Source organism: Dermacentor variabilis, chromosome 11, assembly GCF_050947875.1.
Source record: "Dermacentor variabilis isolate Ectoservices chromosome 11, ASM5094787v1, whole genome shotgun sequence".
Lineage (NCBI taxonomy): Eukaryota > Metazoa > Arthropoda > Arachnida > Ixodida > Ixodidae > Dermacentor > Dermacentor variabilis.
Window position 1 is genome coordinate 126,331,354 of NC_134578.1, and position 72,089 is coordinate 126,403,442.

The following is a 72,089-nucleotide window of genomic DNA, read 5'->3' on the forward strand; positions in this document are numbered from 1 at the left end:
GTCGACTCGTTTTGACCGCGTCGGCATCATGGACAGAACGTTGAGCGCTAATGCCACGCCCCAGCGACCTCACGAGAAGGAGACGGTGGCGAGCCGTTGTGTCAAATCTTCGAAGAGACGGAAACGAGGCATTATAATCTACTGCAGCGTGACGAGTGCGCGCCTCCAGCAAGACCGCCGCAGGATGGAGTCGGATACCTGCAGGGAAAGAGCGGTCCAAGCGCGAAGTGCCAACGTCCGTTGCCACGTAGCGCGCACGTTTGCGAGAGAGTCGGAAGCGATCGCAATTTGCGTTGTTTGCCTTCGGAGTACTTCGAGCTCCAGAGCTGGTCGCTCGTTCGTGTCACCGCAGCTGTGTGGGCACCCCTTCCGGGCTTCGTCGCAGGAATCTGCAGATTCTTGCGAGGAGCGGGGAGGAGTAGGGTGGCTCCCGAAAGCGGTTCGACGCGATAGCGCCATCTGCGAGCGAGAAGAGCACAGCACGGCGCAGAAATCGCCGCGAAACGGAAAATGTCTCCTTCGAGAGCGTTGGCCGAGCTGACGCGTTCCGTCGTAGTCCGCCGTCGGTCCAAGTGCTTCGCAGTCTCTGTCCCCTAAAGACTGGGCCACTCCAGTTGGGGCAGGGGCGACGCTACACGAGACGATGCCCCCCGCCAGGTTTTAGTCGTCCCTGCGGTGCCTGCTGAAGCGGCGCGCTGCTAATGCGATCTTTGCCTCAGTGGAGTTTGGGCTTCAGACACGGTCGATTAGCACGCAACTGCTCGTGCGCCGCACGCGTGCAGGCGGTTCACCGCCTGCCAGCCTCGTCTATAAGTAGCTCCGTGTTGGGCGAAGGACGTGGTAGAGCGTCGTACTCGGTTGGCGCTGCGTTTTCGAACGTGTCGTGTCCTTTTCAGCATACCGCTCGTATGACGCACGCGCGCAGGCGTTGTGCCGCCTGCCAGCCTTGTCCGCAAGGACGTGGCAGGGCGTCGTACTTGGTCGTGCCGGAATGAGCGAAAGCGATGTATCCGTTGTCGACCTCAGATCAGGCGATACAACCCGCTGAATTTAAGCATATCACTAAGCGGAGGAAAAGAAACCAACAGGGATTCCCTGAGTAGCTGCGAGCTAAACGGGACCGAGCCCAGCACCGAATCCCCCGTCCTTGCAGGCGGTCGGGAAATGTGATGTATGGGAGGCGACGTTTTCGGGTGTTTGCGACGGTGCAAGTCGCCCTGACATGGGCTTGTCCCAGAGTGGGTGCCAGGCCCGTCTCCGCCGTTGCGCGCCCGGGATAAAGCCTCCCGTGAGTCGGTCTGCTTGAGAGTGCAGCCCTAAGTGGGTGGTTAGCTCCATCTAAGGCTAAATACGACCGAGAGACCGATGGTTCACAAGTACCGTGAGGGAAAGTTGAAAAGAACTTTGAAGAGAAAGTTCAAGAGTACGTGAAACCGCTTAGAGTAAAACGGGTGGGCCCGCGAAGCTCGAGAGCGGTGGGATTCAGTCTCCCGAAAACCGCGGAGCCGGTGGCGTCGGGTAAACGGCCCATTTCGGGGGGCTGTTCCGGCTGCTAGCACGCAGACGCTGTCTCCAGGGTGCGTACTTCCCAACACCGGTAGAACGCCGCGACGGACGCAGGTCTATGGGAAAAGTACGACTTTGAGTCCGGCTATGGAGGTGACCTGTCCGTCCCTTCGGGGACGGCTCGCGGGAGTTATACTTCGCCGTGTACGGGAAGTTCGTCACCCCATCCAGACCCCATGGGCTTCTCCCAGCTGTCGGGAGGCCCGAACGATGACGCCCTCCGGAAACGGAGCGAAGAACCCGCTGGGCAAGCTTGTCGTCCGGGTTCGTCGCGTGGCGGCGGGTTGGCCGGCGAGAAGCCGCTGCGAGCGGGGCGATTCTCCCGCAGAGGCGCTATCGTGGTTTGCGGCGAGTAGGTCGGTAACCCACCCGACCCGTCTTGAAACACGGACCAAGGAGTCTAACATGTGCGCGAGTCAATGGGTCTCTCGAAACCCCATGGCGCAATGAAACGTGAAGGCCCCTTGCGGGCTGCGTTGCGATCCCGGACCGCACAGGGGTCCGAAAAAGGGAGCAGCAACGGCCCGTCCCAGGCGCTCACTCGTCACCGGGGCGGAGCGAGAGCGCCCACGTTGGCACCCGAAAGGTGGTGAACTATGCCCGGGCAGGACGAGGCCAGAGGAAACTGGTGGAGGTCCGAAGCAATTCTGACGTGCAAATCGATCGTCCGCCCTGGGTATAGGGGCGAAAGACCAACCGAACCATCTAGTAGCTGGTTCCCTCCAAACTTTCCCTCAGGATAGCTGGCGCTCGATGGGAGAGCAGTCACACCTGATAAAGCGAATGATTAGAGGCATTGGGGTCGAAACGGCCTCAACCTATTCTCAAACTTTCAATGGGTGTACGGGAGGTCTTCTGGGTTGAGGCCTCCCGCTGCGATGGGAGTGCCAAGTGGGCCACTTTTGGTAAGCAGAACTGGCGCTATGGGATGAACCAAACGCCGGGGTAAGGCGCCCGAGTCGGGACGCTCATGAGAACCCATGAAGGGTGTTGGTTGCTTAAGACAGCAGGACGGTTGCCATGGAAGTCGGACATAGTCGGACTGCACGGGCATAGTTCACCATCTTTCGGGTACCAACGTGTGCGCTCTCGCTCCGCCCCGGCGACGAGTGAGCGCCTGGGACAGGCCGTTGCTGCTCCCTTTTTCGGACCCCTGTGCGGTCCGGGATCGCAACGCAGCCCGCAAGGGGCCTTCACGTTTCATTGCGCCATTGGGTTCGACTCGCGCACATGTTAGGCTCCTTGGTCCGTGTTTCAAGACGGGTCGGGTGGGTTACCGACCTACTCGCCGCAAACCACGATAGCGCCTCCGCGGGAGAATCGCCCCGCTCGCAGCGGCTTCTCGCCGGCCAACCCGCCGCCACGGGACTAACCCGGACGACAGGAGACGACAAGCTTGCCCAGCGGGTCCTTCGCTCCGTTTCCGGAGGGCGTCATCGTTCGGGCCTCCCGACAGCCGGGAGAAGCCCATGGGGCCTGGACGGCGTGACGAACTTCTCGTGCACGGCGAGGTATAACTCCCGCGAGCCGTCCCCGAAGGGAAGGGCAGGTCACCTGCATAGCCGGACTCAAAGTCGTACTTTTCCCATTGACCCGCGTCCGTCGCGGCGTTCTACCGGCGGTGGGAAGTGCGCACCCTGGAGACCGCGTCTGCGTGCCAGCAGCCGGAGCAGCCCCCCGAAGGGGGCCGTTTACCCGACGCCGCCGGCTCCGCGGTCTTCCGGAGACTGAATCCCACTGCTTTCGAGCTTCGAGGGCCCACCCGTTTTACTCTAAGCGGTTTCACGTACTCATGAACTCTCTCTTCAAAGTTCTTTTCAACTTTCCCTCACAGTACTTGTGAACTATCGGTCTCTCGGTCGTATTTAGCCTTAGATGGAGTTTACCACCCACTTAGGGCTGCACTCTCAAGCAACCTGACTCACGGGCGCGCAACGGCGGAGACGGGCCTGGCACCCACTCTGGGACAAGCCCTTGTCAGAGGGACTTGAACCGTCGCAAACACCCGAGAACGTCGCCTCTCATACACCACATTTCCCGGCCGCCTGCAAGGACGGAGGATTCGGTGCTGGGCTCGGTCCCGTTTCCCTCGCAGCTACTCGGGGAATCCCTGTTGGTTTCTTTTCCTCCGCTTAGTGATATGCTTAAATTCAGCGGGTTGTCTCGCCTGATCTGAGGTCGACAACGGATATATCGCTTTCGCCCATTCCGGCACGACCGAGTACGACGCCCTGCCACGTCCTTGCGGATGAGGCTGGCAGGCGGCACAACGCCTGCGCGCGTGCGTCATACGAGCCGTATGCCGAAAAGGACTCGACACGTTCGAAAACCCAGCGCCAACCGAGTACGACGCCCTACCACGTCCTTCGCCCAACACGGAGCTACTTATAGACGAGGCTGGCAGGCGGTGAACCGCCTGCACGCGTGCGGCGCACGAGCAGTTGCGTGGTAAGCGACCGTGTCTGAAGCCCAAACACCACCGAGGCAAAGATCGCCTTAGCAGCGTGCCGCTTCAGCAGGCACCGCAGGGACGACTAAAACCTGGCGGGGGGCATCGTCTCGTGTAGCGTCGCCCCTGCCCCAACTGGAGGGGCCCAGTCTTTAGGGGACAGAGACTGCGAAGCACTTGGACCGACGGCGGACTACGACGGAACGCGTCAGCTCGGCCAACGCTCTCGAAGGAGACATTTTCCGTTTCGCGGCAATTTCTGCGCCGTGCCGTGCTCTTCTCGCTCGCAGACGGCGCTATCGCGTCGAACCGCTTTCGGTAGCCACCGTTCTCCTCCCCGCTCTTCGCAAGAATCTGCAGATTCCTGCGCCGAAGCCCGGAGGGGGCGCCCACACAGCTGTGGTGACACGAACAAGCGACCAGCTCTGGAGCTCGACGTACTCCGAAGGCAAACAACGCAGATTGCGATCGCTTCCGTCTCTCTCGCAAACGTGCGCGCTACGTGGCAACGGACGTTGGCACTTCGCGCTTGGACCGCTCCTTCCCTGCAGGTATCCGACTCCATCCTGCGGCGGTCTTGCTAGAGGCGCGCACTCGTCACGCTGCAGTAGATTATAATGCCTCGTTTCCGTCCCTTCGAAGATTTGACACAACGGCTCGCCACCGTCTCCTTCTTTGTGAGGTCGCTGGCGCGTGGCATTAGCGCTCAACGTACTTTGCATGATGCCGACGCGGTCAAAACGAGTCGACGGACGCACGTTCCCTGTGCGCCGAAGGCTCTCTTGATATGTGGTCCGACCCTCAGACAGACGAAGCCAAGGGAAGACCCAAGGCCGCAATGTGCGTTCAAAGAATCAGTGCTCAGTGTGTCCTGCAATTCACACCAAGTCTCGCAGCTGGCTGCGTTCTTCATCGACCCGAGAACCGAGTGATCCACCGCTTAGAGTCGTGAAAAATAGTTTGTTCAATTCAGTACAGAACAACCAGGGTTTCAGGCACGTGGCGTCTCCCTGTGTGTGGTTTCGAAGAGCGCCTTTCGGCGTGTGCTCTTTCGGCGTGCGTACTCGCGCAGCTCTCCAAAACCACTCGGCCAGTGCCAGGGAAGGGCTCTCTGCGCCGGAGCCACAACAAGTCTACTTGAGGCGGAAGACCAAGCCAGCAAGGGCTTGGCCGTAAGTGCGTTCGAATGTGCGTTCGAAGTGCCCTCGTCTGTCCGTACTTTTCCTCTTTCGACGTGCGGTGCCTTCCCAACGCGCACAAGTCCGCTAACCGCAGAACGCTTCCGACGTAGCAAAGCCGCGTTTCCTTCGCTACTTCGCAGCGACGCCGCCTTTCCCTCGGCGGCGGTCAAATAGCCTGCAGACGTCGTCGCATTGAACCGCGATCTCGACACCTCGCGCGTCACGAGCAGGAGCCGACCGGCAGCCGGCGGCCCTGTAGGGCTCGGCGGCATTTGCCGCGGAGGACGGGAGAGCGCTTTAGGCCACGGTTCCTTGCGTACTTGGCAGCCGCACCCTCATACCGCCAGTTCCATGACCAACCGAGCACCACACCGTTCCTTTAGTACTTGGGCAGCAACAAAGTCGGGTCGTTACTCCATACTCGCCGCAGGAAGCGACCGGCAGCCGCCAGCCTTTTCAGACTCGGCAGCGTTTGCCGCGGAGGACGGGAGAGCGCTCGCACCACGGTTCCGTGTGTACTAAGCGGCAGCAGGTCTCGACCGTCACTTCCTTGACCGACCGCACGCTTCGCCGTTCCCCTCGTACTGGGCAAAGCAGCAGGTCGGGTCGTCTTACTCCCCTTCCGCGCAAGAGCGCCAAGGCGGACAGAAAGCCCACCCATTGTGCGTTACGCCGTTTCTGCCCGCGGGCGCGGCCAAGCCAACCGTCCAAGGTTGCAGCCTGCGTCCACTGGGCGCAACAAATTTGGCACGGGGCGCCCCTCAAAATTCAGGCAGTCCCCGGCATGTTCGGGTATAGCCGTCCCCGCGTCCAAGCGGGGCCAGCGGCGGAAAGCGTCGGGCGCAGCGAGCTGCTTCACCCACACGGGGTTGAAACAATGGCACTCGTCACCCTTCACAATCCGGTAATGATCCTTCCGCAGGTTCACCTACAGAAACCTTGTTACAACTTTTACTTCCTCTAAATGATCAAGTTTGGTCATCTTTCCAACAGACTGGCGCAACCGAAAGGCCGCGCCGGACATCGGTCCGAAGACCTCACTAAATCATTCAATCGGCAGTAGCGACGGGCGGTGTGTACAAAGGGCAGGGACGTAATCAACGCGAGCTTATGACTGGCGCTTACTGGGAATTCCTCGTTCAAGGGGAACAATTGCAAGCCCCTATCCCAATCACGAAAGAAGTTCCACGGGTTACCCAGTCTTTTCAGACAGGGATAAAGACACGCTGTTTCCTTCAGTGTAGCGTGCGTGCGGCCCCGGACATCTAAGGGCATCACAGACCTGTTATTGCTCTGTTTCGTGTGGCTAGAAGCCACTTGTCCCTCTAAGAAGGTTGTAAGGCGCTGGGAACCCCGCGCCAATTTAATAGGGTAGAGTCTCGTTCGTTATCGGAATTAACCAGACAAATCGATCCACCAACTAAGAACAGCCATGCACCACCATCCACCGAATCAAGAAAGAGCTCTCAATCTGTCAATCCTCCCAGTGTCCGGGCCGGGTAAGTTTTCCCGTGTTGAGTCAAATTAAGCCGCAGGCTCCACTCCTGGTGGTGCCCTTCCGTCAATTCCTTTAAGTTTCAGCTTTGCAACCATACTTCCCCCGGAACCCAAGCACTTTGGTTTGCCGGAAGCTGCCCGCCGAGTCATTTGAGTAACTCAGGCGGATCGCTGGTTGGCATCGTTTATGGTCAGAACTAGGGCGGTATCTGATCGCCTTCGAACCTCTGATTTTCGTTCTTGATCAAAGAAAACATTCTTGGCAAATGCTTTCGCAGTAGTTCGTCTTGCGACGGTCGAAGAAAACATTCTTGGCAAATGCTTTCGCAGTAGTTCGTCTTGCGACGGTCGAAGAATTTCACCTCTAGCGCCGCAATACGAATGCCCCCGTCTGTCGCTCTTAATCATTACCTCGTATTCCAAAAACCAACAGAACAGAAACGAGGTCTTCTTCTATTATTCCATGCAAGCTTATTCAGGCGACTCGCCTGCGTTGAGCACTCTAATTTTTTCAAAGTAAAAGCACCGGCCTTCTCCAGGCACACAGTGAAGTGCACCAAGAAAGGACGGGCATGATGTTCAGTCCGAGCCGTCGCATCGGGTAGATGCACTACTCGTCTGGAACTGAGATCCAACTACGAGCTTTTTAACCGCAGCAGCTTTAGTATACGCTATTGGAGCTGGAATTACCGCGGCTGCTGGCACCAGACTTGCCCTCCAATTGATCTTCGTTAAAGGATTTAGAGTGTACTCATTTCAATTACGGGGCCTCAAAAGAGTCCCGTATTGTTATTTTTCGTCACTACCTCCCCGTGCCGGGAGTGGGTAATTTGCGCGCCTGCTGCCTTCCTTGGATGTCGTAGCCGTTTCTCAGGCTCCCTCTCCGGAATCGAACCCTGATTCTCCGTTATCCGTAACAACCGTGGTAAGCAAGTAACCTACCATCGAACGTTGATAAGGCAGACAATTGAAAGAAACGTCGCCGGCTCGTGGCCATGCGATCAGCACAAAGTTATCCAGAGTTACCACACAATACGGGCCGAAACCCGATCGATCTTGGTCTAATAAAAGCACCCGTCGCCCAAAGGGCTTCCGGCTCACTGCATGTATTAGCTCTAGAATTGCCACAGTTATCCAAGTAGGAAGAAACTATCTAAGGAACCATAACTGATTTAATGAGCCATTCGCGGTATCGCCTTATTTCGGCATGTACTTAGACATGCATGGCTTAATCTTTGAGACAAGCATATGATTACTGGCAGGATCAACCACGTAATCGTTCAACTGCGCGTCCAGCCTTTCAAGCAGACCGGACGCCGTTTTTGCGATGCCGAGGCCACCTTCAGGGGCCCCAACACGCTTCGTTCTCGCAAAGTGTAGCACTTTGCACAGTCCGAGACGACGGCGTTCGAGCTCGCTACGGCGCCCTCCCCGCAGGGCCGGGTATTGCCACGCGGCAAGAAGCACTCAACATTCTCGATAGATTGGTTGTGTCAACTCGATCGCGGCTTGCGGTTTCTCTCGAGCCCTCAGCACTGGTGGACCGACCGACACTTGCAATGTAGCCGAGACGGCAAAGCCGCCAGGCGACGGGTCACGCCCGCGCCTTCGGCGCTTTCGTATTTGACTTGTCCGAGGACGATGGGGAACACACCTCGATATCGTGGAAAAAGCGTCGTCCGGCAACCAGCCCCTAACGCATCAAGCGGATGAGGCTGCAGACGTGAGCTGTGGGATCCACGGGAGCGATACCGGGGACACGCTTGACGGGCACGAAGCCCCGCCGCACAAAAAACACCCAGGTCGCTTTGGGGGCGACTGCTCTCTGGGACCCCCATATAATAGCAGCGATAAGTACCCAAACCTCCATGGGGTGTACTCGTGCCACTTTCGATGAGCGTTTGGCGGAAATCGTGCCGCCTCGTAACGCCGCGAGCAAGATTGAAAGCTTACGTCGGCAGCACAATGCCGAAGTCGTGAAAGCGCAGCGCGTCCATCGAATGCTCGAACGGCAATTTCTCGCGAATGGCCAGTGCCGTTTCCTGAACGATCGCCTTTCGATCCCCCTTAGGGGCGGCCCCCGGCCGATCGATTCGAGGAAAGCTAGCCCGGCCCCTTCGCCATTTCCGAGCACGAGGGCGACCAGCGCGGGCGGCGTGCTCGACGCCCCGGCTGACGTCCTTTCGGACTTTGTCTCTTCGAGCGCTCGCGCCAACGTGGCGGGGTCAACGACGACGCCCGCCCGGTTCTCTCCCAGTTCCCGGCGTGCTATAGTGCAGCCCTCTGCACGGCGACGCCGATTCAGTAGTGGCCGTGCGGCGGCTTGTATGCCAAAGTTGCGGGAAAGGCGTCGAGCTCCCGCCGGCCCGGCTCACGTGGTTTCGGACTTCTGTCACTTCGAGCGCTGTCTGACTCTCCGCCTGAGTTTGACTCCCCGCCTGACACTGTCCTCGGAACAGGTCGCGCAGGCCCGACTGGCACCGCCCCGGAGGGAGACCGGGGGCCCATCGGTTGGCGCTAGAAGCGTGGACAACTCAATGGTCGGCTTCCCGCTCCACCGAGTAAGTAAAGAAACGATGAGAGTAGTGGTATTTCACTGGCGGCCACGAGGACCCCGCCGAAACGAGGCCGTATCCCGTGACCTCCCACTTATGCTACACCTCTCATGTCTCTTCACAGTCAGACTAGAGTCAAGCTCAACAGGGTCTTCTTTCCCTGCTGATTTTGCCAAGCCCGTTCCCTTGGCTGTGGTTCCGCTAGATAGTTGATAGGAACAGAATGTGGGTGAGGCTAAGAGTGCCTACCTGCACCACTAGTGCATCGCAGGAGGTGGAAAATAAAATGGGAAAGGGGTAAGGGGGAAAAAGAGAATTAGATATGTAAAGTATTAAGAAAAGAGGGAAAAGAAGGAGGAAAAGTAGAATAGAGAAGGAGAGTGGGAAAGTTGAGGGAGGAGGAAGAGGGGAAATCTACATCATCATCATCAGCGACCACGGCCAAGGGAACGGGCAGGGAGCGGGCATTTATTGAAGTAACCAAAAACAAAAATAAATCAAAAGGGTTTACATGGGATTTCTTCATCTTGACTTACAAAAATTACTTGATGGTCTTCCAAGGTGTTATTTCTTGTCAGGTAGTTTCATCTTGACTTGAGATGGTTGTCGATGATCTTGATTCTTCCAATGATCAAGTTGATATCTTGTTAGTAAAGTTTTGGAATGTTGTTTGCAATGTAAGGTTAATATCCATTTGGTGAAGACGAGTAGGCTGGGGAGAAAACCCCTCCGCAATGGTCATTTTGCCTCTCCTACTACATCAGGTGGTTGGGGAAATTTCATGTGTGATATTGTTCCTTGTTTATAGCTACACCTAATGTAGGTGTTAGCCTTCTGTTATTGTTACTGTGATTATATTTAAAGTAAGGTATATTTACACTTGGGAAATTTTCTCGTTTATATTGGCTACCATTTTTTCCAAGATTTCTGTCGTATTGTTTTCTTTTATTATTTCTTGTTTGCGTTTATATATTTCTTTCCCTAATAACTTCTCTAACTTTCCCCGTTCTGTGGTTACTATTTGACAGTCTTTTATGTAGTGGTCAAAGTTTTGACTTTCTCTTCCACATGCACAGATACAATTTGATTTCAGTGTAAATCTTTGGAAGTAGAATGGAAACCTACCATGACTGGAAATTGCTTGTGACAGGTAAAAGTTTGTGGGGAAATGTCGCGGATTGTTATTTACATTTTTGATCCATTGGTATGTATAGCTCAGTTTACCATCTTCATTCCACAGTCTATTCCATTTTTATTTAAGTGTTAAAGTAACATTCTTTTTGATGAATCTTTTGGTAATTGGTATGTTAACTTCCTCTCCTGTCTTTGTTGCCTCCTTGGCGAAGTCATCTGCCAAATTGTTTCCCTGATCTCCACTATGACCCTTTATGTAATATAATGTTAGCTCCGTATCTTTCATATTTGCGAGTTTGTATTTTATATCATGAATTATTGGGTTGTTATTTAGCGGATTTCTTAGCCCTTGCAATGTGGAAAGACTATCTGAATGAAGTTGTATTGATCCCTTTATGTTAGTGCTTTGTAGGTATTCTAAAGCTTTGAGTACTGCAATGGCTTCTGCTTCAAAGTTGTTACTGTATTCGGGTAACTTGTATTGTTCAACATGTAGTAATTTCCCCATTGTATTCATTATAATAAAAGCTGCCGCAATTTTTTCTTCCATTTTGGACCCATCTGTATATACCTTATAATCTGATGATACTTTTGCTTCGGTTTTATACGGAAAAAATGTCTTTTCAGCTGGGTGTGTTTGCCAATTATCGACTTTGTTATTTGGTTTGAATTGAAAGGTACATTTTTCCACATAAAGTTTTTCCCATGAAATAGAATATCGTGAACCTCCTTTGCTTTTTCTATTGTGAGGTGAATTGGAGGGATATCACACAGTATATTCAAAGCTAGATTAGACGTTGTCCTAAATGTTTTTGAAATCATTAGTAAGGGGATTCTTTGAATTGATTTCAGTTTCTTAATAATGATAGATTTATAACTACTTAACCGGTGATCCATAAACAATCATCCTTTCTATTCCATGTTTATATATTTTTCTCAACCTGTGTTGATTGTTATATTTTGCTAAGCCCATGATTCTTCACACTTTCTATGTAACATCATACACTTTTTGCTTGGTATATTCTAGGTGAGGAAGAAACGTGAGGTGAGAATCAAAAGTGATTCCTACTATTTTTATTTCTTTAGCCTCTTTAAATTTATCATTTCCAAAGAGTAGCTGTGGAGGATGACTTCTGTATTTCCTACCAATTAACATGAAGGATGATTTATTCGGATTAAATGTTGTTCCTTTTGATTGTGACCATTCGTGTATTTTTTCAAGGGTTTTGTTTGCTTTATTTTCCGCATCATTTCTGGATTTAAATTTTACTATAATAATAACATCGTCAGCAAATGCTTGTATATGGACCTCTGGAGATGTCCTTATTTCTAAAACCTCTGATATTATTATATTCCAATATATTGGACTTAATGGGGAGCCTTGTGGTGAGCCTGTTCTCAATGTGTTAGTAATGCATAAATTGTCATCTGTATACGTTATTTCTCTGTTTGTTGGGATGTCTTCTGTTATTACTAATAAATTTTTATGACAGTTGTATTCTTTTAATTTCTGCGTAACGAAAGAGGACTGTACAGAGTTAAAGGCATTTTTGATATCTAGTGAAATAATTAATGAATTCAGACCGTCTAGTTTCGCTTGCTGTATCTTAATTTCTTCTAAGGCAAGTGTAGTCGATGTTCTATGTGTAAAACCATATTGATGTCTATGAAAAAGGTTCTTAACATACAAGAAGTGATACATTCTATCTTTTATTAATTTCTCTAAAATCTTACCTAAAGTAGAGTTGATTGCTATAGGACGGAAATTGTTTTCTCCAACCGATTTGGTAGTTTTCCCTTTGGGTATTAAAATTATTCTAGACCGTTTCCATTCCCGTGGAAAGTAACCTATTCTTAAACATGCATTAAATAGATTGATAAAGAATGTCTTATGTTTATTGTATAGTTTTTGTACAAAAACAGTTTTAAGATTATCGGGTCCAGGGGCAACATTTGTTCTTAGGTGTTTAACAATACAGTCAACTTCAATTTGTGTAAATGGTTTATCATTACTTAAAGCATCCTCTCCAATGTATTGGTCGTATACATTACTGTTGTATGTATCTTGTTCTTCGTAACTACTGGTTTCTCTCACATCTCCAGTTGAGTGTGAATTTCCGTTATCACGGTGCAGATTTTCTCTGTCAACTGAGAATGTGGGAAATAATTGTTCTAATATATATTGTACAGTTTCTTGAAGTGTTGTGGTATTTTCGCCATTCTCTTTGGTTATACTGGTAAGGAGTATTTTGTTTTTGAGCTGCTGTCGTGCTATCTTATAAGGCAAAGAAAAAGGATATTTAGTTATCTTTGTGCATAATCCTTCCCAGCTTTTGTTTTTCGCATTTTCAAGCATGTAGTTATAAACATCATGTTCTTGGTAATATTCTTTCTTGAATATTATTCTTAATTCATCCTTTGCTCTTTGGTATCTCTTACGCATAGCCCGTACTTTCTTTCTATCTCGAGATCTGTTGTCCACCAAGCATTAGTTGGATGTTTCGATGGGTTTTTCTTCTTCGTATATTTCTTCTCTAAAGTTGTGAGTTTTTGGTAAAATGTGTTGAGGATATTTTAATGTCTTCCGTAGTAGCCATTGCTTCCTGCACTTTTTCGAACGAAGTATCCCTAATCATTTCTTCCATCAGTTTTTGTTCTCCTTCGAGTGTTAGCCCCATCTTTTGTTGTGATTTTATGTTTGATATGTCAACTTTGATAAATCTGTGGTAACTGTTATTGAAGGTTTTAAGAACTTCCCATCCGGAAATATTTTGAGCCAGTTCATTATTTACTATAGTGAGGTCTATCCAGCCTTTTGCACGTTTAGTTTTGAAAGTTGGTGGTGAGTTAGGGTCATTTACTATGTGGAGATTTTGTCGAATTAGCATTTCTAGAACGTCTTCTCCTTTTTGGTCGTTATTTTGGCTTCCCGAAAGGTTGTTTTTGGCATTAAAATCACCCATAATCCTAATGTTTTGGTAAGAAAGTTTTTGTATTAGGTTGTCCAATTTCAATAACAGTGGTTAATTATCTTCTTTAGTTGGACAATAGCAATTAATGATCAGGATTTCTTTTTCAAGACTGCCAATCCTCGCTGCAATAACTTTATCTTCGATTAATACGGGGAAAACTGCTATTCCTGGATTATGGATTATAATGGCAACTTTAGGTTTGTCAGGGTGCAAAATAATTCTGTGCTTAATAGGAAAGCCAATTATCTTGTTATCTAAAACATAGGGCTCTTGAACTATAGAGATATCATGTTTGTCTTCATCATAATAGTTACGTAATGACTGGGTTGCTTTATACGCTCTACCTAGGTTAACTTGAATTATGTGGAAGGAATTCTTGTGTTCTTTATTAATCTGTATTTGTGCATGTGTTGTGAGTGTTGTAGAGTTAGGTATTGTAGGTGGAGCCATGATTGCTACGGAAGGATTTGTTAGTCAATAAGCGATACTAGTCTCCTTTTTTCTGCCTCAAGGGTCGCGAGATAGACTGGACACCTCCAAGACATCATCGAGTGTTTGGCATCTTCGGGTGGAGATTCGTCTTCCATACATGCTGGGCAACTGGATGCCTCCTCACAGTCGTTACCTTGGTGGTCTTCTCCTCCACAATTGAAACATCTTGAGTGTTCTCTGCATTCGTTCTTCAAGCGTCCATATGATGAACACTTGGTGTATCTTGGGATGAAGATGTTGTTATATAGAGGACATCTATTCCAGTTGACGTTCAGCGTCTTCCTGGTACCCACTGCAGAAACTGCCTTCTTGTTTAGGGCAATAATTGCTGTAATTCCATTCTTGCCCTCCCAATGCCTGCGTAGCTCAATGTCTTCTTCGTTACATCCTAAATGGTTCTGGGAGACGATCCGGTTGGTCAGTCTCGATGTCAGTGTCTGGGTCGATGCCAACCACCTTCATCTCAATCTTCCTTGGTTTTAGATTCCTGAATTGAAGGTTTTGTGTCTCCCTGTCGGCCTGGATAGCCTCCTTCAGCTTCTCCAGTGCTCCTTTTGAAGTCGTTGTGACCACCACTCCGTCTCTGCCTAGCCTCATTGACGCGTCTGTTAGTCCCAGTTTGGATGGGTCAATTTTCCTTTTCAGGACAGACTCAATCTTTCTTGTTGGGAGAGATTCGGAAGTGATGATCAATGCCGAAGTCTGCTTTCTGTCCTCCACTGGAGGTTGTGGCAGGGTGTCGTCGGCATTGGTTCTGGTGACGTCTGCAAAAGTTCTAGCGGCCTTTGTTTTCTCCTCCATTTCTTTTAGTCGCCCTTCCTGGTACTTGTTTTCATGGCTGAGCTCCAGGGTGATTGCTTTGAGTTTGGTATACTGAGACATGATGATGTCCAGTTGGTTCATTATCTCCTCGTCTCCTCCTGCTGCGGCAGAGATTTTCATTAGGCCTTTCATCATTGCTTTGTCGCATTTTGCCATTCGTGCCACTGCTGGTCCCTTTTCGCGGATTGGGGGCAAGTCTTCCCTGTCTGAAGCATTATCTCCGATGTTCTTTTTTCCTTCTTTCCGTTCTTCGTCTTCCTTTTCAGTCTTCTCCGATTCTTCCCCTGTGTCTTTTTGGGTACTGCGTCGTTCCCATTCATCCACTTTATGGTTCCAGAATGGTATCTCAGAATCTTGAGTGCTCTTCGTAGGTGGATGATCTTGGCTGAAGTTTTTTGTCACCTCTTTGGGCTTTGCTTTCTCAGCTGATTCTTGATGTGCCTTCTTTTTTGGATTCTTCTTCTTGTGGGAGTCCTGAGGTTGTGTTTGACTCATTGTGTCGTTCTGCTCCGTTTCTGCCTAACCGTCTGTTAGTCTGGTCACTCTGCGGCTTTTGCGGGCAAAATCAGCTGAGTTGTGCTCACTGGGCGAAAATTGGTGGGAAAAGTGCCTCAGTATGACAGCTGAGGCTTCTACTGGCCACCGAAGAGGAGTAGCAGCGATTTCAGCAAAAAGAACGAATTCCGCCAGATTTGGCAGATTTTGGCAAAGTAAGATGGCAACGATGTGGCGGAAGTTTTCATCCTTGGGGTGAGCGGTTCATTTCCTTTTTGGTAATGTTGCGCTGCTCTGAGACTTCTGTGATTTTTTCTGCGACTATGTCCACATTTTTAAGAGTTCAAGGACAGAAGAATTATTGTTCTAGGAGCAAAATTGGCGAAGTTACAGCCATTTGTATCGCTGGATGTACCCACACAACATGGCGGCCCCCATGGGTGACAGCACAGGTAGGGCGACATTTCTTCTTCAAAATAAGGCCTCAGGAAGCTTGTCGCACCCTGTGGTTGAACACAGACGTTGTTAGGGTCGCTCTGAACACCCTATAGCAGTTTTAGCCACTAGAGTTGTCTTTTCACGTTGTCTACAAGTTCTGAGTAGCTGTCCTGCCCCTTACAAGATGGCGGCGCCCCTGTATGCGGGAGAACCACATGTAAACAATGCTTGTTTCACGCGATTTTCGCACTTCGAAACATTCTCTTTGCTCATTGAAGGTTCCTCGTATCTTCGGGCACCTCGGGACTTCCTTTTCTCCAAGTTTGAGCGGCGAGAAGGCTCGATTATGCTGTTTTTCTCTGGGGTGGTGGTCGAAATAAAGATGGCCGCCGACGGAGCCCAAAGTGCGTCGAAAAACCCTGATATCTCGACTTCTAGGCCGTTTTATGGTACGCCCACACTAGCGACAAAAACGCGCGCGACGCGCCGCACGCGGCAAGCGCCCGCGCGGCAGACGCGTGAGGGCAAGTCCAGAGTCGCGTTTTGCGGCACGCGGCAGCGGCCCGTGGAGTCCCCCGTTGTCTCGTTCCATTCGATACTTCTCGTGACGACGCGCTCTCCGTTCTGCCCATTTCGTCTTCCATCGGAAGTGTCTGTGTTTTTTTGCGCCACTGCCGGCCACGCTCAGGCATGTCGGATACGGACGAGGAGCTACTGGTGACTGAATGAACACTATAATACTTGTTTGTTCTTTACTTGTGTGACGCCGACGTGCCAGAAAGCGGACAAGAAAGTTTTGGGTGCGTTACAGGGACACTGAGGGCCAGGCGCACACTGTGCTTCCCCGATGCCAAACTGCTGTCCATAATGTGCCAGCGGTTGGCGCGCAGCTCCTTATCGACGCCCGATTTATCATAGAGGCACGCATATCCGCGAACGGTTTCCAAAAACGCCTCCATTGCGAGGCGAATTCTTCGTCGACGCCTCAGTGGCGGTGTGGTAAGGCTTAACAAAAACAGCCCCCTTGACTGGAAATGGCCTCTGAGATTTTACGGCGCGCGTGTCACTGTTCAGTCTCAGAGCCCATAGATTATGATTCTTTGCTTATGCGACAGGTGGCGCCACAACAGCGCGGCTCGTAAAGCGGCTCGCTTCTGATTGGTGGTCGTTTTGCGTCTGCCGCGAAAAATGGGTCTCGCACCCATTCGCGCGTTTGCCGCGCGTTGCTGCCGCTTTTCGTGAATCTTGCCGCGCGCGACAGCACCGCTCGCCGCGCGCGGTGTGTCGCGCGCGTTTTTGTCGCTAGTGTGGACGTACCATTAAGCGGCGATTCTTGCGTCCGGAGGTGCCTGAGATGTTTATAAAAGAGGAGTACGGAATTTGAGATTTGTACTCACTCATTTTCTTGCTAGAATGATGAAAAAAATTACCGACGATTACGTTACTTCCTAATGCGAAATTTGAGCGCAGCAAATAAGCTGTTTCACCTTTTCGATAGATTGAGGCAAAGAAATCGAGCAACACATGTATGCGCTATCACAGAATTTTTTTTTTATTTTTCACACGTATTCCTTTAACAAAGACTCCACTAACAGTTCTTGACAGTCATGAAGGAAGCTTTGTGGTCGGAGAAATAGACTGATATATGTTCGACTTGGTACACCAATGCTTGATTCTCAAAGACGACATCTATACAAGTGCCTCGCGAGGTTGTCACAGCCGTGGGACGCGTTACGAGCGAGAGGAACGGGATGTTCTCCCGCATAAGTGTTAGGAAATTGCTGTTTGTCTTTATGTCAAGCCGCCACCGATCTGGCTCTCTGATTGCCACCGCACAGGGCGAACGGCAGCGGCAATTTCGGCTCGGGCGGTGCACATATACAGATCCGCCGCCACCGATCTGGCTCTCTGATTGCCACCGCACAGGGGTTGCATTGGAGGAGGAGCGAAGAAAGGAATTAAGTTCGAGCCGGCGCTTTGACAACCGGAGACTCGCAGGAAGAGGGGGGAGGGGGGCGGCGTGTACACCCAGCGGCAAACGATGGGGGCAGAAGCGCGCGCAGCAAGCGGACAACACGATAAAGGGAGGAGGGAAGAGATAGCAGCGACTGACTGATGCCGCTGACGCCGATAGTGAGTCAACCCCAGCTGCGGATTTGGTTTCAGGGACAACGCCGCCGATGCCGACACAAACAATATGATACCCTCGCTTCCGCAGCGCTAAGAACCAGGTCTAGCCGTGGGAAGGTGGTCACGTATTCGTCGACGTGCCGGGGCCTACGTGAAATAACCGGCGCGTCAACTGAAGAGCACCCTATCCGCCACACAAGAACAGGGGGGGGACCCTTTCCTCCTCTTTCTGCATGGCGGCGACGGTGTTCTATGCAGTCACGTTATCTTGACTCTAGCGGCGTCAGCGGCATCCAGCGGTATCAGTCGGTCGCTGCTAGCGCTGGGGGGATGAAAGGGGGGCGGAGCTGGTTACGAGGCCGACGACAACGCCGACGATGACGCGAAACCCAGGAACGGACGCCAAAGAGCTGCGCTCTAAAAACCCGCTCCCGGTTGAACCAGTGGCCGCAGGTGCTGGAGCCGACGATGATGATAGTAGCAGATAGGGAAAGTGGGCATCCGTTAATCCATTCATGCGCGTCACTAATTAGATGACGAGGCATTTGGCTAATAACATGAATTACCACAATTCTTGTGGTGTTGGTGGCCACAGCAAGAAGTAGTGTGGAGGACGATTGGAGAGGACCAGCGCGGCAGGGGAAACCCCACCACACGTCGGTCCTTGCAGTCCTGCTCTGGCCTCCCCAAGACCTCATTTGAGTGTGAACTATCTTGAGGAAAGCTGTTGTGTGTTTTGTTATATTTATCTTATTCCGCTGTGGCCAACCTCCGAACTTAACACGTCATAACGAGCAACACAGTAGTAGTAGTAGGGAAAAAAAACAGAGGAAAAAAGCACAAAAAAAACAATAAACAAAGAACGACAACGACAAAAGTGATACGCGCAACGAATCTCAAGGAACCTCTACACTCGTTTTCGGAATCTGTTTAGACATATCAAACTACCCCTAAGGACACAAGCACTCAACCAGGCGAGATCCCCCCGTGTAAGACCCAAGGTCTTACCTAACTGCAAAGTTTCAGAACAAGTCATACCCCGAGCACCAAAAACCATTCCAAGTGAGGAGAATGTCTTGTGCGGATCAAAGCAGCTCGGCAATGGAGCATACTTCGCAGACTTTTCACGTGTCTTATCCCTCAACACACCAACATTGGAGTCCCATACAACCGCCAAATCGATCACTAGCACTTCGTCTGCAGTCTCAATAACTAAGTCGGGTTTCAGTCTAGTACCCTCCCGAGTCGTTAAGCGTGGTTCTTCACGAAACAAAACGCTCGGGTTCTTTTCTTTAACTAGACGGGCTACTGCTTAGCTACGAAGTTGTGTCGTTCTGTTCGTGCGAGGTGAACCGACTCACACTCCTGTAATATATGGAATGAAGACTCGGGCTTCTCTTGACAGCGACGGCATAGCCGTGACTTGGGATCGCTACTTTGCTTGTTAGTTAGGGACTTTGTCGGATATAAGTTTGTCCTAAGGCGCAGAGCCTTAAGACGGTCACCTTCTTTCAACAACTTGGAGTCATGGTACAACCAAGTGTTAGCTACAGCCTGGTCGTGGTGCGCTAAGAGGTCCTTATTGGTATATTTAGACTTGAAATCAGACCACCATTTCTGGGATCCTCTATTTAGAGCTGTTTGAACCGCCTTCGGGGAAGTAATTCCTGAAGGGATTTGAAATAAACCAGCAATATGCTGAAAGTTCTTGTCCAAGATACTATTAAAAAGATTGTCTACGAATGTGTCCCCTAGTCTAAGCCGGCGCGCGAGGCTCTTGTAGTGGACAGCCTGAGCAACTTTCTGTAACTGGATGATACCCAACCCCCCATTCTTAGACGAAAGCCATACATGCATGTTAGGAAAACCAGGAGGCAAGTGAAGAACACTCTTAACCCATTTGCGAACAAGTCCATCCGGCCTGCAGTACTCTGAGGAAACCTCTAAAGTATTCGAAGCACTGTATAGGAATACTGGAAGAACCAGCTGTCTCAAGCAGTGCACCTTCTGGAACGGCTTCAAGGATGCCTTCGAAAGGAGTTCGAGGAGTTTCATAGCCTTTTCAGAGTGGACTATAGGATTTTTATTTATGAAAATACTGAGACCTAGATACTTAATTAGTTCATCTCTACCTTTCGGCTTAATATCCTGTCCCAAGATAGACAGCGGAGGAATGTTGTAGTTAAAGCCCTTACTAATGTGGTCAGGACGCCAACCAAAGTACTGTGACTTTAAAGGATTAATGTGTAGATCAACATTTCTAAGAAAGGAAACTGTTTCGTCTATGAGAAGTTGGAGTCCTTCGCGAGAGTCTGACATCAAAAAAAGGTCATCTGCAAACGCCATTGCAGACATTGAGCTTTCATGCAACGGAACACCCACACCTAACTCATTTAACCAGTAGATAAAAGGATCAATTAAACAATTGAACAGAAAAGGAGAGAGGGTCACCTTGCTTGATACCTCTTCTCAATGGCACATGGACATTATCTGAGATACCTCCACAAGTGTATGTGGTGGTACAGTTTACATATAAATGTTTAATTATGTTAAGGATACGTGGAGGAACTTTACGTGCCTCTAGGGCACTGAAAATTGCCGAGTGAGACACCGAATCAAAAGCCTTGCGCAAGTCAAGACTTACTGAAAAAAAGGGTTTACATTTAAGTTTGAGTAACCTCATTATACCTTGCAAGACAAGCAAGTTGGAAGATGTAGTGCAATCTTCGGCAAAACCGGACTGATATTTATGGAAATGGTTAGTGGCACTCAGCCTACATAGTAAGAGCTTAGAGAATAACCTAAAGAGGACGGGGGAGACAGAGATTGGCCTAAAATCGCCTGCACCTCCCGGATTGGATTTCTTAGGGATGAATACTGTCCTACTTTGTATCATTTCCAATGGAACCAGACCAAAAGCTAGCCAATTATTGAAAATGTGGCATAAGATGCTAGGAGGTACCTTTAAAAGTTCAGAAGTTGGGACATTATCGGGCCCTGGAGAGGACTTTAAACAAAGTAGTCTTATAGCGACAGCAACTTCTCCCTCCATGAACAGAGATTCATCAACCTCAAGAGCTATTGACGATTCAAGTGGGGAAGAAAGTGGTGTAGAATAAGTGTTAAAAATGGGATCAAATTCTTCATGCAAGTCTTTCAGAGAACATGCAACCGAGGAACCACCTATGAGAAGGTGATCAGCCAGAACTTTAGGACCTAAGTGGTAAAGCCTTTGGTGTTCAATGTATCGCAGTCGCTTACGTTGGTTTCTATTTTGTGTCTGTGGAGTGTTAGGAGTGTGAGGACTGATCTTCTTTTTACTTTTCATTTTCTGTTTTACTCCGAAAGCTTTATAGATGACGCGGAGATCATCCATGGAAATAGGACCTGCTATTAGACTTGAGACGATAGCCTCATCTGTTATTCCAACCTCGCAGAGTGCGAGGCGCACTTCAGAAGTTGAGAGTTCTAGAGGAGGGGGAGTTACCTCGCCTGAAAAGGACGGAAGAGCAGGGGGTGGGACCACAGTTTCAGATTTCAATAGCTCAAGTATGCCTTGGTATCGACTCGTACGCCGAACTTGTGAAATTGAGGAGATTGTTCGGCTGCTGAAAACGTCATGGAGTGCTTCATTTATCTTTTTATGGATACCTATTTTTATTTCACGTTTTCCCAAAGCTAGTAATTCAGAGTCAGACCATCGACAGTGAGAGTAAGAAGGACCATCAAGATGATGGACTTCCCCTAGGCCAGTGTGAGTAGCCTTAAGCTTGGATAGAATTTCTGAGTACCTCGATTGTTTGCATATCTTCTCGATACTTTCCCCGGACCGGTAAAGAAACTTTGTTGCTAGGACATCGATCATAAAGTAAACTTCACCCAATCCCAACTCGGCATAAGCCGATGTTTCTAATTCAGCTAGGGTCCACTGACCACTAATTAAGTAGACATACCGACTCGTCGAAAGACCAGATGAGGACAACACCGCTTGGGCGTCCACAGCGCTAGAGACAGGAACCGAGTCCTGCACAGAGACGTCAGGACTACGCTCATGAGCACTACAAGTTAAATCACCAAGGCTCTCGCCCTCATCACGAGTCGTCAGAGAAGACGGAATGCCAACTGACACTGGACTGTTATTTATTTCAGGTAGGTCAAACTCGTTGACCACCTCTTGTGAGGAATGTTCAGCAGTTTGAGACTGCAACTGTGAAAGAGTAGTTCGTTTGCATTTGGAAACACGCGAGGAGATATTTTTACTGGACGGTAGTTTCTTATGAAGACAATAAGGACATTGCCATAACAAGTGAGTATCATGCAAGGCATAATGTGTTTCTAGCTTGACTCTCGAAGTCAAGCGACTATTACAAATGTTACATGTGTAGACATCGATACTGTAAGATACTGTATGTTCCATTTCGAAGTTATAACTACCGTGGGAAACAATGCACGTCACCTGGGGCAAAAAAAGATATGCAGCACAAGTCGAGGCACAAAGTACGAGACAATTTCAAAGCCTATTATGTGGATAGTGGTATGTGAAGGTTGGTGGAGTACAAAGAAACCTAGCTCAAAAGTACAGACACTTTCAGCCCCCAAACTGCTTTCTTATAAAAACAGGCGCAGCAACCTTAAACCTAACCCTATTTTGCAACTGCTGGTACAGGAAACCGAAGCTAAAACTGCTTTACTGGATCAGACGGTGCAGCAAACCGTAAAAATTATGCAGTCGTAATTTCAGACAACTTAGAGCGTGGCACAAGGTCAAGTAGGATCCAGAGAACATCCTGCTAGGAGCGAGCTCCCCTTCCTTGGCAAGCCAAGGGCGTGCTTTTGGGCGGGAGGCACGGACCCGCTTTAGCAGACGAACTAATCTTCCTTGGCAAGCCAAGGGCGTGCTTTTGGGCGGGAGGCACGGACCCGCTTTAGGAGACTAACTCCTCTTCCTTGGCAAGCCAAGGGCGTGCTCTTGGGCGGGGGGCACGATCCCGCTTTAGGAGACTAACTCCCCTTCCTTGGCAAGCCAAGGGCGTGCTTTTACCGGAGGAGCACGAACCGTTCTCTGGACCACAGACCTGTCCTGCTTCGCTGTTCAGCCGGTGCAGTTAACCAGATGCAGCTCCCGGTCGAACCAGTGGCCGCAGGTGCTGGAGCCGACGATGATGACAGTAGTAGATAGGGACAGAAAGTGAGAGAGGCATAAAGTAGAGATGCCTCGACCTGCACCACTAGTGTATCGCAGGTGTGAAGAGAAAGCCTAATTTAATATAAAAAATGAGGGAAGATATCCAAAAATGTTTTTTTGAAGAAAAATAAGAAAAGAAAGAAAGAGGGAAAGAAGAGAGTAGAAGATGGAAAGAAGTAATGACCATCACCGTCGGCGAAACCACAGCAACGGAGCGGGTTGGTGCGGGATTTCTTGATCGATAGATAATTTACATATATGTTTCTTCATTTTGAATACAATTGACTTCTTGAGGCTTGCTTGCCTTGAGCCTTGTGTCTTGAGGCTTGCTTGCCTTGACTTGCCCTTGACTTCAGGGATCTTGCATCGAAAGTTGAAACGAACTGTTTTCTCCTACTCTTCTTGACGGTAATATGAGATTTCTCTATTTTTCATGATGTAAAACGTTTGATGTCCTGCTTCCATTCCACGGGAATTATTCTATAATAGCCTGGGAGTGGAGCAAGTGATCCCTCGACTTTTCGCAGGTGATTAAACTAGGTAAGAGTGATTTGGTACCCGATGCCGGACGAAAGTACGTTTTACACCTAGCCCTTCCGGGGTTCGGTTCTCCTTCCGACGCGGCATCAGGTCTGTGTATAAAGCAATTATCTTTACATGGGTTAAAATTTAAGTTTTGTTAGTGTTAGATTTGTGGGATGGAGTCTGTAATTATCTTTATCATTTCCTCGATAATGTCCAGAGCTTGATTGTTTTTAATTATTTCTGGTTTTCGTTCTTTAGGGTTATTTCCAACAATTTTAATTAATTGTTTTCGTTGGATTTCTGTTATTCTACATGATTCCAGATAATGATCAAAATTTATGGCTGCTTGTTGACATTTGCATGTATTCGTGTTGGACAAGTGGAACCTAAAAAAGTAATGAGGAAATCTCCCATGACCTGAGATTGCCTGAGATGTATAGCAGTTGCCTATAAAGTTTTCTGGGATTGTTATGACATTTTTTATCCATTCGTAGGTAAAGCTATTTTTTCCCTCATTTTGCCATATTTTGTTCCATTTGTCCTTCACCAAAATATTGAGTTGTTTTTTAATAAATGGTTTGGTAGCCGGTAAATCCACGAACTCTCCTACTATACTAGCCTCTTTGGCTAACAAGTCCGCCATATCATTCCCTTTGTTGTTGTTATGTCCTTTGACAAATGATAGGGTTATTCTTTCCCGTGGTAATCCTAAAAGCTTTTTCGTTATTTTAACTATAAGTGGGTTATTGTTTTTGGGATTTCATAATGCTTGTAAGCACGAAAGGCTGTCTGTGAGGATTTGGAATGTATAACTAGTTTCCTTTGATTCTATCTTTCTATTGCTTTTAATAGTGCTATCGCTTCACCCTCATAGTTCGAAGAATATTCTGGTAATTTGAACAATTTTGTTGTTAATGTTTCCCCTCTTGAATTATATGCAACATATGCTGCTCCTACTTTCTCTTCCATTTTAGAACCGTCTGTATATATTTTCATGTCCACGTCTTGCTCTTTGTCTGTGAATGGAAAGGACAAGTTTGTAGACGGGTGAAATTCCCACAGATCGTATTTTGATACGACTTCATTTTCGGTAAACACTGTATCTTTCCATAAGAAGTTTTTACCTTTTGCGAATATTTGATATGTTTCTATTTCCTTTTCTATTGTTAATGCTATTGGTGGGATGTTGGCTAATATGTTTAGAGAGTAATTCGATGTGGTTCTGTATGCTCTGGTTAGTAGGATTAGTGGTATTCTTTGAATTGCTTTAAGTTTTTTATTAATCTCGATCTTTTTACTGTACCAAACTGGAGAAGCGTAAACAATCATCCTCTCAATCCCTCTAGTATAAATAGTCTTTAATTGCTTCTGTTGAAGTCCCTTTCGCCCTGCAGTAAATTTACTTAGTTGGTAAGTTAAATGGGCTACTTTATCTTTAATGTATTGCATGTCAGGGATAAATGACATTTTTGAATCGAAAATAACGCGTAGTATTTTTAATTCCTTCGTCATTTTCAGTCTTTTTCCTCCAAGTTTTAAATGTGGTGCGTGACTATCATATTGTTTACCTATAGTTATAAAGTTTGATTTTTCTGTATTAAATTCAAGTCTCATTTCTTGTGCCCAGTTATTTATTTGGGTTAATACTTGATCGGCTTTGTCCTCTAGAGTTTTCCTTGCTTTTGCATTAAGTACAACTGTAATATCGTCTGCGAAGGCCATTACATACGTGTCTTGAATACTTTTAGCTTCTAATAATTTTGCCATCATCAGGTTCCACAAGAGGGGACTCAAAGGTGAACCCTGTGGGGATCCTGTCGTTAAATTTCTGTCTATTTTTACATTATCTTGATCATATCTTATTTTTCTGTTGGTTAGCACAGAGTGTATCATTGATCTTAAGTTATGTGGGCAATTGTATTCTTGAAGAATTTTAGTTGCTATGTCCGCTCTAATACCGTTGAACGCATTCTTAATGTCTAATGAAATGATTATGCTGCTATTTTTATCTATTTTATTCTTGTTTACTCTCTTTGTTATTTCAAGAAGGGCTGTTGTTGTCGAGGTAATGTGGCGAAACCCAAATTGTTTTATGTGTAGCTTATTATTTTTAAACAGGAAAAAATATAATCTGTCTTTAATTAGTTTTTCTAAAATCTTTCCTAAGATAGAATTAATAGCTATGGGCCTGTATTTACCTACTCCTATTTTTTCCTCGTTATTTGCTTTATTTATTAGAATTATCCTGGATGTTTTCCATTGTTTAGGGAAATGACCAAGTTTTAAACAGGCGTTAAATAGATTAACAAAATATGTCTTGTGTTTCTCGTATATTCTTTTTATAAATTCAGTTTGTAAATTGTCAGGTCCCGGTGCCACGTCCTTACGCAAATTTTTTATCACAGAGTCCACTTCTAAGGTGGTGAAAAGCGGTTCAATGCTTCCGCTTTGTAGTATAGTTGTGTTTACTTCTGATTCTATTACCGGGTGGTCATTGCACTGGTGATCACCCTGTAACTGGTGTTCGGATTTATTTTCGGCTTGGTCTGAATTCCTAGTAAATGTGCTTTCTTCTACTGGGTACAGTTTTCCTAAAATGTATTCCACGGTTTCTTGTAAGGTTTGAGTGTGTTCGCCATCTTCTTTTTCAATGCTGGATATAGTAATTTTCTTCTTAATCTTATTGTTAGCTATTTTATAAGGGAGGTTAAAAGGGTTTTTTGAGCTAGCTGAACAGAAAGCTTCCCAGTTTAAGTCTTTCGCTTTGTTCAACATGTTGTTATATATGTCGTGTTCTGTATAGTATTCTTTTTTGTATGCTTCTCTGATCTCGCCTTTAGCTTTCTGATATCTTCTTCTCATTGCTCGAACTTTTTTTCTTTCTATTTCAAGCTCTGTTGTCCACCAAGCATTTATTTTGTTTTTAGGAGGTTTTAATTTTTTTGTATATTTTATTTCTAGATTATTTAGCTTTGAGTAAAATATGTCGAGACTGTTCTCTACTTCTTCTATACTCCTAAATTCATTGTTGTTTGCGAATCATTGGTCTTCTAATATTGCGTCCAAAATCTTTTTCCTTCCTTTAAGAGTAATTCCATGTTTTTCCTCTTCCGGGTTGTGTCCTACCTGTATTTCAATTTTTATATATCTGTGATCACTATTGTTAAAGTCTTTTAGAACTTCCCATCTAGTAATGTCAGACCCGAGTAGATTGTTTACAATTGATAAGTCAATACAACCTTTTGCCCTTGATGTTTTAAATGTTGGGGGAGAGTTACTATCATTTAAGACTATTAAATTATTCCTAATTACTAATTCTAAAATGTTTTCCTCTCTTGTATCATTTATTTTGCTTCCCCATGTAGTGTTTTTGGCGTTAAAGTCACCGGTTATTAAAAGTTCTGTATATTGAATAGAGTTTAACAGATTTTCTAGCCTTGATAAATATTGGAAATTATCCGCATTAGGTGGCCAGTAACAATTAATAAGATGTCTTTGCTTTTGAACTTTATTCTCATTGCTATTATGTTTTCTTCTACTAAAATAGGGAAAGTAAGTATTCCTTTATTGTGGATTATTATTGCTACTTTCGGTTTAACGTTATGTGCTATTATCTTATGTTTCATAGGGAATCCGATTATTTTATTTGCTAATGCATACGGTTCTTGTACTGCGGAAATATCTTGTTTATATTCTTCTTGATAAAATTTTAGTGATTCTGATGCTTTATAAGACCGTGCTAAATTTACTTATATGTCTAATGTGTCTGATCTACGATGTGTTGGAAGTTTGTTAGAAGCATTAGAAGCCATGTTTGCTGTCTAAGTTTTAGTTTAGGCGTGCCATGATTCTATTTTTCTCTATTTGAATTTTCGAGAGATAACTTGGACACTCCCAAGACATCATAGAATGGTTAAATTCTTGAATTCCCTCACCTTCGCATATTCTGCACAGGGGGTCGTCCTCGCAGTCGTTGTTTTGGTGTCCTCTTTGGCTGCAGTTGGTACAGTGAGTAGGCCGGTCGCATTCAAACGCGGTGTGCCCATGAGAGGCACACCTGGTGCACCTAGGAAAGAATATGTAGTCGAAGATAGGGCATCTCGACCAGCCAATGTTCAAAAACTTTCTCTTTCCAACAGCGGAAACACCGTTACGATTTAGGCCGAAAACGACTGTCATTCCTTGTCTCCCCTTCCATGTCTTTTTGATTTCCATGTCGTCTGGAATGAATGACAGGTGATTTTGCTTGATTACTTTTTCTGGTAAGGTTTCCAGGTCAGTGTCTTCATCGATTCCAATGACCTTGATTTGGAGTCGATTTTCTTTTGGAAGCTTTGTAGTCAGGTTTTTGAGGTCTTTGTCTTTCTCAAAGTAAGTAAGAAGCTTATTGGAAGCTTCTTTTGATGATGTTGTGACGACAACACCCTCTCGTCCGTTTCTCATTGTTGCATCCTGTAGCCCAAGTGTCACAGGGTCAGCTTTTCTTTTGATGAGGGCAGCTACTTCATTCTTGTGCAATGTCCCAGATGAGACGACCAGCGCATAGGTCTGTTTTGGGTTTATGTCTGTTGACAAACTTTCTTCTCTTCCTGTTGATTGCTCCTCTGTTCTTGAGATTCTTTCCTCCGAGGACTTGCGTTCAAGCTCTTCGATCCTTCCTTTCTGTTAGGCGATCTCTTGAGCTTGCTCCATGATGAGTGTTTTCATCTTGGACTGCTCCGTCAAGATCGTTTCGATCATCTGAGTGAGTTTTTCATCTACACCCGTTAAGGTGGAGATCCTGAGTAGCGCTTTCATTGTTGCTTTATCTGACTTTGAAAGTCTTGAAAGGGTTGTGCTTTTATCCCCTTTGCTTATTACCATTGAGCTCTGGGACGCTCTGTCGTCTTCGAGGGTGAATTCCGATTTTTGTTCTTGATTCCCCTCGCTTTTGTCTTGGTGCTCATTTTCATCGTTCGGTGTGGTTTCCTCTGGGATACCATCTTGCTGTTCAGTTTCGTCAATGTCTTGGCATTGCTTTTGTCTTAGTTCCTGGTGACGTTCTTTTGGTTGTATGTACTCGGTCACTTCATTTTCCTTGCTAGGTTGTTCATCCTCCGGTACCTCCTCTGGAACCTTGTCCTCTTGGGATGTCGTTTATTCCTTTGGTTTCTTTTTGTTTGTCTTCATTTTCTTTGAACTGCCGGTCTGGTTTTTCTACGACGTGTACTCTCCAAGTGAAGTGGGGCGGAACGTTTTTGACATGGGCCCTAAAACAGAGCTGCCAACTGGACGCGTTCCGCGGGCTTCTTCACTTTTAGATGTGTCGGATTTCCTCTCTTCCTTGCCTCTGAACATTTTGAAGTTTCCTAGCTTTGACAGCTGTCACCTGCTTGGAAATTCTTCCCCTCACTCAAAAGAGGTATTTTTCGCTTCTTTAGGTTGTCATACGTCTTCTCAGGCCGTTTTAGCGTTCGGGAGCCACTTTTGGCAAAAAGCGGCGATTCCGCCAAATTTAGCCAGTCATGACAAAAGACGCGAGCAACACTGTGCTTTCTAGCACGACTATCCGATTTTTAGGCTTTCGGTTGCTTATAGAAGCCCGATCTTTTTTCCTCTTTATTCTTCGTAATTTTCTGAATCCAACGGTATGTTTGGCTTTCCTCTGGGCCAAAAATTGACGAAGTTACAACCTTTTACGTCTCTGGAGGGACCCAAACAACATGGCGGCCCCCACTGGTAGCATCCTAGAAGGAGGGACTTTTCTTCCGCAATCTGAGGCCTCCGGAGGCTTCTCAAACACTGTGGTTAAGCATAGAAGTTGCCGGGGTTCCTCTGAAGACTCTAGAGCAGTTTTATCGGCTGGGGCTGGCTTTTTGCGTTGTTTACATACACAGGCTAGCTGTGCTGCCCCTTACAAGATGGCGGCGCCCATGCAAGCGGGAGGACCACATGTAAACAACGGCTTTATCACGCGATTTTCACTCTTTGAATTGTTCTTTTTGCTTGGCGAAGGTTCTTCGTAACTTCGGGCACCTCGGGACTTCCTGTTTCCGAAGTTTAAGCGGCTGGGAAGCCTTGAATTTGCGGTTTCCCACAAGGTGGTGGTGGAAACAAAGATGGCTGCCGACGGAGCCCAAACTGCGTCGAAAAACGCTGATTTCTTGAGTTCTAGGCCGTTTTGAGCGGCGATTCTTGTGTCCGGAGGTGCCTGAGTTGTTTATGGCAGAGGAGTACGAAATTTCAAAGTTGTACTCACTCGTTTTCTTGGTTGAAAGACAAAAAACCCGCTCCCGAGCGAACCGGTGGCCGCAGATGCTGGAGCCAACGATGATGATAGTAGATAGGGACAGAATGTGAGAGGGGTTGGGTGTACCCCACCTGCACCACTAAAGTATCGCAGGTTAGAGATAGGAAATGAGAAGGATGGGTTGGAAGATTGTGGTTAGGGTAAGAAGTAAGGGGGAATGGAGGAAAGGGAAGAGGGGAAGGGAGTAGGTGGAGTGAAAAGTAAAGTTAGAGTAAAGGTGTGGATGGGAAAGAGTGAAATAGAGAGAGAGAGAACTACCATCAGCGTCCACAGCCAGGGGAACGGGCTCAGCACAGCGGGCGTTTATTGAAAAAGGTAACTGAAATGATTAAATGCGTTTTTTTTCTCTCCCTCGTCTTCAGGGAACTGTCTTGGCTATGTTGCTTTTCGTTGAGGGCTTCGATTCTGCTTGGTCCCTTTTGTCTTGTTGGGTCCATTGTTGTTGTAGTGGTTTCATCCGTTGCTTACTTTTCTGAGGCTGGAAGTCCGTTCTTTGCGTTGATGTTTCTAGCTCTTGTGTTATTGTTTGTGTGTCTGTTATTTCACTGGTTTGTTGTGATGTTATTGGCTTGATGAGAAATAGTGGTTGAGGAATCCTCACCAATACAGGCTTTTATGCACTATTTCTTCCTCATAGCCATGTTTATTATGTTTGAAGATGTTGTTTTGTTTTGGTTACTTTTTAGTTAGTTTTGTATTGTTTTAACACTGTTTAATGTTCTCGTTAATTTCTTTCACTATTTCTTCTAGAATTGCCATTGTGTCTTTACTCTTAATAATTTCTGGTTTCCTGTTTTGTAGTTTGTTTCCTAATTTTTTATTAAGTTCGTTTCGTTGTTTAGTTATAATTTGGCAGTCTTCAAGATAGTGGTCGAAATCTTCAATGATTTTCCCGCATCGACATTTTGAATCTGATGTTATGTTAAATCTTGAAAAGTAAAATGGAAACCTCGCATGTCCGGTCAATGCCTGAGAGGTATAAAAATTTGTAGGAAAGTGTTTAGGGATGTGGTTGACATTCTTTATCCATTTGTACGTATAACTATTTGTTCCTTCTTTGTTCCATATTTTGTTCCATTCTATATATAAGTTTGCTTGCAGTTGTTTCGATATAAATGCTTTTGTAATTTGGACAAATGTTTCTTTTCCATCTTTTGTGGCTTCTTTTGCTAATTCATCTGCTAATGTGTTTCCTAATATACCACTGTGGCCTTTCACGTACGTTAATATAATACGAAGTTCTTTTGATTGGTCTAGTATGTTTTTAATTTCGCATATCATTGGATTTGAATTATTTGGGTTTTTTAAAGCTTGAAGTGCTGATAAGCTGTCCGTGAATAGTTGATATCTTAACTGTTTTTGTGATGATCTGATGTGTTTAATTGCTTTTAAAATAGCTATAACTTCTGCATCGTAATTGGAACTGTACCCTGGTAGTTTGTATTTTCTTTGGGTTTGAATTTTATTTTCTTTGTCTAGTACTATAAAGGCTGCACCGGTTTCTTTTTCTTTCTTTGATCCATCAGTATATATTCTATAATCTACCTGCTCTTCAGTTTGTACAAAAGGTATACTAATTTTTTTAGATGGGTGATTATGCCAGTCATCATATTTCTGCATTATTTGAGTTTCGTTGTATGCTATGTCGTTCCAAAAGAAGTTTTTACCTTCGTTGAGAATTTGATATTGTTCGTTTTCTTTTTCAAGAGTTAAATATACAGGTGGAATTCTTGATAGAATATTAAGTGAAAGATTTGATGTTGTTTTGAACGATTTAGATATCATTATTAGTGGTAGTCTTTGAATTGCTCTCAGTTTTTTCATTATGATAACTTTTCTTGTGTACCAAACAGGTGAAGCGTATGTTATCATTCTCTCTATTCCTCTTTTATAGATTAACTGAAATGTGCTCCTGTTTGTGTTCTTATCGTCTTTTATAGTTCTGCTTAATTTGTATGTTACGTCTGCCACTTTTTCTTTTAAATACTGTAAGTGTGATAAGAACGTTAATTTATTGTCAATGATTACTCCTAATATTTTCATCTCCTGGACCGATTTTATTTTTTCCATTCCTATCCTAATTTGTGGTTGGTGGCTTGTGTATTGTTTTCCTACTATCATATAGTTAGATTTGTCTTTATTAAATGTAATTCCTTTTTCTTTCGACCATTCATCGATTGTTGCTACCGTTTTGCCGGCTTTTTCCTCTGCATCTTTCCTAGACTTGAATTTTAAAACTATGACCACGTCATCTGCGAAAGCTTATATGTGGGTATCACTAGGGAATTTTCTCTGAAGCAAGTCTGAGATTGTTATGTTCCAGTAGAGTGGACTTAATGGTGAGCCTTGTGGTGATCCAGTGGTTAGTGTTTTGCATATTTTGATATTATCTTTTTCGTATAATATTTGCCTTTTCTTTAGCATGTTATCTGCTAATTTGATTAGGTTATCGTGGCATTTATATTCCTTTAGCTTTTCAACAACTATCGATGGTTTTATTGAGTTAAAGGCATTCTTGATATCTAATGAAATTATTAGACAGTTCATTTTGTCTATTTTAGCCTGTTGTATTCTTTTAGTTATTTCCTGTAAAGCCCTGGTTGTTGATGTATTATGTGTAAATCCAAACTGGTTTTTTTGGAAGTGTTGATTTTTATATAAAAAGTGATAAAGCCTGTCCTTCAATAATTTTTCTAGAATTTTCCCTAAGATTGAGTTAATAGTAATCGGTCGGTACTTATTTTCTTCTGTTTTACCTTCAGATTTTGCTTTCGGTATGAGAATAACTTTTGATTGTTTCCATCGTTTGGGAAAATGTCCTAGTCTTAGGCATGCATTGAATAGCTTTAAGAAAAATAGTTTGTGCTTGTTGTATATTGCTTGAATGAACGTGGTTTTTAGATTGTCAGGGCCTGGCGTTACATCTTTTCTAAGATTTTTTACAATGTTGGTTACTTGTGCTTCCGTGAAGGGAAGATCATTATTGAATGTGGTAGCATCTCCGTTGTTAGTTGTTCTTTCAAGTCTGTTTTCCTCTACTTCCTCTCTAACGTCATTTAGTTCTCCCTCTTTTATACTGTCTTCTATAGCATTCCCGGTCCAGTTAGGGTATAGACTCTCTAGTAAGTGCTCTACCGTTTCTTTTATTGACGTTGTAAATTCTCCATTTTCTTTCTTGATGCTCCTGAATACAACACTAGTTTTTATTTGGTTTCTTGCTATTTTGTATGGTAAGTTGAATGGGTTTTTTGTTGTTTTGGTACATAGTATTTTCCAGCTATTGTTTTTAGCTTCTTCCAACATATTGTTATAAACATCGTGTTCTTTATAATATTCTTTTTTAAATTGTTGCCTTATATCGCCTTTGGATCTTTGGTATCTCCTTCTGTATGCTCTAACTCTCTTCCTTTCAATTTCTAACTCATTTGTCCACCACGGGTTAGTTTTCCGTCTGGGTGGTTGTTTTTTCTTTCTGTACCTACTTTCTAATTCTTCAATTTTTTCATAAAGGGTGGTTACTACATTTTCAATGTCATTAACATTATTAATCTGGTTTTGTATTTCCGTAAACCATTGATCATTTTGCAAATGTTCTATTATTTTTGTTTGACCTTTCAACGTTATACCATATTTTTCCTACGGTTCTACATTTTTTATTACTATTTTTATATACCGATGATCACTATTGTTATGGTTTTTCAGAACTTCCCATTGTGCTATGTTTGTATGTAGACTATCATTAGTTATACTAAGATCGATCCACCCTTTCGCTCTTTCTGTCCTAAAAGTAGGTGGTGAGTCTTTTTCATTAAGAATTACTCGGTTGTGTTTTATTATGAATTCTAGAATTCCTTCCCCCTTTTCGTCATTGGTTTGGCTACCCCATAGTTTGTTTTTTGAATTAAAGTCTCCTGTAATTAAAATTTCTGTAAAAGTAATGGAGTTTATTACCTTCTCTAGTTTTGATAGTATTTGACCTATATTTTCATGCGGAGGGCAGTAACAGTTGGTGATGAGCAGTTCTCTAGTTCCTTTCGCAACTTTTGCTGCTATCATTTTCTGTTCTATTACTATGGGGAATATACTAATGTCCTCTTTATGTATAATTATTGCTGTTTTGGGGTCTTTCTCAAATACAATTATTTTGTGTTTTATTGGAAATCCAATTATCTTGTTATTTTGAGCATATGGTTCCTGAATGATTGATATGTCTATTTGCTCTTCTTGCTGAAAGTTGTTTAGCGACTGATTCGCTTTATAAGCTCTTCCTAAGTTAACCTGGATTATTTGGATTTCGTTATTGTTAGCCATTGTTGTTATGTTGTAAGTAGTGTTGTCTGCCTTAGGTCAGGCGGGCTAGAAGCCTTCGCTTTTCTGTTTCGAGTTTTGCCCGGTACACCGGGCATTCCCACGACCTCATTGAGTGATCCCTTTCCTCTTCTGTTTCTTCCAGTTCACATACTTTGCAGTAAGGATCGTTCTCGCATTCACTCTGATGATGGCCCTCTTGTCCACAGTTCACGCAGTGCCTGACTGCTTGACATTCCGCGGAGCTGTGTCCGTGTTTTGCACACCTTGTGCATCTTGGCATGAAGATATGATCAAAGATGGGGCATCTGTTCCATGTTACATTGAGGAAGTTTTTGTCCTTGATTGCTGCGAATCCTCTCCTGTTTAGGCCTAGCACTATTGTGTCTCCTCGCCGGCCTTTCCATCTCTTTTTCACTGCCATGTCCTCGGGGTTGCATTGCAGATGGTTTTGTTCGATAATCTTTTTTTCCAGCCCGTTGGTTTCCATGTCCTCCTCTAAACCGATCACCTTGATGTGGTATCTGCTTTCTTTTGGTGTTCTGATATGGAGGTTCTTCAATTCTACTTTACCTTGCATGTGTTTTTGCAGTTTTGTTGACGCTTCTTTGGAGGTTGTCGTGAGGATCACTCCTTCTCTGCCTGCTTTCATGGTTGCGTCTCGTATGCCCAACTGTAGTGGGTCGATCTTCTTTTTGATCAATGTTTCGACCTCCTTTTTTCCCATGTTGTCTGAGGTGACGACAAGTGCATAGGAGGGTTTGGTTGTTGCCTCTTTTTGTGTGTCTTCCTGGGCTGGTTGGTGATTCTCTATTTTCTTCCCGTCTTCTACTCTTTTCTCCAGTTCCTTTATTCTCCCTTCTTGGTAGGAGATTTCTTGCCCTTGTTCTATTATAATATTCTTCATTTTCGAGCGTTCTGATAGGATTGAGTCGATTTGTTTCACCACTTCTTCATTTCCGCCACTAATTGTGGAGATCTTGATGAGGGCTTTCATGATGGCCCTGACTGCTTTTCCAAGTTTGGACAGGACTAAATGTCGTTCTCCTTTCTTTGTCTCATGCAGTGGTTGTGGTTGCACATCGTCCACTTTTGGTGTTTGGCTTTGTTCATTGGCCTGCTCAGTTTCTTTAAGGCCGTCAGTTTCCTCATCGTTTTCGTCTACATCCCAGGAGTCTTTGACATCTGCTTCCTTTTCTCTTGTAAAGTCATCTTCAATTGACTTTCGGTATCTTCCTTCCTTGTCTTCTTCAAATTCGTACCATGGAACTTCCTCGCTGTTGATTTGGTCCTTGCCTTTGGTCTTCACGTTTTCCCTTGTCTGCGACATGAGTTCTTGTTTGCTTTCTTTTCCTTTCAACTTCTTCTTTGTTTTCTCCTTCTTCTGTTCGTCGGAAGACGCTTGGGAGTTACGCTGTCTTGGTTCAGTACCGGACATTGGTAGTTTCCCTTTGGCTCCCGATGTTGAAGGTGTGCTTGTTCGTAGCATTGTTCCGTTTTCATCGGAAGCTCTTTGCATTTGCCGCTCTTTGAAATCATCTCGTGCAGACTGTGCCGCTGTCTTCTTGCTTTTGAGTGACTGCATTTCTTTCCTTTTTCGATTCCGCTATTTTTGGCATAAAAGTGCTTTTATGTTGGCAACCTGGTGCTTTTAGCTTATTTGAAGCTTAGTCAGGCACCGTACGTCTTTTCGCCAATTCTCGGTCGAAAATTCGCACTTATGCCTAATTTAGCTGAAAGTAGTCTGTTTGTCGGGCCACCATGGGCAGGTTTTCAACCTTGAAAAAGATGGCGTTTTTCTTTCCGATGTTCTTCTTGGAGTAGCGACTTCGCGCTTTTTCCTAGCACTGTCTACACATTTTTCTGATTCATTTGGTACCAGAACTGGGTTTCTAGGCCCAAAACTTCCTGAGTTACATCAGTTTTCACTTGAGATTGTCTAAATCCAAGATGGCGGCGCCCATGTTTTGGCGGTAAACAACGTCCGCCTAGGCTCGGAAAATCGCTTTTTTCTTCAATTTTCGGAAATCTCGCATCCACACTTATTGAATCGGACTCGGCTTCACTCAAGGAGTCTCCAGACACCAGAATTCCGTTCGTAGGCTCCTTATTTGTTGAGTTTCGGCGATCGCGACCGTGATGGCCGTAATGGCCGCCGTGGGGTCTTGTTTACATAAACAAATCGGAGATTTTCGCTGTTTCTTGGCCGATTTCGATGCGGTTTTTGGTGTCTGCAGGTTCTCGGAATGTTTAGACAAGAGGAGTGACAAAGGGTTTGCATGTACTCACTCGTTTGATGGGTGAAATCCGCAAAAAACCCGCTGCCTTGAGAACGGCTGGCCCGAGCCCCTTGGTGGCGATGATGATAGTAGTAGTAGATAGGGACAGTGGGAATCTCGTTAGTCCATTCATGCGCGTCACTAATTAGATGACGAGGCATTTGGCTATGTTTCTCCCCATTACACGGTGGGCAGCCTTATCTTCTGTTGAGGCAGAAGGACCGTTGTTGGAATTGTGAGCATGCATCCGACCGGTAGCAACTGCTGGCCCCTCATCTGCCATAGACACCGAAGACGTCTTGAGACGAAAGAGAGGGGGTAACCCAACGACATGTCACCTGCCGAGGCAGGTTGGTGCAGGACCGCTCATTATCAGCGTATGACACCCTGACACCCGCCGGGAGCCCATGTGTCCGTTAGGGGCCAATCCGTTCAGCCTGCCAGTCTAGGAGCCCACGCATCCTTAGACCCATGCAACTGGGACCACGCTTGGTGCTACTGCCACTCGGCAGAGGCTTTCTTTCAGAACTCCTTATTTTGAACTTGCCAAGCACTGTTGAGCTAGGAGTAATGAAACCAGACGTTTCGAACCCAATGCCTCTAATCATTCGCTTTACCAGGTGTGACTGCTCTCCCATCGAGCGCCAGCTATCCTGAGGGAAACTTCGGAGGGAACCAGCTACTAGATGGTTCGATTGGTCTTTCGCCCCTATACCAGGTCGGACGATCGATTTGCACGTCAGAATCGCTTCGGACCTCCACCAGAGTTCCCTCTGGCCTCGTGGCACGAGTACGGCCCCATGGAGGTCTGGCCACTTATCGCTGCCATTTTAAGGGGCCGTACGGTCTCGGCCGACATTGTACCGCAATGCGATTTTCGGCTTGCGCGTCTTCGCAGTTGTTTCCGCGCACTGTTTCGGAGTCGAGAATCGTGCCCAAGGCACGGCTACGCGAGCGCTCGAAGCGACAGAAGTCCGAAACCACGTGAGCCGGGCCGGCGGGAGCTCGACGACTTTCACGCAACTTTGGCGTACAAGCCGCCGCACGGCCACTACTGAGTCGGCGTCACCTTGCAGAGGGCTGCACTATAGCACGCCGGGAACCGGGAGAGAACCGGGCGGGCGTCGTCGTTGGCCACGACGCTGGCGCGAGCGCTCGAAGAGACAAAGTCCGAAACGACGTCAGCCGGGGCGGCGGCAGCTCGATACCCTTCACGAAACTTCTGCGTGTACACGGCCGCACGGCCACGACGGAATCGCTGGCATCCTGCACGCAGCTGCATTGTGTCGCGCCGGGAATCGTGGAAACACCACGCAGACGTCGGCGTCGGCCCCGACATGGCTTCGAGCGCTCGAAGAGACAAAGTCCGAAACGACGTCAGCCGACGTCAGCTTCTTGTCGCGTGGTGATACCCGGCCCTGCGGGGAGGGCGCCGTAGCGAGCTCGAACGCCGTCGTCTCGGACTGTGCAAAGTGCTACACTTTGCGAGAACGAAGCGTGTTGGGGCGCCTGAAGTCGGCCTCGGCATCGCAAAAACGGCGTCTGGCCTGCTTGAAAGGCTTGACGCGCAGTTGAACGATTACCTGGTTGATCCTGCCAGTAATCATATGCTTGTCTCAAAGATTAAGCCATGCATGTCTAAGTACATGCCGAAATAAGGCGAAACCGCGAATGGCTCATTAAATCAGTTATGGTTCCTTAGATCGTTTCTTCCTACTTGGATAACTGTGGCAATTCTAGAGCTAACACATGCAGTGAGCCTGAAGCCCTTTGGGGGACGGGTGCTTTTATTAGACCAAGATCGATCGGGTTTCGGCCCGTATTGTGTGGTGACCCCGGTCAAAAAATCCGTCAGGGCTATCTTGATGGACTTGTAGAATTCTTGAAGGTCCGTCAGGAATTTCTACAGGCACTCTACCAGTACCAATAGGATTCTTAAAGGTCAGTCAGGAATTCCTACAGGCACTCTCCCAGTACCAATAGGATTCTTAAAGGTCAGTCAGGAATTTCTACAGGCACTCTCCCAATACAAATAGGATTCTTAACGGTCAGTCAGGAATTCCTACAGGCACTCTCCCAATACAAATAGGATTCTTAACGGTCAGTCAAGGATTCCTACAGGCACTCTCCCAATACCAATAGCATTCTTAAAGTTCAGTCAGGAATTTTTACGGGCACTCTCCCAATACCAATAAGATTCTTAAAGGTCAGTCAAGAGTGTCTATATGCACCCTCCCAATACAAACAGGGCTCTTAAAAGTCATGTAAGACTCTTACAGGCAACCTTCCAGTGCCAATAAGAGTCTTGTCATTTATTGGAGATACTTTACATGTAGCTTTCGTAGACCAATAGGGCGCGTAAAGGTTAGATAGATTTCTACGGGCATCATGGCCGTCCGAAACGAAAGCGTCCGCCCAGCCGATTAACTGAGTTGAACGTGTAAATCCTCGTGAAAAAGCTGCAGTAACCAAAAGCGATCAGTCTTTGTTTGGTGCTTCTACTTTTATTTACTCTTTGTGTTGTCGAGATCGGCAGATGCGTGAGGCAAATCGCAACCGAGTGGCTTTCCGCAGTTCACTAGGCGAAGGATTTCTTCACCTCATGTTAATTACAGCTACAATAACATCAGTTGCGCTACCTTAAGAGTGTCGAGGAGAGCAGAAACTAATTGCCGCTATTAGCACAGTTACCGCGTGAGTATATTATGTATATATAGTATATATAAGCGACATTACAAACTTGGGCCAGTTAGAGAGAGAGAGAGAGAAAATATTTATTTATCATGAGTTTGGGCGACTTCCTCGCAGGGTGGGCCAGTTAGAAGCAGAATGAAGGCTGCGCTACAAACTGAATTTTTTCGGTGACTTGTCATCAACTCATAAGCTCAGCGGGTGATTAAGATCTCGTACTCTATTTTTGTGGCTGCCGAGCAATACACCATGCATCTATGCGTTGTGTCTTCGCTTCTCGCTTAATTGTTTTCTCCGTGTGCGCGTCTTTCCGAACCGTCCGCTCTGACAACGTCACTGCGCAATATATACAGTGTAATAAGGCCGCGGCGGCGCGTGCCTAGCTTTGGCAGCTAAACAAACACGTTTTCAGTTAAAAATCAAAACATCCCCGCGACGGCAAGGAGCGGTATATCGGCAAGGCATCATTTAGTGAAGAAACTGTCCAGAACTGGCGTAAACGGCTGTCGACGTCTTACAGCGAATCGAGTGTATGAACGCACCATCTGAATGCAGCGCTGCGACAGCTGCGGCGCGCAGTTCACAAGCAGAATCGTGGTCGAAACGCGACCTCCCTGAGCGCGAGCGATTGTGCAGTTTTGTGATGTATACCTCATGCACCAAACATACGTCCGCTAGGAAAACGAAGAGCTTTCCCGATGTATACGCACTACCGTATGTTGCATACGGCCCAATTCGATTACAAACGGGAAATCATATGTCTGCATGTACTAAACTGGGCTATATACGCTATCGCCGATCATTACTATAGCGTATGCGATAGCTCTGCATGCATTCACGCTAAATGCTGCATGAACAGACTTCCATTGCACGCCTTTCATTCTGAAGCGAGTTAACAAAATTTTTATCAGCATAGCAATTAATTTAACAGCTGACAAATTTTCATTAGGATATACAGAAATTCTATACGGTTCTCATATTGTTGCTGTGGGTGCACCGAGCTATCTTCAGGCAGAGGGCTCTATGTTTCTGCAGACATTGTGTGTTTAGTCTAGCTTTGAGTCAGTGCATCAATTGATTATTGGTAGACATGGAGCACACCCATGCAATGCAACTGTCACAAAATGTGTAAACTGCAAGGTTAACATATAACACACAGCCAGCCGGTGAAAATATGCTCTATAGCCCCGAAGATGCATATGTGAGCCTGAAGAATATGCCATATGCCACATACACTGGCAAATGCTGTAACAGCTAGCCGACTTATTTTTTCCATGATAAAGGCTGTCATCTATGCATGCAGTCCACAATTATATCTTCTGGTAAATTTTAGCAACCTGTACAGGCTGCTAGCCTGGTGACCATGTCAATGCCACCAAAAAAAGTGCACCTAAACAATTAATGCATAATGTTAAATGTGTCCTGTATTTAAGCAAAGGCTATGACAAACTCTTTTTGCTGGTAGTTGTAGCAGTGTTGTATATCAGAAATTGTATATATAGATCATCAGTAAGGTGAACAAGATTTCAGCATTTTAGTATTGTGTAATAAAATTGGTTGAAGTCAGTGCTTACTTACATCTACATTTACCCTGTGTACTCATCAATTTCATGCTGCCTGATACCACGGCACTTTACCAACTTGCCTGCAGGATTTCAGCAATTGATGCTTCTTAAATAAATTTGACATAGATGTTACAAGTGCTGCTTCAATGTCAATCAGTGCTTAATGTAGCAACAGCTTTGCCCCACAGTACTTTAGGAAGGTGATAAATGCATGAAAAACAGGTTTCATGTTTGAATTCAGCAGCAGATATAAGCAGGATTGCTATTAGGCAGGCATGCCTCAAACACTAGATGGCTTCAGCTCCGTCGCTGCAGCATGTGCAATATATTGCACGAGCTTTCCCTTTGGCTTCATGCTTTTCATTTTAACTAATAGTGTACAAAAAGCAATATTTTATCATTGTATTGGATACAAATATTCAAGGAAAGCCACCTTCAAGTATCAAACAGGCCCAATGTATAAACAAAACTTAAAAGTTTCATGGGGTCTGTGCAGAAATAAATGCCAGATGCCAGATGCATATATAGATATTAGTGTGTAGTTCTCGTTGAGAGTTAAGTGCAATATAAAGCAGCATTCATCATTTTGAAGGATTCCAAATGTGGCAAGATCTCCCAAATAATGAATTGGTGTCTAGATCGAGACAGTGAAATTATAGGCAGCCTAAAGCAAGACATGCTCACTCAAGGGCTGTTAACTATTACGCATAAGTGACCCCCTCCATGTGTTTATCCAGAAACTCTTGTCTCTATACAACTGTGGTTCTGCTAAATTAGAATCATACCATTGCACACCTCATTTGCATCAAGCCTCACTTTGCATCAGTCTTTCCCCTTGTTAACTGCAACAACTTTTGTTGTACCTGATAGTCTTAGAACAAAAATGTTTCACAAACACTTGCTAGTGGCAGCTTATTCAACTGCCCCTCTTTTTTTGTTTAGATTCAGCTTTCATTTCTGTGTTCACTTCAAGCTGGTTTTGTTTCTTCAAGGAAAATATAATTTTTCTTTTTTTTTCATCTCCCATCACACGTTTGATGAAGGATGCTTCACCAATTGTCATACCGATTCTTTTAGACTACTTGCTGCAAGTTTAGCACATTTATCCTCACATCCCCGTTGATCCTTGTTCTGCTAGCACAGTCTGTAGTCATTCGTGTTGAACCAGCTCATAAAACATATGGTCTCACTTGAAAATACGTTGATCTTACATGAAGCTTATCCCAATAGTCCGCTAATTCACAATGGTCTACAACAAATATCCTATAGCTGTACAGTTTGTTAAACATTCTACATGAAATATCTTACAGGAAGTACACTGCACTCATAGTGGATTCTTTGCATATATGTTCATTCTCGTCATCAGCCTATTTTGGTATCCACTGCAGGAAGAAGGCCTCTCCCTGCTATATCCAAATACCCGTCTTGGGCTAGACAATTCTAACTTGCACCTGCAAGTTAGAATCAGCTCAAATCAAATATTCAATCTATATTGGGTGGCATCCCCGAAAAGGTTGCAAGGCCTTGAAGGTGCGTGGTGCCACCCAAGAGACTGAACTTATAAATCCGATCACGGAAAGTAAGATCTAGTGTGTCGTTGCATTTAATCCACGGGGTGCCACAAACACCACTGACAACACTAATGTGGCTTACCCATCTAATAGAGGACACCACTATAGTGGTGCCGGGCATTTGTACCAGTACCAGTATAAACAGTACCAGGCACTTCGTTCGTTGCCCGTCCAGCCGAAGGCCGTACCGTTCCTCTCGTCTCGACAGGTCTACAACTATCCCACAGGCTTGCAGAGAGCTAAAAGAAAATATCAAGGGTTGACTTGGGCATGTTGGTAGTACATGTTCATAATAAAAACACCACAAGAGACAGAGACAAATGAAGAAAGACACAGCACTGTGTTTGTCTTTCCTCATTTGTCCGTGTCTCCCACGCTTCATTTTAAGAAAGACAATATGTTCAGAAAATTTCACTTTTTATTGGTGAATAAAAATTATGCACAGATGTACATCAACAAAGCATGGGCTAAACAATTGCCATGAGGTGACAAGATACATTGACAAAACAGTTGCTTAGAGGTGACAAAGCAATTTTCTTAAAAACGTCTAAAAAATGAGCAACATAGCCCATTTAAAATCCACATCAGTTAGACCAAGCACTATGCAAACAAACACCGCAGATAATACAACATGTAAGCTAGCTCTCAGTGGTAGTGTCATAAATGGGGATGCAAGAGTACTTGCAAGGGTACCCCACACCCCCGCCTATGTAATACCCTCTCCTGGAGGGCCTTTAGGGGCAACGTGAATAAACAAACTTGCATAACTGTGCAACATTATCATAACTGTGCGACCCAACAGTGAAGCCTACAAGAAAATGCACCAATGTGTAGGTATATGTCACTTATCCTTTGTCAGATAATGTGCATGTAGTGATATCATTGTTAAATTTTCTCACCATGCTTGTCTCTAAGTAAGCATTTTTTTTTTACATCAAAATCACAAGTATCACTCATGGTTCTCAAGTGCCTGTGCCTATAACTATGAATGCCTCAATGTACAAAAGTTGCTGCTGAGCATGTTGAGGGGCATTCATTTTATTAGGTACTTCACGAAAGCAAATAAACACACAAGCTTGGGTTTGGATCGTAGCGGTGCACCAACCGGCTACAGCTCTACTGAGGAAGGAGAATGCCACATGCAGATTTCCACATGAATAGAACACATTAGCACGTTATGCCTAGGCAGCAGAGCTTACCAACCACTCTCACAAACTATTGGTGCCATGGCTGGTCAATTCAATGAACAGTTGCACCTGACTGCTACCTCTCCCCAACCACCTTCACGGAATGGCGACTTCAGGCAACCGAGCCAACCATGCAAGCACAAGCACAGCCACTTAGAGCGAGTGTGACGGCAGCCTTTCTGTACCAGCCGACTTCCCACAGCTCCACGGCCTCCTGGAGTTCTGCATCGCCTAACGAGCCCTCTGGTTTAGCCAGCCGGACAGCCATTTCACTAACAATGTGACTGACTTACTGCTGCATTACCACCATGCATTAGGGGAGCTTTCAGAGGGCCGAATTGTGGAACTGTGAATGGCACCTCCTGTGCCAAACATCTGTAAGAACCTGCGGCACAGCGTAATCGGCTACTGTACTTCGTCTTCCTCCCAGCACGCTGTCATGACCACTTTCACCCCATGACCAGTGGCCTCATTGCATATCTTCACAATGCTTACCCATGTTCACCCATGCTGATTGTTATCACATGCCAGTCCAGACCTTCAACCTCTCTTCATCCCATGAGTTGTCACACCGGCTCAGATAAGTCCGCACACCTGCTGTTCCCACAAAAGGAAACTGAGCCAACCACAAATCCTGTCCGCTTCTTTACAACTCCCACTTCTTCCTTACACACTGCCACGGGCTCTCATCCCAACCTGTTGTATCTGGTGACCTCTCACAACCATTTCCGAGGCTTTACCACTCACTCTACCAGGCACACTTTCTCTACATGACAGTCCAAGGACCACTTCGAGCAACCACCACCACCGCCCCAACTTTGTTGTCATAGGAATTCTCCTAGCAAGCAGGAGCAAGTAGACCGTCTTCTGAAGAGCAGTGCTCTTGATCCCCACAGATGCCTGAACTGCAAACGTTTCACAGATGTAGCCTTGCCATGTATTCATTCAGCTTGAGTGTCAATTCTACCTCAGCATGAGTAAGGCACCACGCCACCATGCTGCAGCTGCAAGTCCTACACAACTGCCGCTTTTTCTGGTATCACTGCTGCCGCCAAATTCGTGTACTCTATATTCATGTCCCCAGCAGCAAGTAAACCTGCTCTTAATAAATTAAGCAATGACAGCTATCGGAATCCCTCATGAGACATTGATACTGCTGATATACCGAGATTACCACACCAAGACACCACTCCCGACGGCTTCTCGCACCAGCCACCTCCACCTGTCCTTTGCATTGTTCCTGCAGCTAAGCTTGTGAAATAGCATGAATCAGCTGCGACTGATCGTGCAGACACCAGCTTTTGCTGTACTATGCCAGTGCCATCAGAGCACCAATGGATGACACGGTCCTCAACATCAGCCCTTGCTGGACCCTTGCCCTCAGCATACACCTGCCTGGTGCACCTCGGCCCCGATTCCAAGATCCGTCACACTGGAAAAACAGATGTATATTCAACATAACACTGTCAGTGGGCAAGACTGCATGTTTCATGTACAGCCACAGGCTTGGTCTTCCCATGGCTATGTCTTCCTGCAGGCTCGCAGCTGACAACCTTCAGATAGGCAACTACGACTGGCATGTACGTACTTCTTGAATCTATGCAACCCACCGCCCATCCCCAGCACCACTCTCAGCCTTGACCTCTAAAGAACCGCATGTACCATTCACCCCAACATGAACTCGACCAGGACAGCCCAATTGGCCCTATGAACTGCCACCATGTGTACGCACTCTCTTATTCGAGCGTTTCTTTTGCATATATTATTCAATCGCACTGCATGCTAGGGGAAGTACCTTAGCAGAAATGCGCCAATCAGCTACATTATCGCCAAGGACGAAGAAAGCTGTAAGCAAATTTGTGCTTGTATAAAATGCTAGCACAACTGGCCTGTGCAGCTGCACTTGCGAAATGCTCTCAGCTTCAAGGCTATTTGGCTTCGACGAACCATGACCGTGGCATCTCCCTCTCCTCAAATGCCTCCACATGCTTTTCAACTCTGTCTTGATTAGCAGCCTATGGCATTATTCTACATGTCGTAAGAGGAGGGAATGGCTGCACTCTTTGCGTGCATCATAAGTGATTCATAATCCCATACAACCAGTAATGGTCTTCATGGCATTCCCACAACCAGTTTTCTCATCTGCCATGGTCCCATTTGTTACATGTGGTGGCATAAAAGCCGGCTCTGCTTGCCATTCTAGACGGCTCACAATGAAAGGCATGGCACACTTGATGAAATTGCTACCGAGCAGCCATTAGTAAACCTTATGGAGGTGCATGCGCTCGCCCGCCTTACCACAAATTCGCATAGTAATAGAGGCACACAGCTCCTACACCTTGCTGCATCTACGTCAAGAGTGCTGGAACATGAGCTGCTACATTTGCCACCCCAATTAGGTCCTCTTGTCGAAATGCTTACTTCAAGTTTCTTTTATCCGACCATTCCAAGTTCCAAGGTGATTTCAGTAACAGGCACTGACGAGGACACAGACAAGAAGCAACAAAGGCTTGATGAGGTCTGCACACCCTATTACATGGCAAGCATGATGTATGGTGCTCACAGGTTGAAACACAACACTCCAAGAGGGTGGCCGCCGGTATATGCAATGTCGCGTGGGAGCAGGGTGATGCAGTGTGGTATACCGCGAGGGTGAGAGCATTTTGTGCATAGGCTTACTGCTTCCAGCTGCCAATGAATGAGACTGCGGTTCCCCGCAGCGCCCCACTGATGCTGCATGCCTGGCGCGCTAGAGTGTGCCGCCAATGTCGTCACACTGTCTGCTCGCATGCTCTTGTTACACATGCCCTTCCAATATGGTAGATATTCTGTGCACGTAAGGCACATTTACGTTCATCTTAATAAAATGAATGTCTGCATGAAGGAATAGCAAATGTTATTCTTTCTTTTTTTTTCTAGAAGGTTACATTCTGCAATAAAGTTTGCTATTCCTTCGTGCAGACTGCGTTGGCGGGCTAGTTGGTGCGAATCCATGAATACTTTGTTAAGCGCAAAAAGACAGACACAAGAAAGACGACAGGACAAGGCGCTTGTCTTGCCTTGTCCTGTCGTCTTTCTTGTGTCTGTCTTTTTGCGCTTAACAAAGTATTCATGGCTTCGTGCAGACGTTCGTTCTATTCAGATGAACGTAAATGTGCCTTACGTGGACAACACATGTGCCGCATAGGAAGGGCATGTATAAAAAGAGTGCGTGAGCAAATAATGTCGTGAAACCATCGGCACGCAAGCACGCTCCAGCGCACCAGGCTTGCCGCGCCCCTCCGGCGCTGCAGGGAACCGCAGTCCCATTAATAGGCAGCCAGAAGCAGTAAGCATACGCTCAAAACATTCTCTCTCGCAAAGTACCACAATGCAACACCTTGCTTCTACGAGCAGTGCTGCATGTACTGGTGGCCACGCTCTCACAGTGTCGTGTTTCAATCCGTGAGCACAGTACATATCTAGGTAATGCAATGCATGAAAAGAGCCTTTTTTTATACAGGTGCAAAAAAAGAAATACAACTTGTGGAATATCGGTTAATAAATTAGATGAACAATTACATATTGATCGATTCTCGTTTTATAAAAGGACCACTAGAAGTAAATGATACAATAAACAAGAAACAGCAATAGAAAACTAGCTATTCTGCAAAAGCTCAGGACACACCATGCAATGCCACATAGAAACGAAGTAGCAATACAGCAGTGCAAGGCACTGGGAAAAAAACAGCATTACAACAGTTTGTACAAAGCATACCATGACAGACACACTTCACTAACAACAGCTTTCACATGTCATTACTCGCACACAATAACAGTGAAAAATACATAATAAAATAAACAGTCCAATGGTTTGTGCAAAGTGTTCTACTATAGACACTTTGCAAACAATATCAGCAGACAGGACTATTGATCAGTTTTTAAGCATGTTGATGACCAGATGCAAAATACAAATAAATAAAAATGCCACATTAGTGATCGAGAAAGGGGGAAAATTAATTATACCCTCACACTACTTCAGCTTGCGGCCAGACCAACAAGCCCCAATTCAATGTTATCAATAAGGTAGAAAAACTCAATTTTATGGCCAGAGCACATGCACGTAACAAAGCAGCTCCCTTCTCAGCAGCAGTCTACAAGACTTGGCACAGAACCATTGCAGTTAAGATTCCTACAAGAACATGGATGTGCAGATGCCAAAAGGAGGACATGCCTGCCTCTAGAGTCACCAACATCAATAGTATACTGGGCACAGTTTTCAAGCAATCCACGACTGTATGGTGAAATAGAAAAGATTCATGAGAACTAGAAAGGGCGGCTAAACTTTGGCCATGCTAAAGAACAATTGAGCACTGCACATAGCGCTAGCCAATAGCCATGACAGCCTGCCTGCTTGCCACTGCCAGGCAAAATAAACAAACTGTAATTCACCCACAATGACAGAAAACAGAACCCCTGACAAATAAGTGGTCAACATGCATGCAGCATCAGCAGAGAACATTCCTAACAAAAGCTGAAAACACTTTTGCAGCTTTTAGTCTGTGGTGCTCTCCCGATTTTTGTTATATGGGAAAAATAAAGGCAAATTTCAAATGTCGCAATGTTAACCTTTCCACCATGTCCAAAAGAAATATAGGCTTCGATTATACCACTCAGCAATAAAAGCTCAGAGTAGAGCAGACACGTAATAGTTTGCATTTTTTTTGCGCAGCTTCACTTCACTGAATCTACGTGCCTGTAATGCCCACTGGCAAGAACAAAGAGATTGCCACAAATAAAAATTGCATATGCTGCAAAAAATATGTGTGCAGGAACAAATGTAACAGATTGTCCTCATTTATCATCAGATGGTTCCTTGTGCTTTAGTTTCACATGGAAACAGTATTACAAGCTAGCCTAGCAAAAAGTCAATACGAAGTGCGACACAAACAAAAGTATTGCTATGATTTGCATCTACAGCTTCTAGACCATTCATGTCAGGAGCTTCTGTGCAAACATTCTGGCAATGTCATTCTTGTCTACGACCTGCAGGGCAAAGTTAGTTAGCATAGAGGGTAAAAACTTAGTCACAGTTGTCTTGAACAACTTCTCGTGATCACTGGGGCCTGAATACTTAAGACTTAATGCTGTCGCAGCACTTCAGCACCATTTTTGCCAATATCACACACCAATGCTTATGGTGCCGCATTGACCAAATTGCATTGATCGCAAAATGGCATTTAACAGCAAGAATAATTAGAAATCTAAGCTTTCAAACCCGGTACACAGTCGACGACAACTCCATTACATGTTTAAACGCAAGCACATTAACCTTGCGACTTGTTGACAATGTGCAAAACAAGAACACTAACCGATACATATATATTTTGTTTTTTTTCATGTGGCACACGACTGGGGCTCTCGGCCAATGCAGCTAGTTCATTGTATAAAAGTAAGCCACTGAAATCCTACAGCGAAGTAAGCGGCTCTTGAATGCAAAACAACAGATTTGCTATGACAGCCTAATGTGTGCTTTACTTCACAGACAGCAGTCACTGCTCTATTACTATATCCTTAATCCCAAGCCACAGTTTTAGTAAGGCGAACAGGTTTTGTCACATTTTAAGACTTCCAGAAGTGCATACACTGCCATTGCGACTTTTCCGCATAGGTGCTTCGACAGAGAGAGCGCTGCAAGCCTGGATTGAAATGCGAGGCGGCTCAGAAACTATACAAGAGACTATGGTGTAAATTATGCTGAATGAAGTCCCCACTGCTCTCTCAGTTCAAACATTGCTAGTGTTGATGCACATCAAGAGAGTTCATATGATTAACTACTGCAGGCAAGAATACTTTCAGCTCGCTGTACACATTTCGTAAACTCGCCATTTCACCACAAAGGATTCCTTTAGAAGATCAGTAGTCAGTCCCTGTAGGCCTTGTACATCTACAGGTGGAATCAAAACTTCTCTACAGAGTTCCCAACATCACAGATGTAGGATGAGCTGCCTACAGTGAAGAATACACACTGTGCCTGCAAGTCATCACTGCTGTACAGGCAGTGATTTTCTGAGGGCGGTGGGTGTTGGCAGTGCATAATGTGAGGTACATCAAAAGCACAAGCACCAATGAGCATGTGCTGACAATGAAAATATATGGAGCTTGTGTCCGCATAAATTCCCAAGACATGCACGTACTTGCCATCCTTCATGCTGACATAATATGAAGAGGTTTTTCGCGGAACTAAATAGTCTGCAGCATGTACGACTACTGTGCCAACCTGTGCTCGGAAGTACCTTGAAACTTCAGGCACTCTCTCAAATTTAGATGTAAACAATTCCTGCAAAGTTTCTGACATCCCTGAAAATGGCTGGGGCACACCAAGAACACATGTCTGAAAGCATGCCTTGTACTGAATTTCCATTTTCGCTTTCGCAGATGCTATGCGAGCAGACATAGTCACTGTTCTTTCCAAGTTACGATACATCTCTCGCATAATGCACCTCTCAGCTACCTGCATTGGCACAAACTTCGCCGCAGAAATAAGACGCAATACAAAGCCATTGCCATCTTCAAAGGGAAATGTCGATGTTGCCCAAAGAGGACCAAACATGCGTGTTGACTTCGGCAAGTGTAGCAGTTGGTGGACATTAAATGTCATTGAAGATTCTCCATAAAGTCTTGACATATGAGCAACAAATCTCAGCAACAGCTCTTCTGCCTCATTTATGCCACTTGCAGTAACAATATCTTTAAGCAATAAAAAAACAGCTTTCGAAAGCAGAGAAAAATGAGCCAGGAAACTTTGTGCAAGCACACCTGAAAGGCATGGAATACTATAAAATAAAAGCAAATGCCGCCATTCAACAGCCTTCCAAAAAGAACGCTCCGAGAGTGGTCGCGGTGTTCGTCCGAATGTTATTGGTGGCTTGATGCTACACAACCTCCCATCCAGCAATTTCAGCTCTCTGCCAATGTAATAGGCAGATCCTACAGATGAAAGCCACAACTCAGTCAGCTGTTTTGTTACACCTTCTAAAACACAATGCATAGAGTCTGGGGGCAAGCCCCACACAAGGTCTAGACTTTTTACCTTCATCAAAGGAGATGGCCCCTTAATACCAGCGACTGTAGTTCTCTGGTGTACAGCTTGAAGCATCGCCTTGAAAACACCTTCATGCGTCCTTTCTGGGGCTGGCTCTGCATGGCACAAGTACTTCAGTGTTCCTGCAAATATAAGCGCACAAATGCAAAGGTCATCTCCTGAACGCATCAGAATAAGCTATGAATTACATCATATGGCAGTAACAGCAATTCAGCTTTAGTAAGTCTTCACTCACATACACTAAGAAGTATTCCTGCAAAATAAGTGACTCAGCAATCGGCCTTTGTCCATATAGCATAACAAAACCAGATAAAATATGGTGATTGCAGCTATTAAAATTGGTAAAGTGTGCAGAGCATGCCACCTAAACATAACGTGATGAGGTACCACTAATACTGGTGGCAGCACAGAGCATTGCAGCAATGGTGCTTTCGGCAGTACAGTGGGAAAATGATCAGCGATGTACATAAGAGGGTTAAATGAATTCTTGATGGACTCTGCAGTTAATCCACCAATGTTTAAACCACAATGATTTTTATGTTTCTATAAGTGGTTTAGCACACTAGCTCAAAAAGCCAAGCATTCAGCATAAATTTATGTGCGCTTTTTAGGCAGATAGCTACCATGCCCAAGTAATTAACCACTTATTTTTCATTTACATTTAAATAATTTAAAACATTACCTTTCAATGCATTCCCACTTTATTCGCATACTTGTGGCAGCTAAATCTGCAGTAAAAACTGTCAAAGGAAACAACAGAGATAGACTCCAATTCAGTGGTGCAAGCTAATGTAGTGCCTTTAGGGATGAGAATATCTTCAGATGTCATGTTTGTAGCGTAGAGAAGTGCAGAGCCATGATAAAACTAAGCCAGTCCTGATGCAAAGGTTATCCCTCTTGCGAGACCGCTTGCAGATGGTAATACGAGCACATCGCCGCAGTCAATGACATCAGACGTCATAGTAACAATGCTTTGATGGCGAGGAGGTAGCGCAGTATCTTCTGCAGCAAGCAAGTGAAGTGGAGCATCATCTGCATGAATTGAATAGGTCGCGTCGTTCATGTGGAGAATGCGTTGCCCGCAGCAGATGGAGGCGGAGGCCATAGAAAGAAAATCCCATCCCAATATGAGCTGCTGGGCACACGAACTTAGCACTGCAAATTGTACGTAATGCAGAAGTCCATCAATGGATATACAAGCAATGCACGTGACGGTAGGTCGAATGGCGGCCCCTTGAGCAGCGAGTAGCGTAGGTCCATCATAGGGGGTCGTAACTTTCCGAAGTCGCGAACACAATTCACGGTGAATAACTGAAACACTAGCACCAGTGTCTATCAAAGCTTCTACTTGTACACCTTCTACTACAACCAATATCATGCTGCACGGACGCGATAGAGGAATTTCTGTCCTGTCGTTTGATGCAGCTTTTCCTCCAAAAGCCGGACGACGCTCTGCGAATTGAGAAGCAGGTCCAAGTGGGGACGTGGAGTGGCGAAGGGGTGATGGCGAGCAGCGTCTCGCAGGACGGTACGTCGGAGCCATCTTGGATGCTACAGTAGGCGATGGTGAGCGGCCGCGTGGTGGAGCATAAGGATGGCATTGACCTAGGAGGCTCCCTAGACAATGGAAAGTAGCTTTGGGCGAAAAGTCATCCCGTTCGTATACGTCATATCCGCAACGCTCGTCTTGCTGGCGCTTGTGGCAAAAATGTGCTATGTGGCCACGATAGCCGCAGTAGTAGCGGATGGGACGAGGAGGATGCCACTGCGGATAGCTGGTTTGGCTAGGTGCGCTGGTAGTCATGGAAGCCATGTGGGCCGGCGTTGGTTTTGAAGGCATCAGTGGAACGATGACTGGAGTAACTGCGACAACTTGTGCATATGTTGGCGCGGTCCAGATATTTCAGTAACTCAACCTGTTTCTAAACTTATGCTTTGATGTCATACATATAATTGTACCCATGAATTTTGCACTGTACCATGTTTCTTTTCATTTTTTTTTATATTCAATTTCGTTCCCGGTCATCACAGGAGGTGACCGGAAGTGCTGCGCAAGAAACAAGAGTGTCACTCGGTGCTCGTGCTACTAAAATGTATCACTTTTTTTCTGCAATTTCTGCTCGATTTATTTTGACATTGCATAGCAATGGAAACAAGTATCAAGCACCAGCATATAAAGTAAAATATAAACATAAAGTAATAAAGCAAAAGAACCAATGTTCTGCTGAGACTCAAACCTGGGTCTTTTTTAGTGGGAAGCAACCATTCAACCAAACAACATAACTTATCGCAGCACAACTACTGGCATTACCATCTTCTGGCTTATTTTTTTTGAAGTTTCTTCTGCATCACTCCACCATGACACATTGAAAACAAAAAGTGCAATGCATGAAGGAAGAAATAAATTCACCGACAATCAGGATACTCCCTAATGCAGAATTGGAGCACAGCTCTATACATGTTTTCATTTCGCAATATATTGGCTGGCACAGACAATCAGTCTTGTGCAGCCCACTGCAAAGAGAGTGAAGTACGGCGCGACTGCCTTGCTAATTTAGAGATTGCGGGAGCCAGCGTGTGTGTGACGCGTGCTTGCGAATCACAGCAGCAGCCGCCGGCAGACCTCCTAGATGACGCGCACTACTCTGGCACCGACTCGTAGCCATCATCGCCACACTACACTTTTCTTCTCATGCCTTCGCCATACCCTCCTCCACAGCCTTCCTCCTCACATCTCGTCCCCTGCTGCAGTCCGTATTCACTCTTTCATTCTTCGCTGCGGTCATTTGCTCAGTTACGCCAACGCTCGCCGCAGAACAAGCGCCTACGAGCTGCACTCTGCAATGAAGATGTGCCCTTCCTGAACAGGAAGCATCTGCAACTTGTAGGGCAGTAGCTCCTCTATGCATGCCGTCTCTGATCTCCGAGCTAAGCACGCCTACGCCAACCAAAGCCACATCGGAGAGCAAACATTGAGATTTGTTCCATAAACGAGGGCAACGAGACCTAAAATTACATGCGAGTTTCGCCACACTTTTTGCAATGCATCTAGAATTGTCGGCTTACCAAGACCATTGAGCTTGTAATTGCAGCAGCATAGCTTAAACTCCCGTTCCATGCACAGGCAAAAGCACTTAACTTTTCTGCTGACCTACACACTAGTCCTAAGAAGGGCTTTCAAGTACCTTCTGAAAAAAGTACCTTCTGAAGAAGATACAAACGGAAATTGGCTCAGGAATACTAATGTTCCTGTGGCTTCATAGCATGCTGTCATAATGCCATCACTGATAGGTTCAGCTGAATTGTATGTTCTGCAAGTAATAAATTTGCAAATCGTCTGGCTGAAGCCACAAATTAATCCATGGGTATCATAGCGCTATAGGACACAGAGAAGACGGAGGCAACAGCATGAGCGCTTGTCCTGTTGTCTCACTCTAGTCTGTGTCCTATAGCGCTATGATCCCCATTAATCTATCTAACCAACTAGCACTAAGAACCATACTTCTAAGCCACAAATAACTTGCTCATACGGAGATAAATTATGTTAAATTCCACTACCAGTTCTCTAAAGAAATGTTCTATAGAAAATGTCCTGTAAAAAACAATATATACACTGCTTTGAGAAAAACTAGTCAAAAATTGCCCAATGTGGCATAAAAACATTGCAACTATCCAGACCATTTAGTAGATGGGAACATATGCAACAAAACTTCACCCACCCAGCTTTTCCATCTATCAAGATAGATCTCCAGCTCTAGCCTCAGTGCTGGACAAATAAATACACTTTCTATGATAAATGTGTAAAGTTAAGCTTGCACTCAATTTGCCCTCCACTTGCTGGTTCATAGTACTCACTTAATATTTTTGCTTCTGTTGCCAATAAGAGTTTGACAACACCAATTCAAAGTGCTTTGTAGCTATGGGCACTAAGTACCATGCCTGCACTCACCTTCTACAGCTGTGCCTCTCTCCAAACACCAACTACAGCCAAAGTAGCCGTTGAATTGCTTCATGTTCAGAACTGCAGCTCTAGCTGGCGAATCAACACAGCAAGCAACTGCATGGACCGCTGATTTAATTCGTCTTCCACCATGGGACCATGTAAGAGTTCCAATATTGGCAAGCTCTTCAACAAATTTGCCAATGAAAAGATGCATTGGAGGGTGAACTTTTGAAAACCACAGAGCGCCAATTGCTATATTTTGCCACCGGACTTGAGCAGGAAGCTCGTTCAAAAGAATTTGAATTGGCCAAATTGAATATTTGCTCGATTCAAAAACTGGTGCACTATCTGTATTGAAGCACAGTGTCAAATCTGACCAACTCATATTAAACTGTTTCCTTATGCTTCTATACAAATCACCGTCAGTGATGTCACTGTATGTTCCTGGTATACAGCGTCGCGATGCCAGCAACTGCAAGTTTTGAAGCAGTGCACCACCTACATTCTTCAATATATCTAGCATCCGCTGCCTCATATCAAACATCAAGAAGAAACTCCCAGAATGCTTCAGGCTCTGAAGCGTCTTCTCCGTGCCACATGACTGACAAGTCACAGACACATTTTCTTCAGATTTTGAGAACTTCCCCAAATATTCATGACAAGTGTGACAAAAAAATGTAGCTTTATCAGTTCTTTCTTGTCTTTCCAGAGCTTTCGGAAGAAATATGTGCTTCCAGGCACTACATTGCTTCCTAACAGGGCATTTATCAAAATTAGCAGACCTCTAATTTGAGCCCACGTCAGTCCAGCACTGACAACATAAGCTAAGATGAGCAACAGTGCCTCTGCCTTTGTCGTCGACTGCGAAGGGAGCGTTTCCTTTGAGATTTTCAAGAAGTACTGCTCAGGGGCATCATCCAAACCGAACTGTTCCGTGTCACAATCTTCGGCTGCACTGTCACCTTCGCTATCATGTTGCACCTGTGTATGGTCGGCCTCTTCTTCGGTTTCAGAGCTGACATCCTGCATGGCAACACTGGGAGCAGGAACAGAGCATTCATCTTCGTCTCTCTCGTCTCTTTCACATGTGTTGCTGGCATAAGGCATTGGCGGTTCATCATCAAGGCAGCTAGCAGCCATGTCTGGTAACATGCTCAGGTTGCCATCCCGAGATGCATCTTCAGAAACACTGGCTGTCCGATGAACTGGAGAGTCCTTTGCACAAACAATGGTCGCTGCCTGCTTGTTTGGTAATAACCTGGAAAAAAAGGCCTTCCAGTTTTAATTAAGTGGGAATTACTTTTACTGCGTACTGGGCAGATAAATTACAGTGGAAGTGATGTGTAATAAACAGAAGTATCACAACTAATAATAAACAACACAAAGAATAAGTAATATAATTGATATCCAAAACATTAAAAAGGGTCACACAATGGAAGGCTCGCTCTGGGCTGAGGCTTCCCTTGTTCAGCCATTATTAATAATTGATATTACAATATGTGTATAACATGCTGCCATATAATCAGTTGCAAAATACTCAATTCAGGTGGTTCGTAAGGCATCTTAGAAGCAGGATATTCTAAGTGCACTGTACACAGAATCGCATGAGAACATGACACTTAATATAACCTGGATTAATTTTAATTGCTGCGCTCAAGTTCATACCGACATGAGCAAAGGATGAAATTATGACAAAATAGAGAAAACATACGCCCATTGGAAGCAACGCAGTGATGCTGTTTTGTTGCATCATGTGCATTAGTTTAAAATACAACTAATCCTGTTTTCCAATAATACAAATGGCTGCTGACAAATCTCAATGCCAAGGATACAGAAAGCTCCCCTAAGCTATCAAGCTAATATAATACAATTTATTATATTTTATCACAATTGTGTGCTTATTTATTTGTTAAATCAAGGAGTGCACAAGTACTTAGAAATGCAAAGATCTGACGGCAAGGGAAAGAATCCAACGAGTTGGCACAATCCTGCAAAAGGGAATTGATGCACTGGCCTCTTGGGTCGATGTGGTAGTAGCATGTGAAAGAAATGTATTATATTTGAGGGCAACAATTACCTACATTGTCACATGCTCAGTTATTGCTTATGCTCATTTGCCTACACAAGCAATCGAAATCAGAGAACTTTTGCAACTGCGTTGTCCATTCTAGATTTGTTACCTGAATATAGGGCACAGCAGCAATTCTTCTGTGGTAGTTCAACGCGTTCAAGCCCAGTCTTTTGTTTAGAGCTTGAGAAAAAGAGACGCAATTCGCTGCGGCTCAGCTACGTCGTGATTTTAAGTGACGCATTCTCTCTTTTGACCCTGGTGGTCGTCTGATGCTCTCGCAGTTGCTTTCACCGTTCTAGACTAGAGCCTTAATCGAGCTCTGTACGAAAAACTACACAGGACTGTTTTTACTTTCTGCCTGCATCGTAAAGCGGCGCCGTGGCAATCGTCATGGGAGCCCTGGATTAGGGGCCCCGCCAACAGTCCTCGGACTAGTCAATAAAGATGTTTATATTTCTCTGCACAGAACTCGACTTTGTGCTCGGCTGCAGAACGCCACAGCCACTAAACCAAAGTGGCATGTCAAAAACTGCCTACCCCCCCCCCTCCACCCAAAAAGAACTTGTTATAATCCCTGAATTATCAGTATTGCACGTACCTTGCTAGCGCTGCGTGTTTTCGCTCGCTTGGCAATGCTGCTGAGGGTCTGCTTTGGTACTTGATCAGTTGAGTTCGGTTCCAAGTACCGCCTGTAGCGGCCTCGCGTCTTCTGCGACATGCTGCGCGCAAACACTAGCAGAGAGCAGGCTGGGCCTGCGGCACGCTTATTACTGCTGCTGCAAATACTTGCGGGCAAACACAACTAAGAGCTAGCTTCACCTTCGGAATACCACAAAACTTAGTCGAAACCCCAAAAGGAGGCATGTACAAACCGAACCACGCGGCCGACTATCCAAGATTATGGAGCCATGCGTGAGCAATGGATATATATTGTGTTTTGTGAGATGGAAAACATTGATGGTCGCCACCTGGCCGCTGCTTTTTTTTCTTTGCTAGTAAACATAAACTTGTTTCGCCGCCTGCCGTCAGCTGCAGAAAGCAGCGTTTCAGGGAGGGCTTCCGCGCGTTGCCCACTCCTAGGACAGGCGAATGCCCTCCTTGAAACGCTGCTTTCTGCATCTGACGGCAGGCGGCGACACAAGTTTATGCTTGCGCAGTGACGGCAGCAGCTTGCATTCTCATATGTGCAGTATATTTGCACTTTTTTTCATAAAAACCAAACAAGTAAATGTGCGAAGTGTTATACTAAATGAATTCGATGCAAAAATGCGATCGTTCTGCAAAATTTGAGCAAGAACAGTGCAGGGATGAGCACAAAACCTTTTTGAGAACGCGCGCAGCGAAATATTCAGGACCCTGTACTTAGGCTGATGCGGCCACTTATTAGCGTTTCTCTCTCTTACGCTCGTCTAGTATACCTGTGTTGAAACCAACAATCGGCATGTCGTATAAGCTCACGTCGAAATCATGCCGTCGTCGTCACGCGATGGTCGTCACCGTCGTCTTGCTGATGTCGTAATACGCACGCTCCTGTCAGACACAGAGCTATTCGTATTACACAAATATGTACCTGGTAACGCTTTGCGCAATCCAAAACGAGCCCGCTACATGAAAATGTTTCGCATAACATTGATTCCCACCGTGCGTGGGATGAACCAGCCCGATTCAGCACACTTGTGGATATCAGTGTAATTATGCACACTATACCGAGATTATAAGTTATCCTTTATAGTTCTTTTACATGACTTTTGATCTGCGGTCTGTAGATTATACGATGTTGGCGGAAATCACAGAAGTCAAAATACATGTGCAGGGTGCTCTAAACGCTTTCCACCACTTTTGCCGATCATCATAAGTTGCAGCACTCTAATACATACATATAACTACAGCGCTGCACTCTCGTATAATCAATTCTTCCCAACACAAGTTCCATCATTAATGAAATAGGGGGAGTCGGGCCCGTCACAGCAGCATATGCATTGCTATATCTCGCTGTATAAACAGCTTCCTGAATGTCCACTTGTATAAGTCGTAGGATTGTATACCTCCGTATCACGCATAAGTATTCACATGTTTTGTACAAACACTCAACCATGAAGCACTATGCATTATTGCTCTTGGCTTGCAAGAACTAAGCTTGGTTCATATTTTGAAATGTTAGTTGTTCGCTCTAGAATATTGAATAGCTCTTAAATACCCCGCAGGGGCGTCTGCGCAAGCAGGCGTTTGGTGTGTTGCGACACCACGGACCCGAGCACACGAGGGTTGGACCCTCCCGCGTGTAGCCGTGCGCGGCTTAGCCGTGTCTGGGGAAAAGGGGATCCTGGGGGTTGAGCCGAAGCTGGGTGTTTGGACCTTTAAGGCCCCCCGGCGGAGGCAACACACCTCTTCGGCCTCGGCTTCACATAGACGGCACCCCCGGACTGACCCACCCGGGGGAAATCGGCAGTCGCCTTTTCCTGTCCTCCTCTCCAATCTTCGTCTTTCTCTGTCGCCTTTTTTATCTTTCCTGTCTTCTCATCACTTCTCCTCACTTCCTAGTTTCCTGGCGGCAAGGGTTAACCTTGTGTAGCTAGCCAGCCTTGGTTATGCTGTATTTGGTTATAGCAGCGATGTACGGCTGGCGTTGGCAGGGTTTCTCCAGCAGGAACTTCTGTCACGTCCCCCTGTTGGGCTCCATGGTGGGTGGTCGGCATCGCGGCCGAAAACCCAACTGTACCTATGGAAAACGCGTTTCCTAAACTACCTGATCGCCCTCAGAAACGAGGGCGCACCGAAGAAGTATTTCAGTTTTTCGGACGCCAAGTCCACAATTTTCCTCGTTTTCATGTGATCCACACAGAAAAACCAGCTAAACAAGTCCGAACAATCTCCCCGTTCCTTGTATCTAAGACCCTTACCGAAGTTTTTGGCCCAGGTTATAAGGCGTCGAGGATGGCCAGCGGTGACCTCCTCTTGGAGCTCCGTGATCAGAAACAATTTGAGAAACTGCCTAAACTAGTATCATTTGGAGAGACCCAAGTAGTAGTAACCCCGCACCGCACGATGAATACCACCCGCGGCGTTGTCTCCGACGATGATTTGCTGGAGCTCACTGAGGCTGAACTCTTGGAGGGCTTCAGCGAACAAAATGTCACAAATGTCAAAAGAATCAAGATAAGGCGCGAGGGTAAAGAAATTGCGACCAAGCACCTAATCCTCACCTTCAATTCAAGTGTCCTGCCCGAATCAATCGAGGCCGGGTACATCAAGCTCCGTGTCAGACCGTATGTACCGAATCCCCTAAGATGTTTCAAATGCCAGCGTTTCGGCCACAGCTCGCAGAGCTGCCGGGGCCGCCAAACATGTGCGAAATGCAGTGCCCTTGAACACGCCACTGAAGCTTGTAAGAACTCTCTCCACTGTGTGAACTGTGACGGGGATCACGCCGCGTACTCGCGGTCGTGCCCCTCCTGGAAGAAGGAAAAAGAAATTGTAACCATAAAAGTAAAAGAGAATATATCGTTCAAAGAGGCACGAAGGCGGGTAGCAAACCCGCCAAGAAAAAGCTTTGCCGATGTGGCGCGTCAGGGGGCAGCGCCACAACGGCCTCCGGCGGCTGTCCGACCCACAAGCAGTGAGTCGGCAGTTACGCCATCTGCCCCCATGGTGGTCGCAGCTAGCGCTGCCCCACCACCCGAGCAGAAGGGACCATCAACCCCGAAGGTGGGCGCAGCCGAGGCTGCCCCATCCTCCCCGGCCTCTTCCAGCGCTAGCAACAGCCGGCGCAGCCAAATCCCTCAGGGAGCCCCATCGACCTCCGGGCTGGTGGGCACAGGGGTCTTGCCCCCCAAGGCGGGACCTTCCCTGGTAACTTCTCGCTCACAAGAGCAGGTGTCCGGCGCCTCACAAGAGGCAATGGACACTACACCTATCCCCACGGCGCGCCAAGCGCCTAAGGAGCGGCGAGGCTCCCTCGAACGCTCCAGAAAGGGCAGAACTCCCGTTACAGGGCCTCGAAAGAGCCCTGTAACCTAAAGCATCACCTCCATTTCCATACACACAGCACATATTTACTTTCAATATGGATACACAAATTATTCAATGGAACGTCAGAGGTCTGCTTAGGAACCTTGATGACGTGCAAGAGCTCATTCAAAAACACAATCCAAAAGTGCTGTGTCTACAGGAAACACACTTAAAACCAAAACACACAAATTTTCTTCGACAGCACATAACTTTCCGCAAAGATCGCGATGATGCTATGGCATCATCTGGCGGTGTTGCCATTGTAATTCAAAAAAGCATAGCGTGTCAATGTTTACAGCTACGAACGGCCCTCAAATCAGTAGCGGTTCGAGTTGTCCTACTGAACAAACTCATCACTATTTGTTCGATTTACGTACCCCCGCATTACCAACTAAACAAACATGAATTTCAGTCCTTGATAGATCAATTGCCAGAACCTTATCTTGTTCTTGGCGATTTCAATGCACACAGCAGCTTGTGGGGAGACTCTCGTATTGATGCGCGAGGTCGTCTCGTTGAGCAGTTCCTTTTTTCTTCTGGAGCGTGCCTTCTCAATAAGAAAGAACCCACATATTACTCTCTTGCAAACAGAACCTTTTCGTCAATAGATCTTAGTATAGTCTCCGCGTCTATACTGCCCGAACTCGAATGGGAAGTTACGAGCAATCCTTACGGGAGCGATCACTTCCCCGTACTGCTAAGAACATCTAAAGAAAATGAATTTCCTCCACAAGCTCCTAGGTGGAAGATACATACAGCCGACTGGGAGAAATTTCGAACTCTTACTAACATCTCGCTGGCTGATATGTCTTCTTTAGAAATCGATGCAGCTGTGGCGTACTTTACAGCCTTCATCATAGATGCCGCAACTAAATGTATATCACAAGTAAATGGATTGGCAGGCAAACGGCGTGTCCCCTGGTGGAACGACGATTGTAGGATCGCTCGTAAGAAACAAAATAAAGCGTGGGGGTTGCTACGCGCCTCCCCCACTGCGGAGAATCTTATCAATTTTAAAAAAGCAAAATCCCAAGGCAGGCGAACCCGCCGACAGGCCAGAAGAGAGAGCTGGCAGAACTTCTTAACAGGTATCAACTCGTATACAGATGAGGCCAAGGTCTGGAACAGGGTTAGTAGAATAAGAGGGCGACAAACATACTCCCTCCCTTTAGTAAACACACAAGGCGAAACCCTGCAAGACCAGGCAGATTCACTTGGGGAGCACTTTGAGCGTGTGTCAAGCTCAATCAATTATTCCCAGTCCTTTCTTAAACGTAAAGAAATAATAGAACGTAAGCCAATGACACGAAAATCCAGGCAGAATGAACCGTATAACCGGCCTTTCGGTATTGCCGAGTTGAGAGCTGCCGTGAACACATGTAAAAGCACTGCACCGGGACCAGACAGAGTCATGTATGACATGATCAGACACCTACATACTGACGCACAAGTTACACTTCTTACACTATACAATACTATTTGGGCTTCGGGATACCTCCCATCCACATGGAAAGAAGCGATTGTGGTTCCTGTCCTAAAGCAGGGAAAAGACCCTTCCTTGGCGGCTAGTTACCGTCCGATAGCTCTAACTAATTGTCTGTGTAAGCTTTTTGAAAAAATGATAAATCGCAGACTTATGCATTTCCTTGAGCTCAACAATATACTCGATGCTTATCAGTGTGGATTCCGAGAAGGGCGGTCCACAACCGATCACCTTGTGCGCATGGAAGGAAATATCCGCGATGCCTTTATACATAAACAGTTTTTTCTATCGATATTCCTCGATATGGAGAAGGCATATGACACGGCATGGCGTTACGGGATCTTGCGAGACCTGTCGGAAATTGGCATCCGTGGAAATATGCTGAACACAATTGAAAGCTATTTGTCAAATCGTACCTTCCGAGTAAAAGTCGGCAATGAACTCTCACGTCCCTTTACGCAGGAAACTGGTGTACCCCAGGGAGGCGTGCTCAGCTGCACTCTCTTTATCGTCAAGATGAACACGCTACGTGCTTCACTACCACCTGCCATTTTTTATTCCGTATACGTAGATGATATACAAATAGGCTTCAAATCCTGCAACCTCACAGTATGCGAAAGACGGGTACAGCAGGGCTTGAACAAGGTTTCCAAGTGGGCAGACGAAAACGGATTTAAGGTCAACCCCCAGAAAAGTTCTTGTGTTCTCTTCACAAGAAAGAGAGGCCTGGTCCCAGATCCTTGTGTAGAACTGGGCGGACACCAAATTCCTGTCAGCAGAGAACACAAATTCCTTGGTGTTATTCTTGACTCTAGGCTCACATTCATTCCTCACATAAAACATCTTAAAGAAAAATGTCTAAAAACAATGAACCTACTTAAAATCCTATCCCACACAACATGGGGTAGCGACAGGAAGTGCCTGTTAAATCTTTACAGAAGCCTAGTTCGGTCGCGAATAGACTATGGAGCCGCAGTATATCACTCTGCCGCACCGAGCGCACTTAAGATGTTAGACCCCGTTCACCATCTGGGAATCCGTCTGGCCACTGGCGCATTTAGAACAAGCCCTGTTGAAAGTTTGTATGTTGAGTCCGATGAGTGGTCACTCCATTTTCGGAGAACTTACATCAGCTTCAACTATTTTCTCAAAGTGCGCTCTAATAAGGAACATCCGTGTTTCACAACCGTTAACGACTTGACATGTGAAACACTTTTTCATAACAGACCCTCTATGAGACTTCCTTTCTCACTGTGTGCAAGAGAACTTAGCACGGAAATGGATGTCCCAGTTCTCGACCAACGCCTAATGCCTCCAGCTAAGATAGTACCACCCTGGGAGTGGCAGCCGATAGAGTGTGACACATCCTTTGTACAGGTCACTAAACATGCGTCAGAGACACATATCAAAATGCACTTCTTGGAGCTCCAGTACAAGTACTCGTGCACAGAGTTTTATACAGACGCGTCTAAGTCGCATGCCGGGGTGTCCTACGCAGCCATTGGGCCATCCTTCTCGGAATCCGGTGTACTGCACCCTGAAACAAGCATATTTACGGCTGAGGCCCATGCACTATTGTCGGCTGTGAAACATATCAGAAAATCAAATATTCAAAAAACAATTTTATTTACAGACTCCTTAAGCGTCGTAAAAGCCTTGAAGTCACACTGTAAACACAGAAACCCCGTAATTACTGAGCTCTATTCCGTCCTCTGTAGAGCGTATATGTCTAACCAGCATGTCATTATATGCTGGGTGCCTGGACATAGGGGCATCGAGGGTAACGTTCTAGCAGACCAGATGGCCACATCAATTTCATTGCATACAGTCAGTCCTACTGCTTCGGTCCCTGTCACGGATCTGAAGCCTTTTTTAAGAAGGAAACTGCGAAACCACTGGCAACGTAAGTGGGACGCAGAAGTAAATAACAAACTGCACGTAATAAAGCCATAGTTAGGTTCTTGGTCCTCCGTAACAAAATCACGGCGAACAGATGTCCTATTCTGTCGCCTCAGAATAGGACACACATTTGGCACACACAACTTCTTACTCACTGAAAATGATCCTCCAACCTGTGGTAGATGCGGGGAGAGGCTGACCGTCCTCCACGTCCTTCTGGAGTGTCGGAAAGCCGAATCTGAGAGAAAGAAACATTTTCCCTTAGCATACCGCCAGCACATCCCCCTTCATCCAGTAATGTTACTAGGCCCAGAACCGCTGTTTCACTCCAGCGCAGTCCTGGGCTTCTTGAAAGATGTTGTATTACATGTTATTATCCCCACATGTTCATAGCGGGTCCTCTCTTCAGAGGATGCCGCTGTGATAGTTCTTTCGTATAGCACACGCCTCTAGGCCCTTGTGTTCCAAGGGCTCCGGTGAGGCAGCAGTGCTCCAGGTAATTTTACTATCTCTTATATCTTTTATTCTGCATCATTCATTTACGATGGATTTTAATGTTCAAAGTATTCGTCATGAGTCACTGCCATAATTTTATAGCACGTAGATTTTACGCACTTTACAGCGACAATTTTTAGGCCAGTTTACAGCCAAGTCACATCTCCATAATACATCGTCAACATCACCACTTGTCATGGCGCTCTTTGGCCAAACCTGGCCCTTGCGCCATTAAACAATACATATCATCATAGCTCTTAAATATTGAACCCTTTTCAAAAAATAAACCAATTGTGAGTAGCGTTTCCTCGTCGTCGTGTCGTCTTTTCACCGTGTGTTCTTCCTTTTTAGCGCTACCATCAGTTTTAAAGAATCGCTGTAGAAGCTTGTGCATGACCATATATGGAAAAGTTACAGATTAACAACCGTCAAAACCCCGAAGCTAGACTTGCCCGTGCGCTATAACAACAACCACGGTACTGGGAATTAAGCCAGGGTTTTTTCGGGAGGACAACGAACTAGAAGACCGCAATAGTAATTAAGGAAAGTAAAAAAAATAAGAAAAAACGCAGGAACAAGAAAGAAAGGAAGGGAAGCAGGAAGAAAAGATGTGTTTGAGGATGGTAACTGGGCGCATCCAACGCAGCGTAGGTCGACAGTCAATCGTGCTTCAAGCGCCGCACGCTTCACAATTAAAATATTTCGAGGATTCACGATCGAAACACCATGTAGCTTACCAAAAGTGAAATAATGCAGAAAAGAGCAAGCAAGTTGTGACTGCAAATGTGTGCCAAGCATAAAAGTTGTCTTCACTTTTGTGTCCAGCTGCATCAGTGTACACGTGCAGCGCCCTAAAAAGTGTTCACTGCCAACTTTCAAAGGAGTAATTTCACGACGTGGCAATTGCACTTCCACAGAATAATTGCATTTTCCCTATTATTATTAGCTATTGTCGCTGTTGTCAATTGAGATAAACTTAAATGTATAAGAAAATCATGGGATATATACAATGCCATATATACAGAGTGACCCGTTATGCAATATGATACGAATACCGAATTTAGGAAAAAAAAATTCATCTCGCTTTTACTACACCCCCTCACCTTGCCGTTTTAATCTATCTTGCATGTAATTCTCGGAAACTTCCCGTTCGTTGTGCAAAATTAACTTTTGACGCAGATGTAACGAAAGTCTGCATTAAAAAAGAAAGATTAAAAAAGTGCAGCCAACATTTCCTAACCTTATAATGGCATCATGGTGGCTCATTTAGTGGGGACACCTGTTTCACATTATTTAGCACGCGTTTTGAATGAAAAGGCTCTATTGTGCGTCCCGCAAACAGCTACACTAGCACGAAAGCAGTGTGGCACTTTCGTATGTTCGCGCCTTGGATCACATGACATTGGGTAATGTCGTCAATAGGACGTCACATCTCAAGCACGTAGTATAACGTGAACACGTGGATCTGACAAGTGCTACTCTCTCAGTGACAGTTCGCTTGGTTCGCCCGTGCCTCCTAGCTTGCCGCCACTGATTTGAGCTGCGTGACAATGTTTGCGTTCGTGCAATACGAATTCGATGGCAAGACGGCTGTCGTCAAGCACTGCGCCATAAGCGACTTCAAGCCCAAGAACGTTGCCGATTTCCAGCCAACCAAATCTTACAGCGTTTACTGGCCTGGAGACGACGACACAGACGGCGACTTCTATGAAGCGCGAATCCTGCATCTCACTGGTAAGTGACACGTCAAGCTCCATTCGTACCCTTTCGTAGTGATGTCATGGATCGAAGAGCGTGCGTTGTGTATAGGCAGCGGCCGTAGTGACATAACTTAAGTCGGGAAGCAGCTTATCTAGACCTTTTCACACAATGTGTGTTACGCCTCGAAAGTGGCGGTAGCATTACCTGTATGTGCATTCACTTGGAGTCTTTAATTTTCAATATACGCTATCGCACAATGATTGCACCATGAGCATTTCATGTAGCCGTGCTTCAAAACGGCTGTAGAGTCTCCAAAAGGCGGCGTCTTTCCTTGGATTGTAACGGCGTTGTCGTGCTTGCAGGAACATTATGCAAGTAGGCCTTGTAGGATATTTGTGTCTGCGTGTGTTTGGGTTGCATCCCACAACGTTATATTATCTGCAGAATCGATGGAGGAGATGCAGGCCTACATGGAGAAGCGCCCCAGGAAGGTTTTGGTGGACTTGCCAAAAGGGCGAAAAAGGAGCAAAGAAAAAGTAATAATGCCTTGTTGATAATTGCATTTGCTGCATGCAAGGCAGAAGGCTAGAGCACTTAATATTATGTGCTGAACTGCCTTACGTCTTCAAAAAGTAATGACAGTGATGTCCAACCTGCACGGAAGTCAATGTGATTGCATCACACATACTACAGCGAAAAGAATGGTAAAAAATTTTTAGGAACACCTGCAAGCATTCCGCGTGCTAATTAGTGATAGTGGAATAAGTCAGTAAGTGATGCACCACCATTCACTTAAACCAAGCACTTTCCACCTTCATAACACACTGTAGATGTACTGCAAGTCAATTTCAAAAGCTTCACATCGCCTCTAAGACAACAGTGTGCTGATAAGGCAAAAGCAGACAGTTGGGCAAGTTTGCATGGTGACAAAAGAAACAGCTAGAAGAGACAAATGCGATGAAAGCGAGAGGGTGGAGTGCCCACTCTGAACTTATAACTGATTCAAAATCTTGTGATGTCTGCAGGAGAAAGAACAGAATGCAAACACAATTTTATTCTTAATAATGTTTTAGTTACTTTGGCAGCTGAGATCAGAAATTTTTTCATGGTAGGTCACAGTACAAAGCCTTCACAGAATAATTTTACTATGTAAACTGCAAGCCTTTTTGTAATTGAAGCCTTATATATAGCATTGTGCATGCATAACATACTCCATATTACCAAATAGTTGTCTAAATAGTAAAAAAGGTTGCATGTTCTAGTCCATGCAAGTTCTCCCACATAAGCTGCTGCATGCACAGGTATATCAAAAGCAAAAGCAGTGATTAAAATAATGATATTTAAGACGCGCCACATGCATCTTAAAACAGTTGTGGTTGAATCTGTGCTGCAAGTTTCAGTAACATGTAAAGTGCTTTATCTATATATGTATACATCATCATCATTAACCTACTTTAAGTCCACTGCAGGATGAAGGCCTCTCTCTCCGATCTCTAATTGGCCCCTGTGCTGTGCTAACCGATTCCAACTTGCACCTGCGAATTTCTTAATTTCATTACCCCACCTAGTCTTTTGCCGTCCTCGACTGCATTTCCCTTTTCTTGGCACCCATTTTGTAACCCTAATGGTCCACCGGTTATCTAACCTATACATTACATGCCCCAGCCAGCTCCTTTTTTTTTCTCTTAATGTCAATTAAAATATTGGCTGTGCCTGTTTGCTCTCTGATCCACACTGCTTTCCTGTCTCTTAACGCTACACCTATAATTCTTTGTTCCATCGCTCTTTGTGCGGTCCTTAACTTCTTTTCGAGCTTCTTTGTCAGTCTCCAAGTTTCTGCCCTATATGTTAGCACCAGTAGAATGCACTGATTGTACATCTTTCTTTTTAGTGATAATGGTAAGCTTCGAGTAAGAATTTGAGTATGTCGGCCGTATACACTCTACCGCAAATTTATTGTTCTATGAATTTCTTTCTCATGATTGGGGTCCCCTGTGAGTCCTAGGTAAACATATTCCTTCGCGGACTCTACAGGCTGACTGGCGATACTGAAATCTTGTTCCCTTGCCAGGCTATTGATGATTATCTTTGTTTTCTGAATATTAATTTTCAACCCCACTCTTGCAAACTCTCTGTTAAGGTGCTCAATCATTTGTTGTAACACGTCCCCAGTGTTGCTGAACAGGACAATGTCATCTGCGAACCGAAGGGTGCCGAGATGTTCGCCGTTGATCCTTACTCCTAAGTGGTCCCAATTTACTAGCTTGAACACTTCTTCCAAGCATGCAATGAATATCATTGGAGAGATTGTGTCGCCTTTTCTGACCCCTTTCTTTATAGGTATCTTCCTACTCTTCTTGTGGAGAATTAGGGTAGCTGTGGAATCTTTGTAGATATTTTCCAAGATATTTATGTAAGCCTGCTCTAATCCTTGATTAAGTAATGCCTCTATGACTTCTGGTATCTCTACCGAATCAAGTGCCTCTTCGTATTCTATGAAAGCCATGTAGAGAGGCTGACTAATCTGCAGATTTCTCGATTGCCTGATTGATTACATGGATGTGATCCATTGTACAGGATCCCTTCCTGAAGCCAGCCTATTGCCTTTGTTGACTGAAGTCCAATATTGCCCTTATTCTATTGGAGATTGTTTTGGTAAATATTTTATATAATAAGTAAGCTAATGGGCCTGTAATTTTCCAATTCTTTAACGTCTCCTTTTTGTGGATTAGTAGAATGTTGGCATTCTTCCAGTTCTCTGGGACCCTTGAAGTTGTGAGACATTTCGTATAAAGGGCCACAAACTTTTCAAGCATGTCTCCTCCATTTTGATTAAATGAACTGTTATTCAATCTTCTACTGTCACTTTTCCCCCGTTTCATGTCTTGAAAGGCCCTTCTAACTTCCTTGCAAGTTATAGAAGGAGCCTCGTAACCTGTTCATTACTACTTTCAATGGAGATATCCTGGCTGCTCTGGGTATTGTATAGGGCAGTATAGAATTCTTCCGCTGCATTTACTATATCTTCTATATTGCTGATGATATTACCCTGCTTATCTTTAATTGCATACAACTTTGTTTGTCCTATGCCAAGTTTCCTTCTCACTGATTTCAGGCTGCGTCCACTTCTTATGGCTTCTTCAGCCTTTGTTACGTTATAATTTCGAATATGCTTTATTTTCTCCTTGTTGATCAGTCTTGACAATTCCACAAATTCTATCTGATCTCTTGAGTTGAACTGTTTCATTCTTTGTCATTCTTTTATTAGGTCCTTCACTGCTTGGGAGAGCTCACCTACTGATTGCTTTGGTGCGTTGCCTCCCACTTCAATTGCTGCTTCTGAAGCAAGCCTAGTTACGGTCTCATTCGTTACCTGTATGTCATCTACATCTCGCTGTTCTAAGGCTGTGCTGTAAAAATAGGTGTAGCTGGGCTGGCGACGTAATGCGTAGGGCAGATACCCGGTGGACCATCAGAGTTGCAGAATGGGTGCCAAAGGAAGGGAAGCACATTTGAGAACGGCAGAAAGTTAGCTGGGGGATGACATGAGGTAAGTTGCAAGTTGAATTTGGAATCGGCTAATGTAAAACTATCATGCTCCACTCTTAAAAGCGAAGTTTAGGCATCCTCAAAGTTCTTTATTTACACAATACTGCGAACCTTGCTTTTGGTCCTGGCTGAGAGGGATGAAAATATAATCAAAATCAGTATAAAGAACGGCAAACATCATTAGAACAAACATAAAACCAAGTTTGTACAATATATCATATACATTATGTAAAATATATTATGAAGTGCCTTTTCGAAGTCATCACCCAATAGCATGCTCACTCTGTTTATTCCAAATCTGCCGGTAGCCCTCAATGATTGGCAGAAATTATTTTGTGTCGTGCCCATTTAGGCAGTCGTTGTGAGCAATCGGGTTCATGGACTACAACTTTGCTATCTGCCACACACGGTTTAAACAAAATTCTTGTATAGTAATGGAAACACCTATTGTATGTGAATTGGTTAGTTATTATTGGTGTTATGAGTGTACCATTGAAATCCCAAGTCGTCATCATAATAATATGAGCACCTTTAACTAGCATGCAGCAGAAATATGGAATGCGAATTCCAGCTTTCTTTTGTTTGTGAGTGTAACAACATCTGCACCACATCTACAGAAATATGATTTCAGCTTTGTTTTTATTGCTTTTCACATTGAGTTGGTTATTGTATATAGCTTTGTTTGTGTTTTACTTTTATTCTGCAGTATGTAGGTAAATAAAGTCGTGCTGCATTACACTTAACTGTTACATTCTGTGCAGAAAGTGGTGTGCGTTCATTTTGCCAGGGCATCTATTGTGCCTTATTGAACTGCAGGTGGAGCAGTCCCAAAAGAAGTTAAGGACTCAAGTACGCGAGAGGTCGGAGCTGCAGCTGGCGGACGAAGTCCTGCAGGACGATGAGTCTGACTTTGTCCCGAGGAGTGCATATACAGCTTTACAGCTGCAGCTGCAAGCTGTGCAAAATGAGCTGGACAGCTTGCGCGCCCAGTTCACTGAAAATGCTCAAGTAGTCTCCTCGGCGCAGCAGGTTCCTGAGGATCAAGGCAGTGCCTTGCCAAGAGGCACTTGCATATGTGCCGAGGAGCACTACAAGGAGCTGAATGAAGAAGTGCGGCAGCTTCGTGCCAGGAACATGGAGCTGCAAAAGACACTCTGTTACAAGCTTTTTCAAAGTGGTGAGTGTTTTCATTTCTTGAATTTTGGATCATTACTGTACTGTTGGGAAATTCGCACGCCAAGTATTAAGTTGATCCCATAAAAATGTTTAGGGCCCCATGTGACATACAGTGTAAACAAATGCAGGATATTTCATATTTCTGGTTTAGTTGAGGCTATTGGTTCCTGTCTGTGTTGCCTGGTTCACTTCAGTTATATTTTCCCTGTATTATTGTTTTTCGTGCTTTACTGGTTGCAGCTGTCTGGTGGCATATCGTCCTGAGGAAGGTCAATCTGCCATGTGCTCAGGATTGAGTGTATTAGAAAAGGCCTATCGACTAGGCCACTTGACTTGGTAAAGCCTGGTGTTGGGTGCGAAGTAGAATGGGCAGCTCAGGATGGCAGACATGGCTTAGAAATGAATATTTACATATGGAGTTTGGTAGCAGTACATGACATTGCACCAACTTTACTGCTTTCAAGACTGGACCATGCTGTAAAGTGTAAAATAATGCATTTTAGGTGGAAATTAGTCATGACAGACTCTACCATTGGTAGTTTTGCACTCATTTGATTTTTCTATGAAATATTCTTTCCATTGTGACATTCCTGAAAAATACTTTTAAAAGAAGGCAGGCTTGAGCAATTTGGAGGACTTTCATTGTGCATAGAGTGACCTGGGGGGAGATATTCTGTAAGTGTCCACCTATTGGACACGTCCATTTCTTCTGCTGCTGAAGTTCTGATTGGCCAGGGGTCGCCTGTCTCCTTCTGATGCATAGCCCAGCCCAGCCAATCGGAACTTCAACAGCAGACAAAACGGACATGTCCACTAAGTGGACACTTAGAGAATACCCCCCCCCAGCAGTATCGTCAAACGTCAATGTGGACCTAGTGCTCACTCCTAAGGGAAAGTTGGAACGCAGAAATTGTAATTGATATTCGGGACAGTCCTGCAAATTCTAGGAACCTTTGTGAGCCTAGCATTGTTACTGCCATCTGATCATGCTAATGCAGCAAGAAGCACTGAAGCAATGTTTGGAATTTTGGTTAAGTGGAAACACGTAGGAAATGCTTGAGATGCTTTTGCTATGTCATCAACAAAAGTCGGACAAGAGCTCTTATCCATTCTTGAAGCATCGTCTCCAGCCTGAGACATCTGTTGTTTGAATGCTGTTAATGACTAGTGGAAGTTTATGTATGTGGCTTCAAAATGCATAGGAACAGAAAAATCATTTTTCTCGGTAACCACTGCTTCAAGTTTGATTAGGTTTACTGCATTTAATAAGAAACGTTTATCTAGGGACTGCAGCAAGGGTATTTTTATTAGGCCATCAATTTTTCATATGAATTGTTAAAAATTGCAGA

At 45.4% G+C, this 72,089-nt stretch overlaps 2 protein-coding genes, 2 non-coding genes and 1 pseudogene across 4 annotated transcripts in view; 1 reads left to right on the forward strand and 4 right to left on the reverse strand.

Annotated features, from left to right (window-relative positions):
* Positions 1–4,810: 4,810 nt before the first annotated feature.
* Positions 4,811–4,963, reverse strand: LOC142565110 (5.8S ribosomal RNA). The gene has a single exon (XR_012824796.1). It is a non-coding gene; the product is annotated as a 5.8S ribosomal RNA (ribosomal RNA).
* A 1,138-nt stretch (positions 4,964–6,101) lies between these two features.
* On the reverse strand, positions 6,102–7,968 carry LOC142565157 (small subunit ribosomal RNA). Its single transcript, XR_012824840.1, has one exon. It is a non-coding gene; the product is annotated as a small subunit ribosomal RNA (ribosomal RNA).
* Positions 7,969–22,632: 14,664 nt separating this feature from the next.
* On the reverse strand, positions 22,633–24,880 carry LOC142563653 (uncharacterized; annotated as a pseudogene).
* A 2,915-nt stretch (positions 24,881–27,795) lies between these two features.
* LOC142564241 (uncharacterized) lies at positions 27,796–36,419 on the reverse strand. Its single transcript, XM_075675162.1, has one exon. It carries the CDS (start codon positions 35,621–35,623, stop codon positions 34,073–34,075), a length of 1,551 nt encoding a protein of 516 aa, XP_075531277.1. The 5' UTR covers positions 35,624–36,419; the 3' UTR covers positions 27,796–34,072.
* Positions 36,420–69,560: 33,141 nt separating this feature from the next.
* The window catches only part of LOC142563510 (uncharacterized), a 15,591-nt gene continuing 13,062 nt past the window's right edge, over positions 69,561–72,089 (forward strand). The window contains exons 1-2 of the mRNA XM_075674057.1: positions 69,561–69,565; positions 70,326–70,741. Coding sequence (XP_075530172.1) covers positions 69,561–69,565; positions 70,326–70,741 — 421 coding nt within the window. The remainder of the gene's footprint in view (positions 69,566–70,325; positions 70,742–72,089) is intronic.

Excerpts from the sequence above, each read along its gene's own strand:
- LOC142564241 (XM_075675162.1), bottom strand. The coding sequence starts at position 35,623 with ATGCAGTCACTCAAAAGCAAGAAGACAGCGGCACAGTCTGCACGAGAT.